At 42.4% G+C, this 72,089-nt stretch overlaps 2 protein-coding genes across 2 annotated transcripts; one reads left to right on the top strand and one right to left on the bottom strand.

Annotated features, from left to right (window-relative positions):
* Positions 1 to 6,520: 6,520 nt before the first annotated feature.
* Positions 6,521 to 34,398, bottom strand: adgra3 (adhesion G protein-coupled receptor A3; the record flags this gene model as incomplete). The annotated part of the gene is made up of 19 exons (XM_080519223.1): positions 6,521 to 8,194; positions 8,932 to 9,027; positions 9,670 to 9,815; positions 10,380 to 10,503; positions 10,764 to 10,888; positions 11,101 to 11,309; positions 11,503 to 11,710; positions 11,834 to 12,001; positions 12,092 to 12,250; positions 12,707 to 12,856; positions 12,952 to 13,153; positions 13,585 to 13,749; positions 13,847 to 14,060; positions 14,656 to 14,816; positions 14,922 to 14,993; positions 15,070 to 15,141; positions 20,806 to 20,877; positions 25,936 to 26,007; positions 33,974 to 34,398. The coding sequence occupies 19 exons, from the start codon at positions 34,396 to 34,398 to the stop codon at positions 6,748 to 6,750; spliced, it is 4,287 nt and encodes a 1,428-aa protein (XP_080375349.1). The 3' UTR covers positions 6,521 to 6,747.
* A 2,337-nt stretch (positions 34,399 to 36,735) lies between these two features.
* Positions 36,736 to 40,739, top strand: gba3 (glucosidase, beta, acid 3; the record flags this gene model as incomplete). The annotated part of the gene is made up of 5 exons (XM_080519396.1): positions 36,736 to 36,847; positions 37,900 to 38,124; positions 38,224 to 39,026; positions 39,524 to 39,647; positions 40,537 to 40,739. The coding sequence occupies exons 1-5, from the start codon at positions 36,781 to 36,783 to the stop codon at positions 40,737 to 40,739; spliced, it is 1,422 nt and encodes a 473-aa protein (XP_080375522.1). The 5' UTR covers positions 36,736 to 36,780.
* Positions 40,740 to 72,089: the final 31,350 nt, after the last annotated feature.

The raw sequence follows: 72,089 nt of genomic DNA on the forward strand, positions 1-72,089 counted from the left end.
AGCAAGAAAACACACCGGGTCAAACAAATAAGGGACAACTTTTTCATACAGGTTAAAAAAAAATGTCTGTCTGTGTATTCATCAGTGTTTCACAAACAAAAGACAAAACTAGATGCAACAGACGAGAGAGGTCGACATAGATAAAGCTAAATATAAACCACATAACAATGACAGAGAAGCAGCAGCACATTTCATATTCATAGTGTTTAAAATCTTCGATGTTGATATTGGCATGCATAAAATGTATTCTGATTGCCTCAGAGTGAAGCCATACATCTACTGTATATAGAATGAAAGGGAGGGTTCCAGTTGAGGAGTTTGTTCAGGGTTAACTCTTTCGTCACCGACTGACTGAAGACTATTTCTATTCCTTTCACTGCTGTTACTAATTTTTGTTTTTGACACACATATCTGTTCTTAATTCAAGCACGAATGTGTTCTTTGACACACGTTAAAATGAGAATTGCAGTACTTGCCTTTTCCTACATCCATCTTCTGTACGTACGCGGAGCCAATCCCGGCTTAATATGGGCGAGGGCAGGAAACACCTGGACAGGTCGTCTATGGCAGGGCAAACAGAGAGGCAGACCACCACATTCACATCTGGGGGTATTTCTAGGGTCTCCAATTACCCTCATATGCATGTTTCTGTACCGTTGGAGGAAACTGGAGTACATGGAGGCAATGCATGCACACACAAGGAAAACATGCAAACTCCACACGGAAATGCTAAGCCAGGATTTAAACCCAGGAAGCTCCGGCTGTGAGGCGACAAAGCTGAACACTGCACCAGCGTGCAAGCCTTTACTTTTTCCTTCTGCTTTCATGTCCTATTTTAAGGACTTTAGGTCACTGCAGCTTCACTTTATTAACGATGGAAAAATACAGATGAGAATTTATTTGTGACTGTGCAGAAAATACAAAAAAAATCCTTGAGCAATTGCATCTGATGCATGAAAACAAATTAACAAGACACACTCAAACATTCGTACAGATAATAAAACATTGGAAAGATGTTTCTAAAATATTGCTTATAAGTTCAAATAAGTTGAGAGATAAATAAATAAATAGAAGCTGTTGCATCTCAGAAGAAAAAGCGAGTTTCTCATGTGTCACCTACAAATTTCCCAAAATGAGAAACAGTTCATCTCGTCTTTAATTTAAAACCCTCTTTTTTTTTTTATATCATTTTTCTTACTCCGGTCCATCCACACTTTCGAAGTACAGACAAGACAAAATGCATTTCAGGACACAACCCTCAGTTTCTGAGATGTGTATATGTCTGCGTGTGTGTTACTGTGAGCAACTGTCACTATGAACAATGACTGATACTCTTTCTGAGGCGGCTATAAATAACGGAGCACCTGGACAGAGAAGATGAAGCCAAATCTGTGCAGACAGACTGGCACAGGTAGATGGATGGCAACAACCAGGGCATTAATGAGAGCACAGGTCCACCAACACATGGAGGTGAACGCTCCGCAGATGGCTCCATGTCATCATTATATGGCTGTGTGCGTGTGCGTGTACATTGGCAAGAGACGATGGAGAGTGAGTGACCGCCATTTTCCTTAATAATGGGAATGAAGCCAGCCATTAAGGTCAGGGAGAAACTTTTTTTTGTTTTGTTTGAGAGTTAATGAGATCCACACCAAAAGTAAGAAAATATGTGTTTGCTTGTTTGTTGTTGTTTTTTTAATGTTGGAATGAATGGTCATGTATAATATATTGTTCACGTTCAGAATGTGACATTTTACGATTTATGCAGTGAGATTTCGGCATTACCTAAATGACTGAAATATGTGTTTGGTAGAACTTGTGTCTCGTTTTTTTACACTTTACAACAATATCAGAATCACTCCCAAGAACAATTGTAACATCAAAGAAGTCAAAACAATAATTTTCTTAATTTTTGTGTGTAGTTTAACTTAAGAAATCCACACTGAAAGACTGAACACAAAGAAGTTACATTCACACTCACACACCTTCTGATCTAAAGATCGAATCAACAGTAGCAGAGCCTTCCCCTTCTCGTGCTGCCTCTCCTGAGATCACCAAATGAGCATCTATTTCTGTCCACATCTGTGACGCTGCCCAAAGTTTAATCATGATGTATTTGGGTTTGCACAAGATCTCTACTCTGTATTTAATGAGGGGACCGTGCTGATATTAGAATTCCATCACTGCAATTCATCAAAGCACACAGACAAAAATTTAACATAATATCTTCATCAAACACTTTCCAGTGTTATGAAAATGGTCTCAGGATTAAAGCTGATTTTTTTTTTTTTGAAAGGCGCCCCATACAAAAGAAAGAGAGTCCATCACGAGGTGAAAATTGCAGCCAATTTTGCAGTCAAGGCTGATTTGACAGATGATCTGCAATTTTCGAGCAATGACAGGCAGATTCCATTATTTAAGGTGACACTTCTGCCAATAAGTCCTTTGGACACTTTCATCATTTTGAATGAAATAAGACTGAAATATGTTAATTTCTCCAAAGATCAAAATCTGAGTGTCTCAAAGAATCGCAGGATTATTTGAAAAGACGGATTCATATTGTTCAGCTTTTCTTTTTGGCAAAAAAAGAAAACAAAATCATGTTTTAGTCACAGATGAGCTCGAAATAGAGTCCACGGCTGTAATAGATGCCAAATGGACACGTTTCACAAAGGAGATGTTTGCAACAAATATCTTAGTCAGGATGCCCAAGTCTGAACTCATCCTATGCAGAGGTTTGAACAAATGTCACATTTAACTGCATTTTCAAGCATTAGAAGCCACAACAGACTTTGCAGGTACTGAAAGAGATGCGTTATCCTCATTATCACCTATCTTCATAGCAACAATCCTCAACCAAACTTTGGTCTCAGTAAAACATCTTCAACCAAAGCACCCCCCCCCCCAATGTAACACATGAACATGGTTGAATGATCCCAGCAGATCAAAACTTTCGAAAAAGGTAAAGAAATTGAAAAACTTTTATAAATATCAAGACCAAACTTTGAGACAAAGAGTTTCACATCATGTTGCCATTTGATTGGCTGAACACAGACTGGTTTACCTGCTATCGTGGCTGATGAAAGTGCCTGGAAGACAATGTATTTATTAAAAGAAGTATAATGTCGGCTTGTTTGAAATATTGCATTCATAAAGACAGACGTTCCAGCGAAAGTGAACGCGAGTGTGACAGCATCTATGAATTTAATTAGTTCACCCTTGAATCATCATTGCATGAGGAAATTTGTTGAAGATATTATGATCATGAGAATGGTACAGATGAAGGGAGAAGCCATTAATAATGGCTCTGGTATGGTTCATAATCACAGTTCCAGAGATGATTGGTTAACAAATCTTTTGTTGTGTGGAAGCATAAGTTGCATGCTGTGTATTGAATAATGTAAAGAAAACCTGCATTCACCACCGGTTTCAGTTATTCCAGTACAAATTACTGGAATAACATGGACTCTCTCTTTATCATTATCAGCATAATAAGACAAACATGGAAAATGCAGCGAAGCAGACGGACACAAGATTAATCTGAAACGCATTTGTGTGTACTGTGGAAGGAAAAATCTTAGAGACCACACTAACTCCTCTCTAAAAAAAAATCCCTCCAGTCCAAACCCAGACTGTTCCACTATAACCATGTGGAGAAGCCATTTTTAGCAATATCATCTGCAAATACAACCCATTTCCCATGTGTCCAAATGAGCTCAAACTTCACACAATCACCAACTTTATCTGTGCAGACAGCTGCTTAAAGGTTTCAGTCCTCACAAAGCCCGGACTCTAATTAACGCTTTAATCCATATGTCAGGCCTGGGAGGGTTTGGGCTGATTAGCATACTGCAGGTAAAAAAAAGAAAAAGAAAAAAAAAAAGATTTTGGCATCCGTGGACAGCCAGAGCCACCTAATTACGATCAGCACAGTCAGATGGCTTCATGTTGGAGAAAATATCAATCTTCATTCCAGTGGCAAGTTTCCACAACAGAGCCAGATGCTTCCTCCAGGGGCCTCGACGTGCAACTGGATAATGCAAACTTCACATCACTTCTGTTGCTGGTCGACCACGGGCCTCCTGGAGAGGACCCCTTTTTGCAAAGCGCACTAGAAAGCCATTCTCCAGGAATCATGACTGAAGTGGATAATAACCCATTGGTGACTGATGCTTCCACCTTTCATTTCTTATTTCTGAGTTGTGTCATGTAACCACCAAAGCGGGAAAAAAACAACCCAAATGACTTGTTTTATCTTAATCTATTATCGATTTGTGCCCAAGGTGTCCCCGCGATCTTAAAGGAGAGATGATATCAGTTTATTTTACCTTGATGAGCTTTCTCCAACAGAGCACAAACAGCCCCCCCCACCCCCGACTGTCACGCATGCCTCGCTGACAACCCTGGATGAACTTTATAACAGATGGCAGTGCAGGAAAAACCATGGAGATTACTTGAAGATCACTCCTTGGTGCCCGGAGGGAATCAGTGAGGCTGCGACTGATCAAGGCGTAACTGCTCTTTACATAATTCAAAACTCTTATTATAATTTGTCACATCCAAGATGGCAGGGCAATATATCCTTGCCTGAGTGAAATATGCGTTTTATTAATATGCCATTAATGAATAACTGGAGCCATCGAAGCTGTGCCGTCTCTTTGAGCCTCCCCCGACTCAGGTGATCAACTCTCGCATGGGCAAGGTTCTGCAAACTGACCTTCAGGATTAAATGGAGCGAGATAATCAAACGCTCTAAAGATTTCAATGACGTAACTTTAAAGTAAAAGTAAATTTTGGTTAGGTTAGCGCAGACCATTTCAATTCAGGGGGCACACTGATCTAAACTGAAGTATAAAAATATTAACACTATAAATTAGGTCAGAATGTTCCTTCACATTTCACAGCAGAGAATAATTAGTACTTGCTGCATGTTCACTTTTAAGAAATTCGGTTACGAATAAACCTGAATTTTAGTGTCAAGGCCAGATTTTCTCTCGTCACTAATATTGGGAAAAAGCCTGTTGCTTCTTCGTCTCCACAAACTGTTCACCTTTAAACTCATAATAGTTTGACTGCGATATTTGGTGGACAACAAAGTTTCGAGGCTTTACTGCTGTATTGCTTCCATCTCCTATTCAGATCATTCTGTCTCAGTGTTGTATTCAAGTGCAGGTAATGTCTTTCTTTGTATTCTTTGTCAAATGTGGGTCCTCAGCAGCCAAATGGGGAAGCCGATGTTGACGGATACGATCTACTGTCGATGTTTTGGAGGGCATCTTTTGGCAGAAACAAGCTGCAGTACTTATATATACGACTTCACAACAACAATCCTCACATTAGTCAGTGGCGTACGAAAGAATTTGTTCATCAGATCAACTTAAAATCAGGTCAGAAGTTAAACTATGTCAAACTCATAAGCCAGGAAAAACAGTATCCTGGTTGTCATAATACTCAAGTGTTAAAACTTCTAATTTCAAATATGGTACATCGCAGTGGTTGTCAACCCGTTGTTGGCTAAAGACTTCCTGAGGATATTATGAGGCCTAAGACCATAACGGAGTTTGACCGCAAACTTATTTTCCCTGTGGATTGAGAACTTTTTATACTTTCCATTGTTGTATTCATTATAGGAGTCCTTCAGTTGTAATTCAAGCCAAAGCGTGTGTTGTACAGGAGTTTTAATGGACTCGATCCGACAGCTTGCTCCACCAATGAATCCTCACACATGGAGGAAAAACCTATCCAACCCTGGATGCTCAGCGGCTGTTGACAGAGCGACATTCACCCAGCAGAAAGAGATACTGATCCATCTCTGGAGTCCTTCAGCAGTCAATTCACACTTTGTCTCTCTTATGCGCTCTCGCTCCCAAAGCAGAGATGTCAAGCTGTGAGTGGGACTCCGGTTCAGCTGTCGACTGTGGAGGAGACGGGGATTGGAAGAAGCTGGGTGAAGAAGAGAGACACTCCTCTCATTATCCTTTCTTCTCAAGGCGGCTTCACTTCACCCGGAGAGTCAGCCGTCAATCACAAACAGGGGCATGGAGTCAGTCGGAGCCCAGGAAGTGTGGCGCGCTCATCAAAATCTGCTCGCACACAGGGAGGAAAAACACCGCGAGAGCCTAAAGCCACTGCCAGTTGCAATTAGGGTGCTGTACCACAGAGGAGGAAGGAACCCGGGGCCACCAGAAGGTCAGTGAAAAACCCAATTACCAGCTTGTCATACATTGTCCGGGGGAATAATTCTCGGGAGCAAAACAGTCCTGACTCACCTTTGCAGTGGCTGCAGAGACCTGTGTGATGAGAGCGGGTGGTGTTATCACAAGAATAAAAACTTTCAATTTGTAAATGGAACTTTTGTTTTATTTAGTGTGTGTGTGTGTGTGTGTGTGTGTGTGTGTGTGTGTGTGTGTGTGTGTGTGTGTGTGTGTGTGTGTGTGTGTGTGTGTGTGTGTGTAGGGGGGGGGGGGACACTAGAATACTGAAGAAAAGCTCCAGGCCACAGCTCAGACGAGGCTGCCTCGTGACGTAAAAACCTCCGATGGTGGCGGATTAAAAATATCAAAAATAGAACATTTACAAAAAACGTATCTACAACAACAGTTCAGTGGCAGCTTTTTGGCTAATAATCAAATAATTATCTCTTTTTCACAAAAGAATTGTACAATCAAATGAAATAAAAGAAGACATTTCACAGTTGAACAATGTGAGCGTATTATTGCTGTGCAGTCTTTGGGATGGAAACTGTTGCTACACAGTAGTTTCATGTTTCCACAAGCCAGTTTTTATACTCGCAGCGCTGTCGGGGTTCATCAAAGGCACTGCTTGTCCGTTTTCTTTCAGTGTGCCGCCGTTCTGAGCGACCAGGTTGAGCCCATACGACTTGGCCTGGCTCTCCAGCTCCGTGCTGCCGTGCTTCTTTACAGGACCGGAGTCTTTACTTGAGCTCGACGCCGCAGGGGAGGCCATTTGCTCAGTTTCTACGGTCACCACGGTCCCGCTCCCCGGTGGGCTGATGCTTCCTTTCTCGGAGTAGCGGGAGCGCCGCGGCAGGCTGGTGCTGTCGCTGCTGTCCTGCTGCAGCTGGCTCTGATGCCGCTCCCTGTAGGCCATGTAGGCGGCGCGCCGGCTGTTGCGAGCCGCCATGTCGTAATGGTGGTGTCTCCTGTGCGGGGCGCTCTGCACGCTGCCGTCCACGCTCGTCGGCACGTCGTAGGCGTACTCGCGCAGCACGGTGAGCCGACTCGCCCTGTGTGATCGCGCTCGGTTTTTGTGATGCCGCCCCGTGTGTCCATTGCTGACGGGCACCGGATTGCCGATGTTGTTCACCGGGCGGAACTGCACCTCCACCGGCGCCACGTGCATTTTGATTTCATTGTCGAGCGAGTGCTCGGTGAGGCTGTTGTCCAAAATGGCGGTGCCGTTGGCCGCCGGCGGTACAGAGGTGGACTTGCATTGAGCCGCCTCTGCGTGCAGGTTGGTGAGCTTGCTGCCGTGGGCGGACGCCCGCATGCTCGGGGCACTTTTATTCGTGTAGGAAGAGTCCGCGCTGCTTGGACCGCACCTGGTCGACTCCCCATCTGCCTTGTTATCGGATCCTGCCGTGGAGGTCATGGCCACGCCAGGCTGAGGCAGAAGGACGTCCTCCTGTGCGGAGTACGCTCGCCTCCCGGAGCAACACGACTGGGACCAGTAGCGCCTCATGTCTTGTCGGTTGACACAGTGATGGGCCACCATGAACGCCCCCAGCGCCAGAGCAGCCACCCCAAACAGGCAGGTGAAGGCGAGGTCGAAAGGATGCTCCTGTGACACCGCCATGGCACCGAACATCCAGAGAGCTGCATACAGGCCCAACGCTCCCGCCGCGCCCATCAGCTGCGCCGGGAAAGTGTGCTCGTTCTCCAGGGCCGAGGCGGGCACGGTGTGCGCGGCGGAAATGGCGGAGGACGACGCCTCATGCGGCTGGAGCTGGAGAGTGAGTGGGTGACACTGGCTGCTGGGACCGTCTGGTCCCGCCTCGTCCGCGGCCGAAGCCAGATGCTGCTGCTCTTCGGTCGGCTCTTTGAGCTCGTAACGTCGTTCAGGGTGCCGGCGCAACTGGAGGAGGATGCTGAGGAAATACATGCAGTCCACGAATATGATGAATCCGACTGGGCCATAAAAGGCGCCGATACTGGGCTCCCATGCCATCCAGCAACTGGAAAAAGCAGAGAAAGATGAGACTTAAACATTTCAGAAGGAGGGGGAAAGGAAAAAAGCTTCCTAAGGAGTGATGGTCTGGCTATTACTCTTGTGTTTTATTATCAGGGTCTAATATTCAGTTCTCAACATATTCAACAAATACGAGCATTCTCAAACAGGAGGTTGTCTTCTATTCAAACCCTATTCTCATATCAGGTTCACCTTTCAGCATGAACTGAGCCGAAAAACAGTCATTTCAAGTGACGCCTCATCTTCATTGTTTTTCTTTAGTCCACATGTTTGTCATCACTCTGAAAAACATTTGCATCCCACTTCCATAGTTTCCTGTCCAGTTCCATTTAATAACGGAGGCTGAATGTGTGTTATTCGCAAGGAATTAATTAAACTCGAAAGAATCCAAAACAGATACGGGTCCAGATTTCTCAATTAGTCGGCCACACTACACAATCTAAACAGCTGCCACCGCCAGGAGACGGGTGGGGGAGCTCCCAGTAAACTGGCAGCAGCGCCGTGTTGCTTGGATGCACATATCATTAATAGGCCACTATAATCAGAACTTTGGGGAATAAACTTTTCCCTCATAAAAATATCCATTATTCACTTGAGCGGTGCAGTCTGGTCGATAACCAAGCCAAATCCTCCAGAGGACAGAGTGTAACAAGCTCTTGCAGGCTTCTTTATTAAATGTGGTTTACCTTAGACATAATTACCAGCTATAAAGGGGCTACTTACTATGGTGCATTGGTCTGACTGCCGTAGTTTTTGATGTTGGCTGCTGCAGTGATTCCACAGACGATGATTGGTATCCCTCCTCCAATCAAGTAGAACCTTTAGAAGAAAGTAAAAAGAGGTGGCTGTCCTTTAGTGACAAGTCAGACAGGGAGGCCCTGATTTGTTTCAGGTCTCAATACTGACACCTTGTGGACAATTCACGTAAAAAAAAAAGCAAAAATCTCCATATCTCATTTAGATCACTGAAAACGCACTTCAAGTAAAGATTGCTGTAACTCAGTATAGCGCAATGTATCTTTATCTGATAGGGTTGACAACTGTTGCTGGAAGAACAAATCCTGGTACAGAAGTCACATTTTGAATAGCTTTATTTGGACATACAGTCATGCAAAACTGACAAGAAAGCATCAAGTTACACTAGAAAACAATAGTCTGTTTGGGTTCATATCAAGAGACAGAAGAATTTGAGCTGAACTAAATCCACGAAAGAATAGTGCTTACACGTGAAAAGTGTTTTAGAGTACTTTCAAACACCACCGTTAAGTTTATGCTTGAGCGCAAAAGCCAAACTCAAGCCTACTTTCATTTCTCTTCATTACCTTTGCATTGTCTTCAAGTAGAACAAATAATTATTACTTCTACTTTTGTGTCTATTATTTAACAGCACTTTCTCACGTACGCCCACAAACTTTTGGGCATGTGCAACTGTTCCTGACTGAAATGTGAAAAAGATCATACCTCAGCATCGGCCGTGGTGGTGGTGGAGGCTCGTCCAACTCCTCGTAACGTTTGGCCTTGCGAGTCACCTGCTTGTAAATGTTGCGTGCGGTCACACCCACCCACAGGGCAGTGGCCAGAGTGGAATAATGCAGCAGGATGCCCACCTAGAAAAGATTGAAGATGAGATATCAGTGGTGACCCATCTGCAGTGGGGTTTGAACTGGTGATCTTGTGTTTACAAGCTTGTTTCATTTATCCTCCAGGCCACCGTTGCCATTATCCCAGATCTAATTAGTGCCATGTTGTTTGAATATATTCTTGCTGGGGATGCCAGTGTCATGCTGAAAATTGAGCTTCATGCCACAGGGGATTCAATCAATAAACAATAAACTGGCTGCCAACATTTTAATCCCGATACTTGCCAGATACAGTGCCATTAAAAATGAATGAGGAAAGTGTCTCAGCGCAACAAACCATGAGGAAATTTACAAGATCGCCTCAAGCTATAGAAACCATCTACTGCATTTTTCAATGCATCTTTTACTGTGCATCTCCCAGCTTTATGAGCACGATGAACTTAGCCAGGGGCAACTTTTTCAACTTTGTTTCCCTCTGAAAACATCTGAAACATTTGTTCATTTTTCCAAGTACTGACTATCAAGCCTGGGGAGGGGGGGGTCCCTCCACAGCAGGGGGGCTGAAAGCGTGCACAGGTGGTGTATACTCACTGCTTGGCACACGCTTGAGTGCCGGGTCTGATTGATGCCACCTATGAAAACCCCACATGTGAGGGAGATGTGGAAGCAGAGGTTGACCAACATGTGCCAGAACTTGCGGCTCACGCAGACAGACCTGTGAGGACGACAGACAGCAGAAAACTGAATTTAAATGAAGATGGGAGTTTTATTCAGATTTGAAACCAGAACTGTAAAATATCGGCGAGACCTTTTTTGAGGTTGTAGTACTTGAAATTAATAAACACAAACGAGATTTCATAACTGATTTCATATGACTTCGAATTAAAAAAAAAAAAATCTGAAAGAAAATCTACATGGTTTTAAATGTGAACAACCAGCAGATTGTTAATGGTGTCTTTAATGTCGTAATCTTACCTGTGATGGTAGATGTAACTTATAATGATGGTGATCAGACAGAGGAGGAGTATAATTGCTGTGGCGTAGATGACTGGGTGCAGAGGCTGGATGCTCGGGGAGAAATATTCCACAGCACTCAGGTCCTGCAATAGCGATGAGATGATAGATACGATTACAATAATTGCACACTCACAGACATTACAATGAGTCCCTGCCAACCACGACAAAGTGCCTGTTAATTTATGAACCACAACTACCAAGATCACGAGCTTAGTGAAGGAACTTAAAGTCAGTGCTTTGATCACCACAGTGAAATGTGATGGCCACGTGTTGCTGTGCCACAGAATCAACTTGCCATGAGCAGGCCGTAGTTGCCCAAGGAGTTGCATGAGATGGCGGTGAAGTTGTCGTGATGCTCCAGTATGCGGCAGCCGTCGCTCTGCCACCCTCCCTGACCTCCTGCCAGGCTGAAGTTCCAGGAGGCCGACACGGCGTCCGATCCGCGAGCGAAGCGGCGCAGGGTGATGTTGACAGGGGTCTTCAGGATGCGCAGCGACATGCCATCTGATGACCGGCACAAATAAGGAAGCGAGCTTCATTCTGATACCTGAAGAAGTAGCCTCAATGTGCAGATCTTCAATTTTACTCAGGTTGCTTTAGCTTTGTATATTGCTACTGTCATCCAAATTCAATCAGGATCATTCCTCATTTTATAGAAAACAAACCTAAAAAACCTCAAATCAAAAACACGACTTGCCTATCTTGGCCATGATGACTGGGGTGGCGACACTCCTCCTCTTTCCTCCGTCTGCCAGGTGGGACGAGTTTCCAGTAGAGGGGAAGAACTTGCCATTGCGGAACCCCAGAAGGTGGAGCTTGTATATCGCGTCCTCTGTCTGTCCAGGGACGACTGCCTGAGTCAAGAGAGACTGTGGGAGTTGCAGGGAAGCCTCAATAATGGTGTTCTATGGGGAGAAAAAGACAAGAAATCAGAATCAGGAATAATCAGAATTTCAGAAATGTCTGCTGCAATTCTATCAAATGGTTACAGTGAAAGAGCATTAAAAGCAACAACAACAAACCGGCACCTTGTGAAGAATACTGGAGAAAGAGCTGGTGGTGTTGCACTTGAACGTGAGCTGGCGATCCTGGCCAGGTGTGCGCTCTGGCGTGGGCCTCTGGAATAACATGCAGGTCATGCCGTTCCAGTCGTTGATCCTGACGGTGTGGGCCTCTAGTGCGATGTTGGGGGATGTCTGGGAGGGCAAAAGGAAAGATAAAAATGACTGCTTTGCTGGAACAAAAGACATGATGCAGATCACCGACGCAGTGTTAATGGCGCGCACCAAGGAGAAGGCCTGCGCCGTGGCCAGGCGGTAGACGGCAATCTTCTGGAGGCAGGCGATGATGCGCGAGCACGCCATGGCTTCACGCTGCGCCGTCCACAGCACTCGTTCATCGGCAAGCATCAAGTTACTGGCCATGCTGACCATCACCTCACCCAGCTGAGAGACAAGAAAGCAGAAACATTAGTATAGTTGAATGCAAAAATGGCGCCAATTCATAGCAACCCAGCAGCTGAAACACCAAGTTATTTCAATAGAAGCACAAGAAATACAAATGTGCTTGGGCTACATCCAATGAATACTGAAGGAAGATGCTTGACATGGCTCTTGAAGTAGCTAAGTGACTATTGGAAACACATTTCAAGGACGGTGTCACACTACTAAACTTTAATAAGCTTTGACTGCTTTTATTAGATCGGTGCTGTTCGCCGGCAGCACATGATAGACACGCCTTAACTTTTCTTTTTGTCGGCTCACAGCTGTGCCCAAAGTCTCGACGCGACATTCTTTCTCATTAAACAACATGACAACAAACAGCTGCTGTGAATTAATCGATTCAACCTTGCTGCTGGCTTGGAAATGTGAACAAACAAGCACAGGCGGTGCACAACTCACGTCTTTAAACCTCTCGACAAACTTGCCAAACTTCTCAATCATCTCGGCCACGAAGATAATGTCCATTTTATCGGAGAAGTTGGCAGCATCTATTGTGTAGAGCAACAGGCGCCGGGCTCGGGTAACCACATTGGTCTCGTTCAGAGGCATCTAGCAGGAAGATTCGGAAAGAGAAAGAAGAAGCAACACGTCAATCAAGAAAGCACAAACCGCAGAAAACAACATTAGTAGATGCGTTCACATACCTGGTTGATGACAAAAAGAAATCTTGTGACATCTTTATGAAACTGGCAGCGGGAGTAGTCCTCCTCCGCCCACAGTCCCTCGCGATCGCAGTAGCGCCACGCTCGCTGCTCCTCACCAGAGCTGCCCGAGTAGCTGCTTGCACTGGAGGGCAGCCTGTTGCAGGGCAGGTAAGCTCTGATCCCAGCCAGGGTGCGTGGCCATCTACAAGATAAAAAAATGTATATTGAGTTACTCATTCATGTTGTGTTTTAGTTTCCTCTTAACACTGTCTCCTGACAGCCATTATGTGTGCCACATCAGTAGCAACTTCAGGGATCACCTTTTTTTAGAAGTGGTTCTGTAATATTACTATCTAACCACAAGGAGGTGCTCTTTGCACAACACTGCAGTACAACAACAGGTAGGAAATATCATCAGGATTTTAATATTGAGAGAAAGAGGCCTCTATTGAGGTGTATTGTGTGACTATATTATGTTTGCTGATCAATGGAACCAAATTAGTGATAACACATCAATATGTCTGATCTTGAGCCTTTTGACAATGAATTTCAGGTTTCAAAGTGGGAAAGTAGCACAGATTTTTTTTTTTAATGCAGATAGTGATATGCCCCATTGCCTGTGTCTATATTTACCTGAACTCGCCCTTGTTGTTGGAAACGCGTTCAGGAACACAGTACTTGGCTGAACTTTGCAACACCACAATGTGGACGGTCCTTGTGGTGTTGCCCCTGCTTGTTCTGATGCGACATTCCCAGTTCCCTGTGAAACCAGGCTGGATGTTTGAAATGGTCAATGCGCTGATGGAAGACAGAGGAAAATGTGGATTAATTATCTTTACATGTCAACCCAAGCAACTCACCTGATTAACTGTAGCAAGCCGATTGTGCATAATACCTTGCAATCAGGGAGCAGTTCTGCACGATGCGCTTTTCGATAAAGATTCCTTGGGTCGCGTCGGCCTTGACCATGCGACCATTCTGGTACCAAAGCACCTGCATGTCGTCGGCCACAAGGGAAGCCTGACACTGGAATGGCAGGCTGTCTCCCTGAAAGACTACCTGCCGTTGGGATGGAGTTAACTGGAAGGAAGGCAGCTCCAGCGGTGCATCTAAGGAAAACCACGGGCAAATCAGTTAAGTCTAGTAAAAAAATGTGTTAAAATAATAAAGTGTACTGATTTTCTGCAGCTCCTGAGGTAATTCGATACAGCGGGAAGCTAAAACGGTGCCTGATATTTCTGGGTACTTTAGTGCTACTTGTCATTCATGTCAGGCCACCAGCTCTGGCTAAATCTATGCCATGTATTTCATAATCCCTCACTGAGATGAGTGCCAAACTGATAAGACATGAGCAAGTACAAACAAAGGCAGCTGTGGCCTGGGCAGCCCTTGTCTTATCTCTAGTGTCATTGCACAAGCCCCTGTTCCCCAAATACCAGCTTCACTGATACCAAAACAAAGAAATTAAAGAGACAGTGCCCCATTTTGACAGCATAATCTTGGTTCACTTCTCAATATGTCCTTTTTCAGCTTTTCAAAATGTCTGACAGGGGACGGATGACAGATCAGATGAAGCGTCAGTGAAATGATGAATGAATCAGTCAAGGGTGTCAAAGAATATTCACTATTTTAGAGTGCCATCCTTCTGGCGTGTCAAATTTATGTCTCCAAAAAAGTTTCAATTGTTTTTCTGTGTGGTCGTACCACAGGTGAGGAGTTCTGGGCGGATGGAGGTGATCAGCTGACCCTGGAGTGACTGTGGATATGAGCACTTGGTGTTCTTTACGGCAATGTTTCGGTCTTTTATCCAACGTAGCAGCCACAGAAGGTTGCAGTCACATAGCAGGAAAGGTGTCTGGAACTCCCTGGTGAGAGGAAGTAACACTAAGTTACTAAGTACCGTTAAATGATGTGTTAGTCTACCAATCAATCACACTCGCGCTTTCGACTCCTCTCCTGATCATACTTACAATGCTTTCAGAGACACCAAGCTGTCGAAAGTCCCCGGAACCAGTGACGAGAACATGTTCCCTGAAAGGTTCCTGGGGAAGGAAGATGTTCAATTTGAGTCAATCTCCAAGCAAGCATCATGCAATTTCCACCTGACAAATGACTTACAGTCGGATGAGGTTGGTGAGGCCCTTGAAGATGTCGACGTTAAGGCAGCCGATGCTGTTGTTGGACAGGTCCCTGTAGTGCACACATGGAAGAGGAGATTATAGTTTATTTGATATACCTTTGAAAATCCTGACAGCTACAAGGGTCTAAAAGGAGAGTCTCATTAGGACTGGATTTTTCTTTTTTTTTTTGTAAGATGAAAAAAAAAAATGAAGAGATGTGTCTAAGTCACGGAGATTATAAATAAAAGCCAAGTCTCAGGGATGCAGGTTGAGACAGAGATCCCAAAACTTCAAATTGACAGATTTACAACTTCCAAGGTGATTTTAAATAATGTCTGCATGGGCCTGCAGGAAAACGGCCACATCAAAGACAGAGCAACACTGTTGGAGGTGATTAATCACCTATGATTACTGTTAAACGCCTCAAGAGTGTGTATGTTCCTACTCTGGATGTGACGTGACATGATGTCTCTGACAAACTTCAGATAAAATAGTACGAGACTGCTGACGCCTCGGTTAAGGAGCTGCTGCCGCCGCCGTGAATTACACTGGATGTACAAACAGTTTGAATGTCTGTGGGGAGGAAATATTCACAGGAAGCTCCATGTCAGGATGACTGGGTGAAGCGCAATGCTTCATCTCAGAGCTTTCTTTAGTGGAAATGTTGCAGGAGTTCTTATGCATATGACTGAAATGATTATGAAAGGGTGGAATGTAGGGGAGAAACATTTCTGTAATACTGTGAAATATTGAGTGTAACTTCTTCACTATTTCTACAACAGATTTACATAACTTGTAGCAATGGGATCAAACTGGGTCATGTGAACATCCAGTTGCCGATACAAATCTTGCATGTCATAACACTGCAGTCCACCGGTGGTTCTCAAATAAAACTTAAATAGTAATACCTGGGATTATTAACTTTGAATTAAGCAGTCTCGCCTCAGTGACATTGGTTTGAGTCTGGGTTGGGCATTTCCTCACCGAGGAAAAATGCATTTGATGCCCATTTGGATTTCAATATTGCCCATATGTGTGAATGGCAGTATGTTTCCCTGTGTGTTTTTTTTAACTAGTAAAAATCGCAATTTACAAGTTTTAACGTCCTGTAGAAACATCATATTATCTATAATTCCATTTAGGGATGGCTGTGGTTCAGTGTGTAGATCAAGTCATCCAGTGCTCGAGATGGTGGTTAGATCCCTCCACTGTGAGAAAGTTCCCTTGGGCAAGACAAGGAATCTCAATTTGCCCCAATAGTAGGTGAGCATCTTGCATGGCAGCTGTCACCACGGGTGTGTGAGAGAATGTGACAGATCGTGAAAAGCACTTTGAGACTGCTCAAGCGGTAAAATGCACGATAGAAGTAAAATCCATTTATCAGTTTTTGTGTTGCCAGCAGGTGACGCTACTTTTGTCACATACGGCAGAGCCCTATCGAGACCTCCTGCCTTTCCTTCCTTGATCAATGCAAGCTCTTCTTCTTTTGAAAACTGTAACAAGTGGCCATGACACATTGAGCTCACATGAATGTACTTCTTCAGTCAGCAAAAGGCAAATTAAACTTCTTCCTTCAAGTTGGATAACATGGAGAGCCCCATCGTGTCACCAGGTGACAGCACGGTCACATCTCAAGGTATAGGGTTTTCTGTATTTGCCGAGATTGAGCGCAAAAGGGAATATTATGCAATAATGGCTCCAAAACCTGCTTTTTGAACATTGTTTAGCAAGCTGAAAAGAAACTGTATTTCTAGCCTTTCAGCAACAAAACAAAACAAATTGTACACAGCAGATTTGTATTTGTATACCACATGTAGTAATTTGCTTCACTCATTCACATATTGATAAGATCTAAATCTGTTGGTCGTAAATGTTATGTGTCTACATCTTAAAAGCAATCAAGACAGAAGAACCTATATAAATCCCGAGATATAGCAGTCAAAGCAAACAAACCTCAGCCTCCCAGTAACACATGTGCCTCTGTGAAGAGCCAGAAAAAGAAATGCGGAAAAAAAAAAAAAAAAAAAAAGACATCATTACCTCAACCCACCAGCTATACTGTATCCTAGGGTGCTCCAGGAATATGATCCTAACACAAAGTGATACCTGGAAAATGACTGGCAGGCATATGCTAACATCCCAGCATTTATGTAATTATTGGTGTTGGTCCTTAAGGTAGCAGCTGGGGAATTTACTGTGTGAGGTTATTAGTTCCACTTGGAAGAGGCAGGAAAAGCTGCCTTTTTTGCAGGCTTGCCAATTTGTGCGAGCATTGTGTGCCATGGGAAGGATAACACAGTTGGTGTGAACGAGGCGGGGGGGGTTACCTCACTGTAGGCATACGTTCATCCTATTTTATCACATGGATTGTAATACAATAGTTACAGCTACATCAAAGGGCCTGAGACAAGATGGGGAATGCTGTTAATAGTTTCAGCGAGTTTGTACATGATTAAATTGTGAATTTAAGAATCCTAATCAATCTGTATATCATAGTATGTATTTGCTTGTTTTGTTTTTTTAACTTAAAGTCTTGGCCGTATCTTTGAGCCACAGACATGTAGCAAATTAAGAGCAGTGGGACTATTTCAGTGCTGTGAATGATACGAAGAGCAGGGGCAAAAAATAGCTCAATGTGATTAGGACTGTGAGGAGACTATTCAGCTGTTGCAGGAATGCGGAGTAAAGACGCTTGAATCCGAAGTGATCCATGTGCTCCGAAGTATTCATATGGATTAGTTCATCCAAAACTGTGTGGACATTGTGTGTTTATGTGTGAAGTAAAGATACCTAAAGTTCATCTCCAACTCTCAGCAAATGAAAAGTAATCCAAACAACTGGCCCTAAAGATCAGTTGCACTCACTTTAACACAACACATCCAGTTTGCACATAGCAGATGAAAACCCCTGCAAGCAGCTGGCTTTGGAGAGAGCATGCAAAAGTCTGGAAAAACAACCCTAATCATGATGAAGTAAGGCGATGGAGTGGTTTGAACTGCCACAAGGCCCTGAGATGACATTATCTCTTGCTGTAAATGTTAACGGCTGTTGCTGTTGTTGGTGCTAGCCGCACTCAGGCCAGTTTAATATTGCTCACCTGGCGATGCTGCGATTACGCAAGTTCTTAGAAGATAACTCATCTCACCAGAAGAACATCCTCACAAGAAGTGTCTATCTACGATTGTTAAAGATAAAGGCTTCATGAAGTTGATGTTATATGTCCAATACGGAGTCCTAAATTTGTAATGATAACCGATTGTTTTTTTGTTTTTCTTTAGACATGATGAATGTTGTAGTCAGAAATGTACGACTCCCAAGGAGAAAAAATACACTTGAACACAGCAGATTCATCCACAAAAATGAAAAACAATGAGCTGTACGATGATGTAGTAGCGGTCAGCTCTCTCAACACACTGGCTAAATCTGAATACCAAATCAGAGATAATCTCACAGTCTTTTGTCTTGTTTCATAGTCATGTGGAAACCTTGTGGAATTGTTGTTTTTCTATTTTAATGTAAAGCACTATGCGCTATATAAATAGACTAGAGTCAAACTGAAATGTTGTAAACATGTGTTATGTGCAGTATATTCTCCAAAAAAAACTGAATGTGGGATTGATGAGTTTGAAATGAGTAGGCCTGATGAAGCAGGGATGTTCTCAGCAAAAACTATATCCAATCTTATCCATAGTCCAGTGTTAGTGACGTTTGATGAGAGCCATGTTATGTAATCGTTAGAGCTTCTAAAGTTTTTCATAAGCTATAGACGATATGATAAAAACTACATTATGATAGATGTGATAAATTTTAAATATCCTCAAATGGAAAATACAAAGCCGTGAGCTCTCTGGTACGCTGATCAAAGAGTCGAGATGATAGCAATCTAAATTACAAACTTGTTTTAAACTTCCTTCAACACAATTTTCCCTGTCAGATGTGTTAATTTAAGAGCTGTTTTCCAATGCAACAAGAGTAATGTCTGATGTGAAGGACCCACATTATCCCAACTCCTGCAGCCTTCACATTAAACGCCCTTGTCAAAGCTCTGCGACAAGGCATACAAGATAAATCAACCCTCCAAATGGCACGTCCTGAAATGAGGGAAAACTCTAATTAGGCAATGCTGTGAGGAGAGGTAGACAGACAGATGGGGGGGAGTAAACACTGGCTTGAGAAGAGTCAAAGATAAGGGCTAGTGCGCTATGTGCCAAGCACCATAACTTTTTCAGGCTTTTCAAGACCCTGGCGAAAGTTATGACATCAGAATGCCACAAACAATGGTAAAAGACCATCTATTTTTGAGCATTCCTTGCAGCCAAATAACTCTACTCCTATTTCCCCCCCCCCCCAAAATTTTTTTTTTGAAAAAAGCAGAGTGAATACATAGCTGTGAATGCCAACCCTTGATGCCGGGGCTTCGATGTTTACATTCCCATGGTCCGGCTCTGCCTCATCGTCTCCTTTACTCTCTTCTTTTCTGCGCTCCTTCCTTTTCACAGCTCAGTGACTGACAACTACCCTTTGAAATTAACTCAGATGGGAGGTGAGGCCAATTAAACTTTGCTGCCCCTGAGGCAAAACGTGCAAAATTGTACTCTAGAATAAGCATTTCCATACGAGATTACAGATCTCTGGTGTTATGGAGAGTGTTTCAGGAATAACTTGTGCATGAGTGTGTGGCCGTGCGTATATTAATATGCAGAAGACATAGAGAGTAACATGGATCTTTGTGATTGTGGCATGAATATGCATTGGGGGGAGGAGTGGGAAACGAGGTCGGGTTGGAGCCAAGGAGCCGACTGCCTTCCTGTCTCGCTCTTATTGCTCCACAACAGCAGCCAAGCTCGAGTTTGTGTTGGCAGCCACCGGCTACTGTCAGATGATTCCAATTCATGCTGTGCGCTCGCTCTCACCCAGCCGCGCACACACACACACTCGAACATACACACAATGGGGAACACACATCGACATGATTACATCTGACCTGGTACATAAACTTGTAGCTTTACATATTCCATGTATTGAAATTATCCCCACAGAAAGGTTTGCAGACATCTCACACATGTTGATACAACCCCTCCTCCTCCTCCTCAGAGTGTGTGAACATATATAAGGCCTCACACTGTCTGCAGTGGTCTCTGGCACAGGGCCAGACAAAACAAGGTAGTGGAAATAGACCGCTCTTGACCAAACTCCCCTATGGACACTGGATCAACTTAGAATGCACACACACACAAGATTGAAATAAACTAGGATCTGAGCACAATATATGCAACCAGTCACTTATCAAAACAACAATTAGTTCCAACTTTTCTTAATTTGCGACCTTCTTTTAAAAATGCCTCTTATAACCAGTTTGTAACATAATATAACTACATGTTCAAAAGAAAACAAAAACAAGGCACCTGTGATGATCATTTGTTGAGATATAATCTTGTAGAAATGTGAAACGGAGGTATTTATAGAAAACAAAACTATGTGTTTAGTAGAAAAGTGATAGAAGCTGTCTCTACCTAGTATTCATGAACTACTACTCTCCTCACATGGAATATGATTAAAGTGTAACATAATCTTTCAAAAGTTGGAATTCAAATCTTTAGCTGGTGCAAAAAAAAAAAAAAAAAAAGTAAGGGGGGGGGAAAAAAAACCTCTGAAATTTCCTGAGGGTACATGCACACTTTGGGAAACCACATTAAAGAGACAGTGAAGCGGCAAAAACTCCACCAATACTCACAGTCTTTTTAGTGCCGGCAAGCCAAGAAAGGCGCCTGATTCAATACGACTGATCATGTTACTCCGCAGGTCCCTGTGGGAGGAGAGAAAAAACAACAACAACAAAAATAAAACAACAGATTTGAGGTCATGAGTATTTCAGACAAAAACAAAGCAGAGCTGCAACAGCTCCACTAATCAGAGTTCTAAAAGTTTTAGGGTTAAAGGTTACAAATTTCCTGTTCACAACCTTTTTTTTTTTTTACTTTTGGAAGGGTAATAATCACACAAAAGAGACATCTGAGAAACACAGAATGATGCAGTCTGGATTTAAAATGTATTTACTATATAATCAACAGCATTTCTCATTTGAGATGTTTTAATTATGTCTTTACTAAAGTCCAACTATAGTTTTTTTCATAACTGCAATTTATAGTCAGATATGACTTGTACATCAAAACAGACAGGACTGTTGAAGGTCTTTATCAGCGAAAAGATGGAGGTTAGGATTTTGAATAAGTTCCATTTCCAGTGGATCTGAGCACTGAGCACTGTGTAAATGGAGCCTTAACCTCAATGTTAAACTTACATTAAAGTCAGGAGTAAAAAGGCATGTTTCAATAGAATGTTTTTGTAATAGAAAACATTTTTGATACAATTCAACAGTAATGTTGAATTGTATCAAATGCGGAGCCCTATATCCTTTGAGGTGGCGATAAAATGTTTGTTTTTACCAATTTGTAAAGAAATGATTTTGAAATGAAAGACTATCACCGCCCTGAACAATACACTTACAACACCTGTATGTGCATTTTTTTTTTTTTTAATCCCAACCATAACACCCAGATCTCCTCCGAGCTCAACAACCCGTCATCAGTACACATCTGCTACCACTGATGATCTGACCCTCAAAGGCGCACTGCGGCTCCCTCCCTCTCTCTCTGACACACACACACACATACAGCATCCCTCACCAGAGGTTCAAAGGCTCGTGGTCACAGAATTCCTGCGGCGCTCACCTGTGCTGGCACTGCCTAGTCACTCATTACAGGAGGCTCTTTAGTCACCACCTGAGCCCACACAAAGGGCCTTTGGGTAACTCTGCCCGTTTGATGTCAAGGAACTGTCATCTGGAGGTGGGTAGGTGGCCACAGATAAGTCACAGACAAAGAAAATCTATTGCTTGTTAAAAAAAAAAAGAAAAGAAAAGAAAAAACTTCCCTGTGAAGTAGTGGCGAGTGAAAAATGAGGGGTCAGGACATAGAAATCAAAAATATTCTTAGAGGTTCCTGATGAACAGTGAGAGCCAGGTGTGGAGGCCGCACAGGTTTCACAAACGTAAGTGCTTTTTCCTTTAGTCTCGAGGCAAATATAGCAATTCTTTAAGTTTATACCTGCTACATGGGCAATGTGATTCAATAAAATCGGGTACGACAGTAAATTTGCTCTGCAAGATGTTGCCCACCACTTAATCGGAAGTGACGACCACTACGACTGATTTAAATACACAAAAATGATATATGATATGCTATTCTGTACGTCGACCATGTACACCACCTGTGCATTCAAGACATAAATAACTCAGGCATAATAGAGATTCAAGCAGTTAGTTTAAAGCGACTGCAGTTGGGACGTGCTTTGTAGTGAGACGACGGCCGTCAAATTTCTGATATGGTTAGAGATTACAGATGACTTGGTTGAACATTTGGAACTTGTTTAATCAGAGTACATGGATGCGAAATGATATTTATTTATGTCCATCCAACACAAAGTGTCTGAAAATGTGAAAAACTGATATGGCTGTTGAAGGTTGTGATTAAAGGCTTCAGTATTTTGGGACAATTTTTAAAATGCCTCACTAGAAACTGGGCTTCATTTGGAGTGTTTTATAGTAACTGTTAAGTTTTGCCATTTCTGGATGAGGTGACTAGTCTCAGTTAAATTTTTGGATTCGTGAACATATTTACTCATCAGGAACATCTGTATTCTGCCAACCCTTTTCACTGGAAGCCATAGTCAAAAACACTGTCGCATATTTTTGATGAGACGGCAAAAATCACAGTATAGAGCTGCTTTAACCCTGTGGTGAAATGTGCCCTCCGAAGAATTAGGTTCGGTTTACTGACTCCTCAACAAAACAGCATTTACAGGAGTTCTAACATCAAATCTAATATCATTCACATTTGAGAGGTTGCTAAATTGTCATTGAGGCCCGCCACTATAAACAAAGAAAAGAGACTGCGGTTCTGTACTCTTCCAATATTTGTGGATAAAATATGAGGAGTCAGAAACAAACGTGTCCATGTTTAACCAAAGACCACACATGACCTGGCAACTGTTGACTGCAGGAAGAAAACTCCAGGGTTTCCCAACATGCTCCAGTTGGGGGGTTTGGCGGATATTTCCAGGACTGCTTTCAAGCTGATACCAAAGTGCAGTATGGCTTTACCGCTGTAGACATTTATAGAAGTACATAGACAATCCTCCAAAGTGTGCTGTTTACACTAAAATGAAAATGCAACACATGGACTGATGATTTTGATGACTTGCGGTATATTTTCACTTAAGAGAAATGGTGTAAAACCACCAAAATCATTGATCTTGATTGGTTCTGGCATCCTGTAGTAGCTAATTGTTTGCAAAGAAAACGTGTATAAAACTCAGTATCACAATGATTATTATTCTAAGTTTCTTCACTTGCATTTTCTTTTCTGGGCAAATTCACAACCACCATTTCATTCCAACTTTAATTTATTGATAACATTTGTTTTTTGTTTTTTTAATTATTCATAGCTGACAATAGTCAGTCCTCTGGAATACGCCACATACTAGTGCCGTTATCCTACAACAATGAGCATTCCTCCGCAGCAGTGGATTTAGAAAGGAATTAGCATGTGACAGTCGCCTCGCCTGGCTTCCATTTCTATGAGGAGAATGATAATGGGGGATTCTGTGTGGCTTTTTTCTAAGCAGGGACACCTTTGGCCCTGGCAAAACACAACGGTCTCCACAGTTACTTTGCAATTTCACGCGGAGTGCCCGGATAGGCGTAATCGATTCTCTACCCCTCTCTGGCACTCACAGCCAGCTGCTGTCTCGGTCCTCACCACTGCACTTAGGCAGTCCAAATTAGGGAGAGTTTCTTTGTGGACAACATGAGAGGGGGGAAAAAAAAAGGGGGGGGGGTAGCTGTGGAAGCAGGAGGAGGGAGAGGTACAAGACAAAATGGAGCATTCAAATAGACTAATACTGCATTTTCTCTCCTCTTTGAGAGGAACGAGTGTGATTTAAGGAGGGAGGGAAGGAACATTTCAGAGCAGGAGAGGCCTCAGCATACATAGTGTGTGTGTGTGTGTGTGTGTGTGTGTGTGTGTGTGTGTGTGTGTGTGTGTGTGTGTGTGTGTGTGTGTGTGTGTGTGTGTGTGTGTGTGTGTGTGTGTGTGTGTGTGTGTGTGTGTGTGTGTGTGTGTGTGTGTGTGTGTGTGTGTGTGTGTGTGTGTGTGTGTGTGTGTGTGTGTGTGTGTGTGTGTGTGTGTGTGTGTGTGTTGCTCTGCTCACACCTCTGGCCTCGGCTTGGCCTCATTACAATGACAAAAGCAAGAAAGCCATCTAGAGATCTGGCTTCAGTGGTTGAGGGTGGACCGTAGTGGCGTGAGGTCTGCTGGGCACAATGGGAGCTGGCTGTGGAGGTAAACTTGCCAGTGGATTGACGTAACGACGGGGAGAACAGAGTTTACAACCAAAGCGACTGACCATTCAGAGGCACAATACACAAGTGCCTTGAAGGCTTTCTTGGGAAAGAGAGATCAAAGATTTTTTTTTTCTCTCACACATTCAGTGCACGACTTCATGTTTAACGTGTCAGCGTTAGCTTCAGAAACTGAGCCTATTCGAGAGCCCACAGAGTTCTCCTACAAATCTATAAACAATCACAGGAGACGAATGATTTAATAACAGAGGAGCAGACTTAAAAACAGTGTTATGGGAGAGTTCTTTGTCTGTAGGTTTTTTATTTTTTATTTTATTATAAAACAAAATAACAATAGGCATGTGTGACAAATGATACCAAAAGTCTGGGGGCAGATTTATATCTGAATCATTTCTCAAAGGTGATATTACTCATTTAAATGTAGCCAATTCTGCCTCAAACCTCCTCTATATTATTGCTTTCTGAACCAGACTGAGAAGAATGGTAAAGCAAACAAGCTCTCAGAATTCCATATCAATGCAGTCATGTGTTATTGTAGCCTTGGGTAAAAGCAGGGCCATTAATGGTCTGGTTATTTTATCTGCATGGAGCCATTCCCGAGTGATAAATCACCCGTGGCCCATTTGTGCAGGCCCACAGCCATTTTCTTGAATCCTCTGCAGGAATGATGACATTCCAATCTCTCAAGACTCACATGGCATGAATGACAGCTCTCCATTGTTAAAGGAATCCCGAAGAACAGAGTCATTTAGGCTCTGAAGTCTAAATGACTTCAGAGTTCCCCTTTTCCTTCCGTAATGCTTCCACGATGAAGTGCTTTTTACTTTATAGACTTTAATAGCTGCCATCATTATTATATTATGAAGAAGCAGTTACTGATCTTTTATGTCACTCTTTGCGATTACCCAAGCAGCTGTATGTTAAAGAGGATGTCACCAGGCAGACAACTACCAACCCTCGGGGCTATACCTATAATTAGCCCTTTCTTGTGCAATCCCGTGTTCCACCATAGACGCCCATCCTCAACTGAAGCTAAGTGCTGTACAGATGCCTTCATATTTTCTGTGACCTGGATGCTCCACTGGCATGACGCCAAAGTGTGCTGTACAAACTTCCTGCTGCACAAACCAAAACTGCACTTGCAGAGTGATGGATAGCGCCTGCTATAGCACTGCTGTATACAATATGGAATAGTGCAAGGGGTTTTGACAACAGGTCTCAAGCCCCACATGTGTGAAGTGCATTGGCGATATATCACAGGCCTCTGTTTGCTTTGCCAAAAGGAAATAAAGAGAGATTTCCTCCTTTGTGAGGCTGCGAATCTTAACCCAAGGCCACAAATTCACTTTAAATACGATGGGATCTATTGCTGTAAACACTCACACATCATTGCTCTCATTGAATTACAAGCTGAAAAACAACACAAAAAACCCAAGTACTTACAATTTCTCCAAAGCAGACAGTCCGAAGAAAGATCCATTTCGGAGTTCTTGAATTTTATTGTTGTTTAGAATCCTGTTGAGAAAATAAATTATAAATATAAGCCAGAGAGCAAAAGAAATTCAGTGCACATCACATTCATATGAATCAATTTCACAAAGGGATGTCAGCTATGGTAAAAAAAAAAAAGAAGTGCTGTGTAAAGTATTATTGCACTAAAACTTCAATTTCCAAAATACTGTGTTGCATGCCAATTGCAGGTAAGGTATTAGTGTCAACTTATCACACCAAGTCCAGTTTAATTTCTGCTGGTGCCAGCTTTCACAACATTAAAAACACGAGCGAGGAATGGCTTCATTAAACCTGAAGGTGGAGTCGGAGGGATTTCGTGTGGAATAATGTCTCAATGATACTTGTTGACAGATAACAATATCAAATCTCACTCTTTGTCCTTCGGAGTGTTGCCCAATACAAAGAAGAGATCTGACAAAGGAACAGCTTGAACATCAACAGAGTTATTCCTTTCCTTTTGCATCACCCGTTTGCTCCAGACTGAAAATAAGACAGAGATTTAGAAAGAAATCTGAGGACTTAAACGGGTCAAAGTATCATATTTGGAGCAGTGTTGACTCTTTGATGGCACATTAGACATGAAACTAGCACGAAAACAGACGATTGCTTATTCAGTACGGCAATGAAAAACCAAACCAAACCAAATATTTAATTGGGGTTACTTCTCCATAAGGAGTTGTCTCTGTTTATGGAAAGTATACTTAAACAAAAACACATTCTCAGTATACTCAGAGAGAGCATTACGTGAGGATCAATCACAGGTAATGCTGGATTAAATACAGAGATATAAATCAACAACCGTATGTGTAGGAAATGTACTGAAAAAACTAATAAAGTCAGTGTCTCAAATATTCACTTACAATTACTAATCCTGTCAAAATATTATAGGCTTGTTTAAATTTATCACCACAGAAAAAAAGGAGACCATGAGAAAGACTTAAGTGCAAATGTATACTCTTGATAACTTCCCCTCGAGGTAATAAACCACACTTTATTATCCATTTTATTTTCTCGGCAAAGCTAATTTACTGCATACAAGCGTCCCAAGTAAAGCGTCACTCTCTCTCCCCATGTCCCCAAGCGTCCTGGTCTCTATACCAAAACTATTACCCAAGGGTCTGGGAAACCAATAGCGTTGTTAACTCCCAGCGGAAAACCAAAGCAGGGACTTTGTGGTTAGCAGATGTTTTTTAGCCAATAGGGAGGGGATGTGGTAGGTGATATACATGCGAGTGGCACCACAACCAGGGGCCAGATTGGAGTCATTACAGAGTGTTGAGGGGTTGTTTTATTACAGGGTTGGACAGGGGAGAATCACTAGATTTGCTGTTTGGCTTCCAGCCGCACAGAGCGAAAACACACACAAACAGATCCAGTGTTTTAACGGGTTCTGAAAGCTCAAACAGTACATGTTAAGACATGATGATATACAACACGGCAGATTCTAGCATTGGCCTGTATTCGCATGATCTGATGATATAGGCAGAGCTGCTTGAGCCTCCCAAGACTGTGGTCGCAAAAGGGTTTTATAGATATAAATCCTGAACATACCAAAATGATGCATTTACCACAGAGGATATGAATTCTGGAATGTGGTTTTCAGTCAGACCGCACAGTGAAAAGACTGCTCGGTAGTGGATTTGGAGCCTTGGTGTGTGGCAATCATATGTCTGCCTGTACGTTTGTGAGCTGCAGGTGCTTTGACTTCATTCCACAATGCAAAGCAATGCTTGTTAGTTGAGTTGGTGACTCATGATTGTCTGTAGTTGTGAATGTGTGTGATGTCTTTCCATGATGGATTAGTAACCTCTTAAATTTGTGCGCAAAAATTTGCCTGGAGTCATCTACCTTAACGTTACTCAAATATCATTTTTCACACTGAAACTAAGCCGCAAAGCTGATTTCTGGAATGGACCGCACTTGCAAAATTTCCCATTTATAGCGGTCCTGGGTTCAAATCACATGAGCCAAGCTGACAGAATCCAACACAGGGCTCATTTAGATCTGGTGTCAACATGCACTTCGGGTGATTTGATCACAAGTGGTGAGCCCTAAATAAAAGCGTGAACAGGCACCAAAGCACGCTCATTCAAACCACTTCCCGGGGTTGTTCGGGACGCATCGGACCACATAGGTTTTGTAGTGTGAACAGCATGCGTAGCAAATGCATCCCGGCGTAGTGGTGTCGCAGGACAACAAGTCATATTTAAATGTCATCACTGTGTGCCTTGTCTTTGTTTAAGAGAATGGCCAGTCTAAGTTATACAGTCGTTGCAACTTTTCAAAGACATTATAGAAAAGAACATTGATTTTCGGAAAAGTGGAAATGGTCTGCATCAGGGTTCACCAGCTCTGTTCGGATCACCTGATATGCATGTTAACGCCAGGTCTGATCGGGCCTACATGCACACTAGTCCTGCATGTATCGATGGGTATAAACAATGTGAAAACAAATTAAACTGGAGTGGATGGATGGATAGATGGGAATTGGGGTTTGTCCTTTGCACCGTGCAACAGAAATTAATGGCACGTAGTTGTTAAAAAAAGATCGTAACTTATTGGTGTCCTGTCACACAAAAGCACATTTCAAGCCCTGTAACTCTCCACATCATCAAGAAAAGTCTGTCAGAGGCCATTCTCTGGGGAGTCATGAGCCATTCAGCCATTCATGTCTTGGCTTTTCTTCACTCCTCCCTTCTTTGCATGCCCCCCTTCCCACTATAGCCTGTCCCTCCCTCTTCCTCATGACAGGAGTATGACCTCGGTATGCTGGAAACTGCTCCACTTTGGCCACAAAACTAAGTCTTCTTCACACTCTTGCAGTGGAGTGTTAACTTAAAGCCCCACCAAAATGCAGAAAACTAAACCGAAAATCATGGTCTCTACCTACTAGCGTCTCTATTGCATTCAGGTGGGATGAAACTAGATCGTCCATTTCCCTCGCCTTCATTCTGTCTCTGGAAGTCAGCCTGAGGTCTCCTGACTGAGGACTAGGCTCTGAAATTTCCCCTGGCTTGGCCTCAGACGATGGGGTGGGGGGGGGGGTCTCCCTTATCTTGATGCATAGATAAGACCTGCTTTAGCTCAAGGCAAGAACAAGCTGCAGGGGGGGAAACTAGCAAATCTCACATCCTGTCAACTGATACATATACAATAAATCTTGGTGACATTTGTTGGGGGAAAAAATGGTCTCTAAAACCAGAAATTACACTCTTGGTAACAAAGCAGCAAAATGCACAAGCCAAGATGTCATCTTCATTTCAGGTGAGTCAATACGCTGCTACTTAAACCAATCCTATCTTGTATTTTGTTTCAGAAAATATGCCTTCCGAAAAGGAAAAAAAAAACGTTATGCTATATCCAGGAAAAGGCAGCTAATGGACATCCACAACCACTCACTCTCCTCATGGGCACATCATGCTTCAAGGACAAAGCCAAGTGGTGCTCTCTCAACACTTTCTTTATGCTCAGGAGGCTTTCAGACAAAGAACTCTCCAGCGCTGAGATCTGCAACTTTTCAGCAGGTTTTCAAATAAGTTTCAAGCTGCAGTTGAGCTCACAAAAACCCTTCGAGGATCACTTCCTCTGAGTATAAAGCATGAAAAAGCAAACCTTTAGCTCAGGTGGAAAAGAAACAGGTCTACTGCCTGAGGTGCTGTAACATGCCAAAGTAATTCTCACAGACATTTAGTTATTTCACAAATGATCCAGGTACCACAACTGGACATCAAAAGTGTAAAAGCCCCCCCCCCCAATGTTGCTGAGGGGATATCAGATCTTCTATAGGGATTCATTTGAGTTGGGGGTGAGCTCAAAATGGTAGTGGTAATCCAGAATTTCTTGGACCCATTCACTCTTGTAAATTGTGGGCCTTATAACATCTTGTTTTAACATTCAACAGGTCGAACATTTGATAAAGCTCAAGCTGTGCTTGAATGGAAAAAAAAAAATATCCACCAAGCAAACAGTGGGATAAAACCAGGATGAGCAGGAATATGGACGCAGACAGATGGGCACTGTGTGTAGTTCATGTTCATGCACGGAGCCGATTTTCTTGTCTGGAATTAGAATATACTCAAGGCAACATGGGAAGGTCAAAGCTCAACTGGTCTGTGAAATAAGCCCCGCAAACTGACAAGATGAGCAGCTGTCAGTGTTTCGCCTTCTGGATTTTCGCTGTCTTTTGTATGAAAAAAACAGGAGCATTCCTTTGGACTGACAGCTTGCCTCGGGAGCAGGGGGAAAAAATCATCTCAGGACATGCATGACAGCAGACACCTGTGTATATGTTACACAGGCTCTTCAAAGGCTCCTGGCATGACACAGAAAAATAAATGAGACGATGAGCACGCTGGCCCGACCACACTTGAGACCCATGTGCCTGAATTTAGAATCTTTTTAATATTTTTAACACCTGTAATCCAATTCTACGGGCATGCCTGAAAGGAAGTGAAATCTCAAGGAAACCAGATGAGAGTAGCCTGAACTCCCAGTTTGCACTGCTGTAAAACAAGACGCTTTACTGCGCTCGGATGTGTCATCAAATCGAGCCCACTTTTTTTCTCCCCACAGCAAGGGAGGAAATCCCTGCTTTCTTCCTGACATTAATCCTGCGCTGCTCTACGGAGGGCCAAAAACCAGGTGTGTTCATGTGCACTGGCCAGCCCAGGTGCTCCTATGAATAGATCCCGATTGTGCCAAAAGAAGCCTCGTGAGGAAATGTGAGCCGAGAGTCAAGAAAGCTTAAATATAGGCACTTTGCATCTGTGTGGTGATGCCGGCTGAAACCAAAGCACTTACACAGAAATAAACAGTCACGTACACACCCATACAGGCTACTCGCGCAACCGATTTTATTGCTCCGCGAGAGGTAAAGGTTACATTCAGCCCCTCGTATGTTAGCCGCGGCCCACACTGACATGGGAGGACAGGCCAGCTGTAAACACATTTGTGTCATTTCCTCTCGGATTACTAAGGCATGTGGTATTATTGAGGGAGCACAAATGCGGGGAATGCATTGCTCACTTTGCTTTTTCCATACAGTGAAGTACTCAGAGGAAAAAAAAATTCCCATGCCACCCATCATTTTATCCAAACAAGCACATTTAATAGAGTTTTTAACAATGACGCGTTGCCAAAGTAAATCAAGAGCTTTGGGAAAAGATCTGGCCTATTTCTGAATGATGAGCCTGTGTTAAAATATGTCGTAGATTTTTGGAGATAATAAAATTAGACGTTAAAGTAAAAATAAGAATTGAAATGATTGGAATGGCTTTCAAAGAACAGATTCAATTTATATTCAACAGGAGTGGCAAGCTGGGCAGACAGTGAGTAGCATGACGTAGTTTAAATATTGCAATTCATGTAATTGTTTTAAAATGGAAAGTCAAGAGTACAGACTCCATTCCTGTGTAGTTCGAATCATAGATCTTTGTTCATTTTAACGACCAAACTTTTAGTTTTGTCCTCCAATTCCTGGAAAAAAAAAAAAGAACAAAATCACACACTTGAGTTGCTACCACAATTCATATCCACTTAGATAATTACCTTTCCTGGAGTTATTTCAAGCCCAGACATAAAGAGCGAGCAGCTGAAATGGGTGGGATCTACTCTGAGCTTAACAAGGAGAAATCGGGGCTGATCATTTTCCAGTCTGGGAGAGGGTTCTCACGGCAGCAGACTCCTGTCTCAGCTCGCTGCAGTCCACACCAGCTGTGACCAGGCCACGGTCAACCCACCGCAAGACGCCGAAGTGCAGTAAAACAGACCTGACACACCCCTCCGGGAGGGCGCGCTGATTTTACAAGCCATAAATTAACACCCGAAAACTGTGCAGTCAACCAAAATTACCGTTTCACTGGTACTTGTGTCCACAGGGAGCTGTGAAGACGTTCCCCTCCGTTAGCTCAGTTGTTTTCTTCCTATTGATGTCAACATATATTGACAGGTATGTAAAAAGAGAGGATAGGGAGATTTCTTAGAGTCTCGTTCCTGCCTGGTCTCTCCAATTATCTCGTTTGGAGCTTGGTTTAAAATCATGCGATTCAAGCTCTTGTCCATCGCTCTCAATACAAGATGACAAATTCCAAGTTCACTACACACTCAACAGCAAATACTTTCAAGAATTCAGGGCAACCACAATTAAAACAGACATATTTCTACCTTTATAACAAATGTAACTAGAATTATAAAAAGATAGTTGATTTGAGAAAGACTTATTGAGATGTTTCTTTCCAGAAGAAATCTCGCAATCGTCCCTTGAACAAAGCACATATGAAGACATTTCCAGGTAATGGGACCCTTTCACCTGTGTTCTGTGTAAATATTTAGTCGCAGACACGTAACACAAGAAAATGGCAGCGAATGGTGCATTTATGTGTGGAGGGGAAGTTAGAACTTTTAAGATGTTTGATCCAATCCCAAGTAGAAAAAGAAAAGCTCTCCTCTTAGTATGTGATAGTTAAGAAAAAAAAACAATTGCCTAATATTACTTGCAAAGACCACACACACACACACACACACACACACACTGAATCTTAATTATAATTAGTTACAAACTATTGTGCCACTGTCTTACCAGATAGTGTCATTTTCACCAAGAGCCATCCTAAACATCCCCTCCTAAAAGGACTGGGATCCTGTTTGAAAATGTGTAATAGTGGTTGATTCTTAACCGTTAAGTTGCCGCTTGGTGTACAGCTCCTCCCTCATTACACTGTCCTGACTTCATTCTTGTTTCTAAATATCCACACGGTTGTAGCAATATTTAAATATTACATGAAAAAAAAGTGCTGCTCACTGAGGCTTAATCAGGCATATCTCAAATCTCTAACCCCAGTTTATTGCTATCCTGAAACGACTACAAACCAATCTGGAAAACAGATGTAAATCTAAAAACTCTGGAAAGTGCTCTAAACCAATGTACATGTGATTTGTGGTAAACCACTTAGATGTGCTGCAATGGCCCTATAACTCTTCACTTACCAAAACAGACCTGGGCCTTTCTTTCCCTCCTCAGAGTCTTTTATTTGCCTTCTACTCCAGCATGCTGACCCAGTGTGCTCATATCCCCCCCCCCCCCCCCCCCCCCATCCCTCACCACCACAAAGCACAAGTGCTCAGGGTGCAGAGCTCTGAGTTTCTCACTATTTACTTGTGTATTTACGTGTCATTATGTCTGGTTTGTCAAGCTCTCAATGGTGAGCCAGAAATGTACTACAAGGGCATGTGGGCAAAGTGAATCAGCGATACTGGTGAGTGATGTTGAGCTGTGGTGGTTTGGTCACTTTGTGACTTGCATGAACACCATTTCTTTGATTAAAGAACGAACTAACAAACTCTGCGTAAGAAAAAAAAAAAAAAACGATGAAAATGTCTATGGAAATTTCAATAAGCCTGTTCAATTCACATTGGAACTGTGCCTCATTTATAAGGGATATGCATTTTAGGGATGAGCAGCAGAGCAGAGTATGGTGGTTTTGAGGGGGGGGGGGGGGGAAACAAAATGTACTAATTTCTGTTTGTCTGAAGAAACAAGACATAGTTGGAACCCATCAATGTATTCATGTAACAAACCGAGTCCTCTGGATCATGTGGAAGAGCCATACACAGTCTGCTTATTTATCTACAGTGCGGTCAGTTACCTGAACTGTGAATTTGACTGTGTAGCCTGTGAACTCTCAGAGATGTAAAGTGTCACGTGTAAAGCACTAATTTAGTAGCCAGAATATCTTCCTGAAAATGACTTGCTGCAGTCCAGGAAGACAGATGGTTCATGTTACATTTGACTGTGTAGCTGTGAACTCGTGATGCATGGCTGACATTGACTGGATGTATCTGTACTTTTTGAAAAGACTGCAAGTGTTTGGAATGAAACCATCTTCAGGTACTTATTCTCTTGTGTTTACTTAGGTTTGAGTGAAAGGATCTGCTTGAAAATGACAGTAGATGGCGGTCCCCGTGTACTCACAGTGTGACGGTCCTGTTGGGGAAGGAGTCCGGGGGTAACACCTGATGGAGCTCCATGTTGCTGCAGACCACCTTCCTGTCGGACGGCAGGCTTTTCCCACCGCTTTTCGAGCGTTCGTCATACGATTTGCAGGCGGACGACCGCGCCGAGAAGTCACTCAGCAGCAGGAGCACAAACAACTGCAGCCGATCCACCCTCATTTTTCTCAGCCTGGGAACGGGGCAGCCCGGGGAGGGGGGAGAGAGTGGATGTGGAGGAAGTCCGTCAGACGAAGACTTCGCAGGCGGACAAAAACGAGACGTTTGGCTCAAGCGAGCCTTCCTCCTCCATTCCCTTTGCTCGGCGGTGTTCAGTCCCACAGAGGTGTCCTCCTTTGTTTGGAAAAACGACTCATTTAGAATCCCCGTCCCATCCCGGTGCCGCATTCATTTCCTCCCGAGTCGACGAATCCACCGAATCTCGGCTCTCCTCGGCGTCCGCTCGATAACTTTCCCGGTTGTTTATCGCCGTCGCTCTTTGTTGCTCATAACGTGGGTCCGACTCCGTGTTGTCTTTTCCCCGGGTGGCGGCTGCAGTCATCCCAGGTTATCCAACTTCAGGAAACACACTCCGGCTTCAGTCTGTCTAGACTTTGGACTACATGGTAAACCAAATAATAAGAGCGAGGAGACCGTTTATCCTATGAGCACCAGCAGGAAATTACTTTGACTCGGGGGAAAAAAATACACTTTTCCAACGCAAAAAAAGTGGCGAATTCCAGACGAAAATGTGAATAAAACGACTTGCATCACCTAAAATCGTGTCCAGAGTGGTTGTTTTGACTGTAGCGAGAGCCCCAGCGTACGGAAAGTCCTCAAAACTAGTTTAGTATCCATTGAAAAGTCCTCTTCCCGTGGTCCTGCTCCCAGACCTCCGCCATCAAGGTTCTGCGAGTTCACAACAAGAACCACTTCCGCTTTTCAGAGTAATATCACGGGCATGACAAATTCACAGCAACCATTTCCGTTTTTCAGACTAAAAGTATATAGTCGTGATCTTAAGTTTCGAACGCCCCATTTTCGTTAATGGATTCACATAGACAAAACCTTCGAATTTACTCTGTAAAGTGTTTCTTTGTTGTGGCGGAGGGATAAATTATAAAATGTGAAACTGTGTAAATAATCCGATGTTTTCTTGGCTATTTTTACAGTTTGCATGGTGGTTATGTTTGACACCCCTGCACTATGGAAGCTAACTTAAATGGTGGAAAGAAAGGTGCACACGACATAAAGAAATACTACACCTCTTTATTATTTAGATGCCTCTTCACAAGAAACAAGTCTACATTGTATTCTGATATATATAAAAATCAAGGGAAGGGTGACATTGTAAAGTAAATTAAATAATGACACATTAATCCATTTGAAGGGGCATTTTCTCATTCTATGTCTCGGCTGCAACCTGAAGGTGCTCCAGAGAATTGATGAGGTCAAAGGTCATGCTCAGAGGCCCACAATGGGATTCAAACCCGGGAATTTCCCATTCCATGTCCACTTCTCTTGCCTCTGGGCCACCACTGCTAACACAGAGCCAAACATAAATCCACCAAAATGCCAAACAGTAATTAAAAAAATGGCTCCAAATGCACTGTGATTATTTTAAATTTTAGTAGCCAAATGTTATGCTCAATTTTTTTTGTCATTTTCTACAATTATTGTTATCATTTGATTCCGTTTAATTTTTATTTCAACAAGTGCTTTACACAAAACTATCACCATAGTTGTTGTTATCATCATTATTCTACATTTGATTGCAGTTTTGTATTTCAGTGCTACTACTTTTACACAAATTAAACATGTTCCTATCACAATGGCATGGCATTTCTTTTATTGTTGGTGCTGCAACAAGTTGGGTCTAGTTTGCAGCACACATTAAAGCCATGAAAGATGAAGTCACATGGAGAGGGGAAAACCCCCTTGAATCCTGCACTTCTGAGAGGATGATGAGTTGGAGCTTTGGATGATAAGGATTTGTTTGCCTTTTGGCACACAATCCATTTTCTTTGTTATGATGGGGTCGAGTGAGTCACTTCATCCCAGAGAAACTTGATTAGTGGATAGCGTTGAAGTGAGAACAGGCCAGCGAACATTTGCCTTGAGGCTATTCTTTCTTCTCTAACTCCAGTGATATATTTTCCTAAAGCTTGATGTTCATTCAAGGGCAGGGTCACGAGGCTTTGGTAATACAATTAAGTGTATTTCTTTTTAAGTTGCTGTTTGAAACATTGGCAATGCAAATTGTTGTCTTTTGTATTAAGTCTTCATTTTTCAGTGAAGTCTACATGATTTATAACTTAAAAAAAACTGTGTACTTTGTCACATTTTTATTTTACGTTTGGATATTTTTCCTGTTATTTATTATTTATTTAAACGGTAAAAGAAATCACAAACTCTCACGACAGTGACGTCATCACGCAGGGACGAACCTCGTATGATGCATTCAGGTACACTCTGAAAAATTAGATTGCATGTAACGTACCCGCAATTTTCATCAGAAAGTAATACATTACAACAATATAGCTGATGTATATTATGGTTTTAGTATGATCCACTTAATCAGTGAGGCCAACATAAAAGGGAAAAACATATTTGGTATAGTGTTTTGAGTTTCTCCTGAAAGTTTATCTGCCCCTGGAATCTCTCATTTTGAAGTTCTTCCTAACCACATGATCATTATGGCTTCTCGGTTGTTGTAGACGTAGCAGTCACAAACATTACGAAATACCCTCTCCGCAGTGCTATATCAAGACCGCATTAGTTCAGTCCCGAATGTTGGAGATCATGTTCCCTCGGGACTTTGCATGGGGAGCGGGGACTGCCGCGTATCAAATAGAAGGTTAGTAAACACAACCACGCTGCAGGAGGGAAAGATCCTTACAGGAGTGTCACATGGCAGTATTTCCTGCAGGGTCTTTTTGCAACATTAAACCTGACAACATATCAGATCATAGCATGGTTGAAGTCGATTATAACTCTTAAACTCAGCAACGCATTGCTGTGGCACGAATGCGTGTCTATTAAAAAGTAATGGAGATAATCAAACCTTTACATGAGGAGGTTGGTGGAGTTTTTTTGTGCAATGGGATATTGGAGACAGTACAGGATCCCTTACAGGCGACAGTGAAACCTTCAATCTCACTGTATCCTTGAGTTTCTCCCATTTGTGCAAAATGCAGGAAGGAGATGGGTTCTTATTGCATCTGGAGCTGCACTTCTATATTTCAGTTTGCGTAAAGGCCACAGAAGAAATCGATGCAATGTTTAAGAAAAATGTTAAAACAAACACGAGATTGATTCTCTTCTCTTGTCAGATGAGGGGCTCTTTTACAAATACCCAGCATAAACTTTCTCTTCAACCTATAAGATGTGTTCTTTTCCATGGGGCTAATTATAGGCCATGTGTATTGGGGGCATTTTAAATGGAGCGTTTAAATTGAAGACTTCAAGGAAATTAGAAGTTGTTTGTTAACTCATGGGTACCATTCCTAAAGCACCTCGCAAATGAGACAGCGGACCTGGCAAGCAAAGGCTGCTTAGATATAAAGCGTTAGGATTTGCTCCCATGTTTGTTTTGTTTACTTGGCTGTTTTTTTTAAATAATAAAATATTGTTGGAAAAACAACAACAGACATTTACTTAAACAATCAGTGCTGTTCTCTGGGATGGATTTATATTACATTTTGTGACGAAGCTCCATACTTTCAATGTGGAAAACACACTATAAAATTATTATATTCATATTTAAAGACAAATTAGAGAAAATGGAAAACAATGCATCCATGTGCATGTAAGCAAAAGAGAGTCACAATAAAGCCGCTGAAAATCCACAGAAACTTCCATGTCATCCCAACTGTGATGAAATGCAACAACCTTTATGTGCTTGTTCAGGTGGCTGGCAGGCAGACGGTAAGGGACCGAGTATCTGGGACACATTTTGTCACGAGAAAGGCAGAGTGTTTGGGGAACAGAATGGAGATGTGGCCTGTAACAGCTATGAGCTGTGGGAGAAAGACTTGGAGTGTATCCAGCAGCTTGGACTGACGCACTACCGCCTGTCTTTCTCCTGGGCCCGTCTTCTGCCTCACGGGACAGCGCGGCACGTCAATCAAAAAGGTATTCTCACACCAAGCAGGACATCTAAACCCAAGCATATATGGCTGCTTTAAATATGCACTGACCTGTTATTTATCGCCAGCTCTGTCTGTTCAACAGGTGTGCAGTACTACAACAAAGTGATTGATGATTTGCTGGCTTGCAATGTGTCGCCGATGGTAACTCTGTACCACTTTGACCTGCCTCAAGCCCTCCAGGACCAGGGGGGCTGGAAGTCAGCAGCGACTGCAGGCTCGTTTGACAGTTATGCCAAGTTTTGTTTTGAAACATTTGGGGACCGTGTCAAACTTTGGATCACTATCAATGAGCCGTACGTGTGCGCCAAGCTGGGCAACGAAGACGGCATCCATGCCCCGGGGTTACAAGAAAAAGGTACCGCAGCCTACCTGGTTGGGCACAACATGCTGCGTGGCCACGCCATGGCCTGGCACAGCTATGACTCTCTTTACAGGCCGCGGCAGAAGGGTGCAGTGTCTCTGGCCATCAACAGTGACTGGATTGAGCCGTTACACCCAGGCTGTGAGGAGGACATCGCTGCGTGTGAACGTGCCCTTGCATTTACACTGGGATGGTTCGCCTGGCCCGTGTTTGTAACGGGAGACTATCCAGAAACAATGAGATCTGCTATAGACGCTCAGAGTGAAAAGCTGAAATATGGTGGTGAGTCGAGGCTGCCCTGTTTCTCCAAGGATGAACCTGCCATCTTGGGAACAGCCGACTTCTTTGCGTTGAACTACTACACGTCCCGCAAAGTGACAGTAGGAGGAGACGGTGACGAGATGCCGTGTATGAAAAGTGACCGACATGTTAAAGAAGTTATGGAGTCGTCCTGGCCCATCTGTGGTGTGTCATGGCTGGCTGTTGTGCCCTATGGCCTGAGAAAACTTCTCAAGTATATCAAGGTAAAACTATAAGAACATTTTAATAATTAGGGGGTTTGATTATTCGCCGAATAGTTCTTTAATCGATTACACATGGCTAAAATGACATGACCCAAAGATCAGTCATAACTGCTATTTGCAGATTTTATTTTCCTTCTCCCTACGAATCAAACTAAATTGACCAACAAGACAGATTGCCTTCAACCAAACAAGGAGAATACTCTGACATTTGTTTAGTGTCTTCCTATTGATTTTGTATGCGGTAATCTCCCTTCAACACCTCCAGAAAAACACTGATGCTTCATTAGTGCTGTCACATTGAATGAAACAGTTACTTTGCTGAAAAGTGTTTGCAAACGAGCAATTTCCTGCTGTTGCGACTTGTCACACACCATTAGTTTGAGCCTGGCACCGTTGAAATGCAGCTAAACGGCACACTGTAGACCAATCTGTCTCTCCTCGGAATGCCTGACAGCTGCGATGCCTTGTTTGACAATATTTGCCCTATGACTTTCCAGGACACTTTCAACAACCCAGCGGTCTACATCACAGAGAATGGATTCTCTCAGGTGGGGCCACTGCAAATTGAGGATGACCGTCGCTGTCAATTTTACAAGGACACTGTATTGGAAGTGGCTAAAGGTAATTGCTCTTCGAACAATATTGGAAGCTGTAGTTTTTGTCAGCAGTAACGTAATATTATTATTGTAGGGCAAATTGTAGGTAATAAGTTCATCCTGAATTGTTCAAAATGAGCAAATTGAACTTTTTAAGTCTGTCCAACATAAAAATAGAACTTGACAAATGATTGCAAAGCCAGTTTTGCACTGTAGGTAAATTCTTTGAAACATTGAGAAAGCATTATTGTTGTTTTTTACATATTTTTTACACTTTTTGGAAATCCATACATACCACATGATGGCTTGATATCAAAAATGGTAAAAACAGCCAAACTATTTGATTGAAACAAAAATTCTACTATATTCACCAAAACATAATAGCTAAAAAAAAAACCATTTGTTTTTTGACTGTGCGGTCATGTAGTAGTTTGTGATTTCACCTCACAGCATTTGTTGTGCAGTTTTTCTCTGTGACATGTGGCCAGGCGTTATATTTTTTACATTTTCAGGTATACAAAATACTACAATCAATGCAGCTACTGGAAATCAATCCAATATCTCTGAATTCCCCTCTGTTCATGTGACATGAGAAAATGTTTGCAGAGAGGAAGCTTTAAGCATATGGTAGATAGATAACACCATCCTTTAAAGAGATAAACAATATAGAATGTGAAACATTTAATCATAAAAACTATTTTGTACTGAAGTAAAAATTATTGGTTGGTACACATTTCAATCAGAATAAATGCATTTAAAGCATAATATATTTTAGTACTTGCAGTTGATGAAAGTGCCACTAACTTTAACTTACAACCGATAAATCATACAATAATTGTTTTTTCAACAATACATTATGATCTTCAGTTGCACAGACTTTCAATTACTTGGCTATGTTTTGATTTTGTTTCCAGCTATAAAAGAAGATGGGGTCGATGTCTGTGGGTACTTTGCGTGGTCACTGATGGACAACTTTGAATGGGCTGATGGATTCAGTGTCCGTTTTGGATTATTTCGCGTGGACTTCTCAGATGCCGAGCTGAGTCGGACAATGTACCGTTCTGGGAGAGAATATGCCAAGATCATTGCAAAATATACATCAGGTCAATCAAATTAAAAGTAATTCTTCCATTGACTTGATTTTTGTGTGCGTGTGTGCATGCGATCTTTAAATAGACACATTGGATCAACCCAATAAATATCACTTACTTCCACACAGTGTAGATGAAGTATTCAAGTTTTTCTTTTCAAGTCCAACAAGCAGCTGGGGATGTGAAGACGCAGGCATACAGGGTTGTGTTGATTTAGTTGAACTCCAATTAGTATTCTGTCCTCCGCAATTCCCAGTCAGTCTGCACAAGTTGGTTTATGGAGGGCCAAAGCAGCTGTGAGTGTACAGGGCCAAGCTACTGCAGCTGCTTCACAGGGCTGCACAAGAACTTGCATGAATAACAGTACTCTGCATTAATATTACCAGTGTTATTATGCTCATTTATGCATTATGTGAGAGCTCAATTGTTGTAGTTCCCATTCACATCAGTATGATCTCATGTAGCTCTTATAATACCCAATGAGAGTCACATGAGTTCAGCTATGAGATACAGCTGTACTGCTTTCTCTGAAAATAGAATTTGTCTTCTTTGGATGTTTTTAGTGAGTAAAAGTTATTATGCTGGCCTTGATACAGTATTGGATTGGATGCCAGTATTAACATATAGATACAGTTATTTCCATATAATGAAATTAAACAAATGATGCATTCCCACTCAATACAAGGTGTTAACTCGTCTGCCGGATAAACTGAACTTTGAAAAAGTGAAACATCTGTGTTCATTGGAGAGATTTACATCGCATTAACTTTGAATAAATGTTTAGTTAAAATTTAATAATGTAAACAACATGGAAAATAGGTTACATATTATGCAGCACTGTAGGCTTTCAGTTTACAGTCTCCTCACCTATCAAAGCTAAAGCTACCAACATGAGATAAAACACAATCGCCAACCAAGTTATGATGATGCTATCAAACTGTGTAGGGAACACTTCAGCAGACCTGAACTGATGCCAACTGATAGCAACAGATGTCCTGCCACAGGAAGAGAGCATAATGCCATTTGTGTTCCCTGGACAGCTGTGCAAACTCTTTACCATGAGAAAAAAAAACAGGAAGAACAAGGCAAAAAAAAGAAAGCCTCCCAGGGCTCCTCTGTTGATTCTGTGTGCATACTGTGGTTAAGGTTAGGGATTATTTCGATTGAGTGCTGAACAATGCACCGTGGAGCCGAGGAGCTTAAGAGAGATCTATTGAATATTAGGCTTTGGTGTTACTGTGTACAGGTGTGTCTGATTCAAGGAAAGATATTGTAGACGTATTTCTTGGAGGGCTGGAGCTCAATGAAATGACACGTGTGCATCAGTAAACAGGAGGAGAATAGGAGATAATAAAAAAAAGCATTTAAATGGTATCTGTTTGTGAGCTTAAAGTGCCACCTTGTGGTACGGGGGAGAAGTGCGACTTTCAGCTCAACGTGCAATGCAATCTGCAGCTTGTTAGTGTAAAGATAAAATAAAACTGCTTTTTCTTTTTTTCCTATCCACAGTAGGTCATATATTTAACACAATTAATATTTGTGCACCGATGTGAAGGAGAAATGGAATTTATATTCTGTGTTGGGAGACTTTGTTTGCATTAATAAGCATGGTGTATCGTGCCATCCAGTTGGCTGTGCTTACTGTTTCAGCAGATGTGAATAATACCCTTGTGGCCCTCCTCCATCTATGTCAAGCTGAGTGAGAATCTCCTTTGTCTTATGATGAACAACAAGCTATTGTAGAAACATGAATGATGCTGCTGCTGCTCACATTAGAACTTTGGTGCGGGCTGATTTGAAGGCGAACTTCAGCCACATCTCTTTCTATTTTAGCACTTATTGAAGTTCATGTGATATCTGTGACTCTGTCCGAGAGATGTTGCCCAAAACACTGAACATTTGTAGAACAGATGCAACATGAAACCTTTCAGGTCCAAATCACACTGATAGGCAAATTTGAATCACCATTTAGCCTGATTTATTTATTAAATTTTTTTTTTCAGGTTTAGGACTGTGGAAGCCCTTACAGACACAGGGACAACATGCAGGCTTCACACAGAAAGCTCCCAAAGCCAAACCTGGAATCAAACCGAGATTTGCTATGTGGCAATAACTGAATTCAAACGTGCTGTTAAAAAAAAGAAGAAGACAAAAAGAAAAGTGAAGGAATAGCAACAACTGGAGTGTCTCCTACCTGAATTACAATCACATCAGAGGCATTTTTGAAACATGTTTCCCATGATTCACCACTGCAGCCTATGGGCAAGTGAATTCCCAGCTAAGACTTGATTAGTAATCCCAGCAACTGTCTGCCAGTATTGATGGATTCCATCTTCCTCTATCGCTGAGTCGAGGTAGCTGCATGGGTGAGAGCACCTCCACTGCTGCTGAATTGATTGAATGAAATATGAGCAGGAGGTTACTCTGCACTTAGTGAATGTTGAAATTAGCCATTTGTGGGAAACTGAGGAATAATATGTGCCTATTGCTTCTTGGAAAGCTTAAAACATTAATTAGCATTTAAATAATTCACACTTCCAGTCTTTTTAATAGCCCAACTACGAATATTCAACTTCTTTCATTACAGCGAGCAGAATTTATTCTGATTAGGGCCATGATGTAGAAAGTCACCGAATAAACCATTTCTAAATGTGCCTTCCAATTAGGCGCCAAATATATCATGTGTATAGATAAGTTGCTTTTGACAATGAATTAGCACGTTTAATTGTAACGTTCAATCACATTCGCTGGCGGAGATTTACCCCGAGGAACATTCTGGCAAATTACCCAGAGAGGCCAATTTGTATTTGACCAAACTTAACTCATTACATTTTGACAGACAACATGAAATATTCAATAACTAGGAAATTCATTTACTTATTATAAATTAAGTAAATAATTTAGCTGCTCATAAACTACCTTCATACCGAATTATAGGAAAACTGCAATCTTGTATATCAATGCGGTGCTTACAGGTGCAAAGGGTAGGACTTGTGGCAAATAATTACCTTTTTCTATTTACTGATTACCCTCATATGCATATTCCCTGGAGAAATAGTATAATTAGATTGTTGCGTCAATATCAAGATGAAGAGACGTGAGCCACTCCCTTTCTCCTGAGCACAGATATAAATCTCCTCGCTCTCTTCTTTGTCTGGGCCTCTCAGTCAGCTGGTGAGGGACTCGTGAGAGCTCCCAAACCACCACTCAGCCTGCCGTCTTTCTTTTCTCCCCTTCCTTTTCTTTTTCTTGCTCTTTTTCACTCTCTCTAGCTCATCATCTTCTCCTCTCCTAATCGCATTGCTCATTTTCCATTGACAAGTGAGTATGAGAAGAAGAGGGAGGAAAAAAGGAAAAAAAAAAAACAGCACAACTTTCTAAATCCCATTGACCTACTTCGCTAGACATTTCACTGGGAATTCATATTAGTGCAAAAGAGTTGGAAGAAGAAATGTTTTCTCATTTTTCCTTCTCTCCATCTTCCTCGCAAGCCCCCCCCCCATTCTCCTTCAGCTGGAAGCCATTTTCCTCGCATCCCTATTTGATCCTGCGTGAGCACTAACAGTACATTATACAAGTGGATAACTGCCTTACTTTGGCAGAACCAGCGGTTTGGAGCTCTGTCACCATTTTTGACAGTGGTGTAAGAAGCGTGACATCGAAGTTATAAAAAGCACCATGGAAGGCCTAGGCTGATTGACGAATTCGGCAGCGGAGGCTAGATTGAGGGGGGATGAGTATTTCGTGGCCCGGAAGACAGGAAGTGGAATTATGACAGACCCATACAGAGAACTGAGGCAAAGGCGACGTAGAGGGAATAAAAAGACAGAAAGGCAATTCTAAATCTTTTCTTTTCTTCCCCTCCCTGAGGGACTCCAGATGACCCTGCTAACGACTGTCAAAATTCTAACTCCCTTGAGTGTGATGGCGCTGCGTGACAGGAGGGGGTTCGCAGACCTGCCTGAAAAATTGAAAGCTTCTAGAATATTCAGCTAACCCCGTACGCTCAGCTGGGGGTGCAGATGGGGAGTTACAGAAGGGGGCACATGCAGAGATTGGTATTCTGGTTTTCAGTGTGTGTGTATGTGCGTGCGTGTGTGTGTGCGCGGTGGGTAAGCCCAGCGGTGGTGGCAGGAGAGAACCCCCCTTGGTGTGTGTGTGTGTGTGTGTGTGTGTGTGTGTGTGTGTGTGTGTGTGTGTGTGTGTGTGTGTGTGTGTGTGTGTGTGTGTTGGCCAATGAGCCGAGTGTTGTTTCTCATAAGAACAATGGTGGGAGTGTGAGTCAAAGCAAGTGAGGATAAAGAGGGGGAAAACGGAGACAATTCCAAGAAATCCTTAAAACAGCGGTGAAGAAAGCAGTGATGCAGGTGTAGTTATCAGACCCACATGTGAACAGAGAGATTGATGACATGGATGCGACCTCATGCTCCTGATATGCAAACACGTTGCTATCAACCAGGAAAGAGAGAAAAAAAGTCAAGGGACAGACAATAGATATCTCTTGGTCTCATCTTTTGGAAACTAAATATTAAAGCGTCCGATTCTTCGGTGGAGTTCACATGTTCACCTCTTGTTGCTCTCAGGTGTGTGTGTGTGTGTGTGTGTGTGTGTTGGCAGCCTGTCCAGGATGTACCCAGCCTTTCGAAACAAACTTAGCTAAAGTAAAGATGGATTGAGAAATGCTGCCCCTCCATCTAAATAAAAAGGCAAGGATTGTTAGTAAAACATGTCTCGCCCAACATCCAAACAAACTCTGGAGTGATTCCACTGAAGTTTGAAAGCAGCAGGGACCAAACACATCTCCAGTGGACCAAACGGGATGTGACAGGAATCAGAACTGTTCGTCTACTTGAAGATCATCTCTGTTTGTGTTGATGTGTTTAACAGATAAAAGTCTGCCATTGTTCTCATTTATCGTATGGTTGTGAGTGACTAAGTCGGTAAGAACAGCTCAACATATTTTTAAAGGAAGCCCAAGCAAAGCACAACACTGTTATGACAACCAATGTAACGGTGTGCATCTTGTTTATCTTTTCTTCTTTTGTCTTGAGCCATGAGTACAGTGGAAACTGGATTTAAATTCAATTAAATGTGTTTTTCTATGAACCAAGTGAGCTCATCACCAGTTTGTTTCCTGCATGTGTTCTAAAATTGTTCTTATGCTAAAATTTGGAGATTTGGAAAAAAAAAAATCCCTCATGGAGTGTAGAAGATTGGTAGCCCTCTCCAGAATTATTTTTACACGCACCTCTGTCTTCATTGGGAAGTTACACAAACTGTCAGTACTGAGCCCCGTTTTAATCTGATAGTTGTTAGGGAATTTCCCCCTGTGATAAGTAGATTATTCCTATTCTATTCATTCACAGCAACACTGGAAAGCATATTGGATGTGATATACTTTTACAGTTGGGGTTTTTCACTACTTGATGACTTGCCAACGTTCTCTCATTTTGATTTTTCCAGTGGCTCGAAAAACACCAAATAACCACACCCCTGTTTGTAACTGGGCTCTGAGGCTTTTCTGTGTGGAACTTTCATGTTGTCCCGGTGCACGTGTTGGTTTTATCCTGGGACACTCGTTTTTTTTTTTGAAAGTCCTAATACATGGATTTGAGGTGAATTGGTTGCTTTAAAAAATACTGTAGATGCAAATCTGAGTGTAACTCTGTGTGTTTGGCCTCTGCTGAACTGGCAACTTGACGGGACTTGGAGACAGACGGCATCAGCTCTTGCCCTCCCGATCCTAAATTGGACGGACATATATAAATAAATAAATACTTTAACTTTATCTCGGTTCAACTCACTTGATTCGTAGAAAAATTTACCCATTCCTATTTTTTTTCCCAAAACAAGGGATTTCCTCAGAAAACACCACGTCTCATCCTCGATTAACTGCAGACTCCGTAAGCGCACGCCGCTTCAAAAGGATGAGGAGAGAGCAGACGCACGGGGTGCAGAGCAACAGTGTGCGTGGACTAATTAACTCTAAGTGTTGTACGACATGCTCCCTTCTCACCCGTGTTGTCACTCAGGGTTTGAGTGGCACTAATGAGAGAATTATCTAGCCTCGGACCCTGGTAATGCATTCAAATGAACACCAGCTGACCTGACCTATGCGATGGCTTTTTAATCTCACCACTTAATACCAATCAGACCTGCTTTCTCATGTGCCCACACTGGGAGGGCCCTCTGCTCCAAACGCCGCCATCCATTTTTTCCCCCCCACTGTTGATCTAAGGGAGAGCGTTAATTGTCTTGGATGACTCGAGGGCTTCTGTTGATATTATGCAGAGGACCTCAGGTGTGCAGGGTAAAACAGGTGGATAGGGCTTCTGAAGTATTTGTCGGGCATCAAAATGAAAGTTCGAGTGCATGCTTGTGAGTGTGGTTGTAAGCCCCTTATCGTGAGAAGCCAGTTGAGGATTAAGAAGGTTAATAAGGTCATGAGTTTGCAACAAAAGTGTGTGACATACAATAGAGCTTTGGCATTGTTGGATTAACCACATTCACCATCCATTGATGCCCAAACCTGTGACTCAATTGTTGTGCTCACTGTGTTTCCACATGCAGTACACATATTCTGCAGGGGGCTGGCTGGGGGAATTTAATTATTACCTGCTGGTATTACCAATTTAAACATTTATACTTGAGCAAATAAGCCTGTGTCTCTAATTGGATCAAGGTATTTTAAGTTTGTGGCGTAGCAAGCTTAACAGAGATGTTGTATTTCCACTAGAAACACAACGCTGAACTTGTGGGCAACATGAGCAATAAGCTCTTTCAAGTGTTTGGGCTCGAGCTGTTTTTTGGGGGGGGGTTTTTTGCCAAGCGCTCCAGGTAACAAATAGCAGATCAGCCCCAGTTCAAGGCTGCTTGCAAAATGGGCGTTGAGTTTCGCTGCCTTTTGGGGAGACTTTTATTGTTATAAATCTTGTGGCGTGCCTGGAACGTGTATGTTTGAGTGACTCTGTTTGTGTGGGGCAGGGAGTGGAGCATCAGTCAGGGAACAACATCTGCTTTCAAAGGCGAATGCACCCTCCTGGTCTGCACTCATCCCACTCCCAAAGCTCGCAAAAGTGTGTTCAGACAAGGAGGGGTAAGATATTGATGAGGCTAAAATCCAAAGTCTGTCCACTGCCCCCAAGTCATTATAATCTATATTTTTTATACTGTTCACAAGCAGTCAGGATTTGCTTCAATGAGGTGCAATTAAAAGGGATTTAATGGGATTTGCTTATTGCTGACTCAAGAAGGCATTTGTGATACCTTTGGTAGCTATTTTACTCTTTATATTTCTAGTCTTGTCTGGGGAATAAGTCCTTTAGACATGACAGAAGTGGTGTCATGTTGAAATTGCTGTGAAGACCACATTAAACACACATTATCATTAGGCTTTTCTCCAGGATGTATATGAAGGCATCCAGTCATTTCAACCAGTTGGGATTAGTGCGAATTTAAAATTTAACCTCACTGCTCGTTTGATACTGCATGAGTATCAGGAGATTGCACGTGAAAAGTACTTTTTTTGGGGTACTAGGCATTTCTGTTGAATGTTGTATTCCAACTTTACATCACCGATTTATCATCTAATTGTGCAGCAGATAATGAAGATTTTAAGGTCTTGTACTGATGTGTGGCTTTTGTCTCTCTATCTCATCCCAAAGGCCCATTGTCATGCGGCCGCTTAGGTAACAGGCCTGGTCGTCACTCATCTGCCTGACGGCCACCGCTATCTGCCCTGACGGTGACTGATGACGGGTGGGTGTGGGTGTGGGTGTGTGTTTGTGGATGTGTTAGGACTAGACTGTGTGTTTCACCAGAGGGGGCCTGCAGCAAGCAGGCAGAGGCATGTGAGAATAGATACCACCTCTGACTGAGGGCTTGGTTGGGAGCCACATTCACTGATCGGGCCTGAGTAACACTTGAGCTACTGGGCGCAGTGAGGGTAGCCGCGTTGATGAGATGCATCAGTTGTAATATGGAGAGCAAAATACTGTGAAGAAAGTTATATTTGGGAGGTTGTTGTAGTGGCAGGTATGTAGCATTGAGGTTGCCAAACTACTGAGTAAAAGCTGTTGCATTGTCATCAAATCTCAGCTCACAAAATGAAACTTTAAGAAGAACAAAGAGTGCCAGAGAAAACATTCAAGCTTTTCATCTGGAAGAAAGGAGAAAAAAAACTGTCTATTTTGCTCTGGAATCCACTGCCACATAATTGAATCCTTCACTCTTTTGTGCCCAAAAAACCATGGATGAAGTTGAACTTGATTGACTTGTTGAATTCACTTTTTTAGTTGCTTTAATTGCAAATGTCCAAAAGCAGTTTGGAGTGACCAATTGCTGCACCAACTAAGGCCCTGTTGACATGACCTTTCAAGCGAATGTATCGTTTTTGCATTTTCATTTCACAAAAGTTTCATGTTTACATGGCAACAGTCTGAAAATGAAGTCTGTTCACATGGCACCGGCAGAAACACTGAAAATGATGTAGTTTTCATGTTGGGCCATGACACATGCACAAAGAACAATATGCTATAAAGATTAACAAAGGTGAGTACATGAACCTTCATATGGACGACAGACAATGGCGTTGGATTGCTATTATAGGTGACCCATCTATTAAACTATAAAGTTCCAGGAGAATATGGACTTAGAGTCATGGCACTTTTGAAGTCTCCTTCGTTGTTACCATCCATCTACCATGCTAATAACCCCCCCCCCCCCCCATTGTCTGATGTAACAGATATATTGAGCTATATCTGTTACATCAGACCACTTCTGTCTCCATGTGTATCACTGAGCCTCGACTGCTCCTGACCCTGTTGCTGCTCCTCTCCTGAACCACCACTGCAGAGCTGCAATTTTGACGATGTTCTCATAAAATACTGTAACTATCACAATTTAGCCCTTGTCAAACTCACTCAGACCATGCCAATATCCTATAAACTTTCAAGACAAATTGCTCACTCACTGCCATGTGCCACACTGTAGAGATAAGTGTTATACTGGTCAGTAATGCGATGTTATGGCTGAGTGGTGTTTAGCTCTAATTTGTAAGAAAAATCCAACATCATATAAAAGTTTTTATTAATATATAGAAGAATTCTCACCTCCTGAGTGTCAAAAGTCTGCTCCAATTCTCTGCATTTATGTTATGTGTCTACTGTATATGCACATCTATGCACAGGTGGAATATAAATGTGTCGATGTATGTGTGAGTATTTTTATGCGTCTGGCGTCCTGGAAGATCAATGCGTCCCCATCGATGTTGTCTTGCCCTCCACACGTGAAGTGAATGGAGGGGGAGGAGGAGAAGTGTGGAAGGGGAGTGGGACGACTGGCGTGCGCTAAATGGATGCGATGCAAATGGCACCAGAGGACATAGGAATCAATTTAGCTTATTGAAACAAATGAGAGGAGTTCAGCCTTGCCATAGCGTGCGTTTCCCCCTTTCTTTTTTTATTTTGGCCGCCCCCATTGTTATTGTAATTAACCCGCCCAACCCAAATCCCTGACCCTCCATTTTGCAAACACAGCCAACCCCCTTGACAACCCTGTCTGTGCCTGCATGGGTTCCCTTTTACCCTAATGAAAAAGCTTTAGAGGTGCCCAGGTAAAAATGTAGGTGCTGTAATGGTGATTCATGGCCCTGGGTGACATGCTAAAAGGCATCAGAGATCTGCCTGGGAAAGCATTTAGAAAGGGTATTCCATGTATGAGCGCCAACACTCCTACACACACACACACACACACACACACACACACACACACACACACACACACACACACACACACACACACACACACACACACACACACACACACACACACACACACACACACACACACACACACACACACACACACACACACACACACACACACACACACACACACAAAAGGGCTGGTAATGACTTACGGTCATTTCCTCCCGGCGTGCTCTCACATTTATAAACTCGCCTCTCCCCTCATTCACGGAATCCCAATAACCAAAATGGACTTAGCATATCGTTGGAATGACCTCCGAGGTAAGTGGCCAAGGCGATGCCTATTTCATATAGTGATGTGTGACGTCCTATTGAAGATTTGCCATTCTTTCGTTTAAGGGTTGGCCACATTGACACCTGGTCTCCAAGTCCCCGGTGTGGCATGGGCATTGTGTACGGGTCTTGGGGGATGGATCAATAGTTAGAGAGAGCGATGGGGTTGCGGTGGAATCAATGCGCTGGACAAACGACCTCCAGCTGCCGGCTGCACCTTCCAAGCCGTTTTGACACCTGAGGCGATCTTTACTGAAATGTCCTCTGCTGAAATGCCACAGGGCCACGGGCTGCTGAGCAGTCACTCATGCAGCGCTCCCGCATCAAGTGGTGTATGCAAACTGGGTGTGCTTGTCATCCACGGCGAAAGGCCTTGGCTCAGCGTTACTACATAAACAAAACTCATGCACCTGAGAATGTCAATTACTTGCCGCCTGCCCCTCTGGACGGCCCCGTGCTTGATGGCCAAATTGGGATTAATTTAGGGAGGATGGAGGCCAATGTAGAGGTGACACTGTGTCATTACACCTGAAAGGGAGAGAGAGAGGCTTCTGTGGCGTGGAGAACAAGAGCAGTGGGCCAGCTTGATTGTTCCCCCACTGCCCCGCGCGGCATTTTGCATAAGCGGCAAAAGGCGCTGATGAAAACAAGTGGCGGTTTCAGGTCGAAAGCAGACACCCAGAAAATGAGCTTTTTTTCCCCCCCCTTTCTCTTCTTACCCTTCCGCTGGGCCGCATAATTCAGAAGAGCCATCTTGTGGAAATGTCATCGTGTGGTGGCGATGGAGCAAGCAGTGTGACAGAATGCTGTAGCGCCTCCCGGGCCGGGGCCCTCGCCATGCCTGCCACGCTCGAGTCGGTCTGACCTTGCAGGTGCTGATATATGCAGCCACATTGGCGTCAACAAATGGACAACGGGTGCCTCGTCTTTCCGGAAGGTTTTAGCCGCCACCAGCACAACTTTTTCTTCTGTTTTTGGGTTCATGGAGAGGTGGTGCATATTTCAAAGAGCGTCTGTATATATTTATTTGCTTGAGGATATAGATTTTTTTTTCTCCCCCCACCCCTACTTTTCTTTTTTGAGTAGAGGTCAATTCCCCACTGTGCATTCTCTTTTATGCACCCACCTCCCATTCTTCATTCATCTTACCTGCTGACACATCTGACAACACGCTGCTGTATTATCATCTCCCAACCCCCAGCTCTATACCTTCCACAACAACACAGGGCCGGCTGGACTCCTCCACCCCTTCTCTTTCTCCTTTAGAAAACTGATTATAAATGGTCAATTTGAAAATAGACTGGAAAGTCCCCAAGGCTGCTTGCCTTGTCAAATTGAAAAGGGACAAGGACAAGTCAGTCGACTTTCTCCCTGTCCGCTGTCCGGATATTTCCGAGGCAGGTGTACGAGAGGGAACATAACAAATTCCCCCCATGTGGCAAGCAAGGCGATGGCGAAGGATGACGAGAGAGGGTGGGGCGGCAGCGAGCTGAGGATCTTTAACATCTAGCCCTCAGCATTTATATCACAAGTCTCCACAAAGAGTCTATGGATCACTCCAGTGGGCTGGTGTTGGCAGTATCAGGAAAAGCCATAGGCTGTCAGGGAGTATGTGCTTTTCATATTTCACTGCAGACAGCCTTCCCTTCTCCCGGCCTCACTCACAGCAGCCTTTGAGGATAATATCTTCAAATCTCTCCTTGCCATGCTGAGAGGCTATTTTTAAATAGATATTTATTTCATTCGCTCAATTTTTCTTCTTTCTGCCTCCCTCCCTCCCCTCTATCCTACAGGTAAAGCTGTACCACTTGCAACCAGTGGAGAAATTGACACAAATCGGAGAAATGCTTGTGGCGTGGAAGGTGTTTTTGTCAAGGCCTATAAGTTTGTCTTTCTCCATTTTCTTTCTTTTTTTCATTATTTTAAAGAAGAGAGTCACTCTGGTTTTTAATTCATTTCTTCATTATTATGAAACACACTCACTCCACCACCTTCAATTTATCAAATTGTGATAAACAAGGCTTTTGAAAAAAGAAAACTGAACAGAATTTGGTTAAAAAATAAATAAATAAATAAAAAATTGCTCAACGTCTCTCCTCATTGTTTTGAGGTCACATCTCATCAACAGAGTGAATAAATACTTTGTTTTAATGAGTCTTCTAGTGATCTGCGGTGACTTTTTTATGTTAACAATAAAGTCGTTTTCTGATTAATCACACCGCCGAAATGGAAAGCACCCTTTGATACAGCAGAGATGTCCACTGTGGCGTGATTCATCAGAGGAGACCTTGCAATCAGATGGGACGCGTGCCTTTTCTCCCTCCCCACACGTATCTCTTCCCTCCTCAGAATACATTAGAGGAATGTGAGCGACGGAATCATCAGATACCGAGAGGTGAATTGAAGTGGTCATGAACCTAGTGTCAAACTCAAATGGCTGAATGGCAATAGATAAAACAAACAAGGAACGTGAACTGTTTGCAGAGGGATTCAGGAAGCCGGGTGTCACGCTGTTGAGAACTTTTACAGATAAGGCCCATTGGCCCTGCATGGCAATTGGGCTATTATCGAACGTGACCTCCGCTTAAATTATAACATATGACCCGAAATTTATGTATTGCGTGAACTTTTCTGGCACGCGGCATGACATGAGTTATGTTTCACGTTGAATCGGGAGCTGCTCTGCTTTCTCCCGGGGCGGGCGGTCTTTCTCACCATACACTGCAAGGGAATACACAATACAGCTTGTTCAGTCAAAAGCCTTTTCGCTTGCTTCCTTTCACATCTTTCAAAGTGAACTTCAACAAATTGGCAGCTTTGCTGTCTGTGGCAACATCACTTTCATGCACCCAAAAGATTTGATGAAAACACAAAACTATGACTGAGTGCTTACCCTCTCCCCGAATTCCCAGATGATTGTCTCTTGTGCAGTAAGCACATTTGAGGATGTTGTCTATTATTTTGAATATTATTTATCTTATTTTGGCCTTCTAACCATGGCTAATAGCAGTTTGTCCTATCTTTCTCTATTTCTGGGCTTAGCCGGGTTTTAGAGCTGGCCCTCCGTTTTACAGAGAGGCAAAAAATGCTTGGGTAAGCAGCAGAAGGATTCCTCGGTTGCTACTTCAGGTAGTCCCCCCCCACCCCCCCACCCCCTTTAGCTGAGATATCTATCCCAGGCCCTTATTATCACCAAACAAGCACTTTTTGATGATGATAAGTAATAGCCACATCCCTATGTGTAGGACTCACGTCTCTAGGGAGTGAGGGGAGCCTGCTGGTCATTTTTCTTGCCTGTTTGGCGTCCAGCAATCGTGGGGAAAATAGAAGCTGCACAGAGAGCGTGGTGTTTCTGTGTTTGTGCAGCAGTATTCGCAAATGAAGGAATGAGAAGAAGATTGTGCAAGAGAAATGCCTTTTATAGTTTCTTTTTATTTCAGTCTTCAGGAAAAAAAACAAAAAACCAAAACCAAATACCTGACTTACTATAATCCTGATTACTGAAGACGTCATATCTACTTGAATGATATTACACGAGACATTAATATGTCGGAAATGGTCACAGCTCCTCATTGAATATTATCCACCTTTACAATGCGGCTGTCAAACAGTATGGCTAATCCCAGTGATAAATCCCCAACTTGATTGTTTGCTCTGAGCAACAATGATGCGGAAGGAACACATCAAAAGAGGGGGTGACTTGAGGGTCAGTGTCTCCTGACATAAGTTCTGGAGCCGGCTAATAGCGTAGCTGGGTGACAGCGCTGGTTGAGAAAGGCGATGATAAGCTACGGACAAAACGTGAAGATATCCTGCAACCGAGTGGGCACAAATAAACAGCATCTTGAGGCCCTCTAATCTCACAGATGGGCTCGACAGTGGCCTGTCAGAATGTGCCGACCAATTTGAATGCACAGCAGGGGAACTACCCTCTTTTCAATTTGGTGGGTATCTTGTTTATTTCATGCTATAGCTGGATGTCACTGCCAACCAAAGAGTTTGATATTATAGTCTGTGCAAGGAGAAAATATCAGGAAGGATGACATCGTGTGTGTGAGAGAGAGGGGGGGGGGGGGGGGGGGGACTAGTGGATGAAAGTGAATGTTATGAAAGAAAACCACCATTTAAGAGCACTGAAATATAGAGCAATGTACTTCAAATGAAAGATTCTGGCTATTTGTGCCCTATGCAGTTGTTTTTTGTGTTTGCAGCTCAATGTTTCGGTCACTTTGTCCATTTGCCCGCTATGACCACTGTAGCCTTGGGTGTGATCTGCCAACTATATCACTCAACAATTGTATTGCTCGAAAAAAAAGGCCAGGCTGCACTAAAACAAATAAGTGGATTTGACGTAACACACTGGTGTAGAGTTTGGCACTCTCACATCATAACTGGGTCTCCGGTTTGAATTCAGGCTGGGTTTCCGGACTTATTTATTTGGAGTTTGAGTGATTCTTCTCTGTATGTGTATTTCTGGGTTTCGTTTTCTCTCAAGGTTCAAAAACATGTACAGTATGCAAGGTTAATCAGTCACCCCCAAGAGACTGGCCATCCAGGGTGCACCTTGCCTTCACCCAGAGACAAGTGGGATCAGCTCTAGCACACTGTGACCCTAAGAACCTGGTTTGTATCGCTCAGGCATCTGATGCCAATGTTTTATGCTTCGTTTCAATTCATAGTTAGTGCTATGTTTGTTGGAAACATGCAGGAAATTACAGGTAAATCTGTATGAAGCTTATTTCAATGTATAGAGAACTCTTTAACCTTTGATAAATTTGTCACAATCATAATTAATACACTCATTTAATTTACTACTTGATTTGTTCAACTTACTGTTACATTTGAACTCAGTCCACATCTTGGTTTTCAAGGTCTGCATTTGTGTTTTGTTATATGATAATTACTTTTCAGATTGAAAATTGAGATACATTGTTTATATCTTTTAAACTAATTAAGGGCAATATGTTCGCGTTGCAATATGTATGTCAATCATCAGGAAAGAGAGACAAGAGAAAATAACAATTACCAGGAGTTGAAGAACTGGTGTTTCAGATAATTGCTTGAACAAATGAAAAGAATAACAGCTGCAACTTTTAGTCATTTCTTTCTTTTATTTTGTGGTTTTCAAATGTATTTTAGATTTAAAATTTTGCTCAAGGGCTGCACAGTGGTGTTGTCTTTAAAAGTCCTGCCTCAGGACCCCGTGTTCAACTCCGGGCAAGGGGTGTGATATCTTTTGTGAGAGAGATTATCCGTCTTTCTGTGTTTTGCCCTTCAACAGACTGGTCCAGGGTTGATCTTGCATCCATCTGTGGTCATCAATAAGTTAGATAAGGTAGATGAATGTTGATTAAAATGAGTGTAATTTAATGAATTACTATATTTGAACAAAAACTTTGGTTCATGTAGAAACATGAATATTACCTCTTTGATTGCACTTTTAAAAGTCCATGTTTTATTCTTTTGTTTTGTTTTTTGTAAATAGAGAAAAATGTGTCGGGTATGACTCCCGTGTTGTAAATAAATAGTCAGTTGTGTGTGTGGTCAAACGAAAGCGGTGGGTCTCCCTCATCCTGGTGGCTGTCACTGTGAATCCCCGAGCTACCACTGAGCAGCGTAACCTTTTGGCTCTGCCTTTTAGTGCATTGATCCACCGGTCACTTTAAACCAAGATGGGTTCCCTTGTCTTGCTCGCTCCCGCCCAGTTCACCTGGGTTGACTTGGTGACTGCTGCAGCCCCGACATCGTGGCCTCTGACATGTAGCTGGACTCCAATCCACTGTTGAGTGCACGACCCTGTCAAATCCATTTTTTTGGAACCACATAAATAGAACTGTATACAGAATACAGCACAGAGGCTTTTCTTTCACATCACATGCACAGGGTCATGCGTTCTAATTTTAGACAGTGTTAATTGAGGGGCTCTCAAGTGTCCTCACTGCCACCTTTGACAAAAGCACCATTCATCGGCAGGGCAGCCAGGCAGACTGGCTCCATGCCCACTTTGCCAGTTGTTGCTGACAGCTCCTTGGCAGCGCCAGGCTGGCACTGGCTGAAGATCCTGCTAAAGCTTCTCAATACCCATAGCTCACAATGCTTTTCCTATATGCACAATTTCAGAACGTCCTCATCTGGATTTATAATTAACGTCATATTGCGTTATGTCGGAGTTCAGAGGGAAGCTGCATTTATGATTTAAGATGCTATAATTTCTAGATATGATCAAGTCGCAGCATCTGGAAGACAAAAATGGAACGCATCTTCTGCAGTCCATAAAGCAGGTCGCTGTCTTGATCTAAGTGAGAGCATTTTGTCACTTTAAAGCCCGGGAGTTCACCTCCGAGTCGGGCCTCGTAAACATGCTCCCTGCAAAGGCAATAGTGGCGCGGCACGTGCAGCACAGAGCAATTCAGCATTCTAACGCCCTGTCACCGGGCTCACATTTCAACCATTCTTTATTCTCTGCCACACTTCCAGCAGGGTGTAAATTGTGCGGGGCTGTAATTAATCCATGTCAGGTCAGAGAAAAAGAAGAAGAAGGAGTAGACCTCGAAGAGGGAGAGACGAAGGGAAACGAGCTGAAGCATGAGGTGCCTTTGATGATAGCAACCCTCACCCCATCCCATTCCACTCCACACAGACGCCTTTGCGATATTGTTTTGCATTCATGAAGGAAATCTAGGACCCCCAAGGAGCTGGGGCCCTCCTACAGTACTTTCATGTTTCTAAAGCCCGCTAAAGCTCTATTTGTCCCATTGTACTCCTTCTCCAATATAGGACAGAGGCAGCTTTCGAGTGTGGGTGGAACATAATATATATATATCTTCAAAAGACAATTCATGCTGGGCTCATATAGTATGTGACCACAGTATAACCCCAATTTCGACGTGTACCATCAAATCAGCAGTGTAGAAATAACTGAAATTAAAATGTGTGATCCACATAAAATATATAAAGCGATTTAAAATGCTGCCCGCCGCTACAAAAAAAAGTTCCAGCCAAGTGATGTTTGGAGAATAAAAGGCTCTGCAACCAATTTTCAGGTTTAATGGAGGTGAAAAGGTTCATTACCCTCCCACCTTTGGTGATATAATGATAGTGTGCCTAATTCACTAGAGAGCTTTTTGAATTAGCCTGATCAAAAGTGCCATTGTCAATCATGTTGACAAACACTTGCATTTGAAGAGGGGAGAACACTAATGGTGAATGGGAGTGGTAGCATTTGCTGACATGACTGACATTTATAAGTTGGATGCCCTAGTCTTAATTTTAGTGTGTGGAAGAGACTATAATTAAATTGCCACACAAATCCAGACGATAAATTCAGTACTAAATATGCGCAGTGGTGAAAGTAATTTGCCACATCCGAAGCATACATACATGCTGAGCATTTGTTCGGGATGACAGCATTTATGTCTTGGTCCTCCACTTTGTTCAGGCTGAAATGCAGTGTTTATAGTTCCTAGTTACTTCTTTATTAATTTCTGAGAGATTGACTCTTTGCTACATTTAATTTTCATATTAGTGTGCACATATCTGTGTTATTGTAGTGTTGCTATGACACGTTTCGCGGAGCTGTCCCCAACAGTCAGTCTCATCACTGCTTCAAGTGCAACTGAAGTTCAATCAGTTCGTTGTAAGAAAATGGTCTATAATCTATAATCCCTTCTCATTCTTTTGCATTTCCTGTCTATCCCTTTTTCTTTCTTTTTTCACATTTATGTCATCTGAGAAAATCGAATAAACAAGTAACCAGGGATTACTAATGATAGTCACAGTAAGAACCATACATTTCAAGAGTTATGATCCCGACAGAATTTTGGTGCCAGGTGAAACTAGTGGCTGGAAAATAAAAGCATGGAGCCAATGGCTAACAATAGTTGAATACTCTCAATGCATCCAGCTATTTTTCTAACTTTACCTCACTTACAGTTCAATATATTTCATGTTGTTGACATGACTGATAACTTTACAAAACAGACATTTAGGTACTGTTTACACAACAACATTTTCAAATGAATATGGAAATCTTTCGGAGCATTTACTGTGTCCTTTTACATGAAAAATGTGCCTATGTAAAGCATAAATATGTCTTAAGCTGCTTTCACTATGCCATGTAAACACAGCATTCGCTCTAAAACTGCTCTTCAAGCCCGTATTGGTATGACAGTCTGGTGCAGTGTGAGAGTTTTTTTGAAAGCAGAAAACTGCCCTGCATACTCACAAGTTTGAGTAAAAAATGTTACTAGAGGCAGGGAAACATGATAAACTGCCAAACTGAGATTCAATGCCTTATTGATATTTTGTCCAGTAAAGTAATAAACATGCAACTAATAGCAAATCACAGATACAGTGACAAATATACTGTGTTTACTAAATGCCTCTCTTACTTTAATGGCCCTGTGCAACAGCATAAAAAACACCATGCAGACTATATCAAAGAGTGGACGAGAGCTCCTAAAGTAGTTGTAAGCCACACAAAACCAACTACAATGTAAACATTCGCTGTTTCTTTTTCTTCTCTTTTCTTTGTTAAAAGCACAAAGAAATGACTGTGTTGTATTTGGTGCTATATAAATAAAGTTGAATTGAATTAAATATTGACATGTGAGCCATGCTAACAAGTGTGAGCAAGCACACTTAGTTAAAGATACTTATTATGTCAGTTTAACTGTAAAAAAAGAAGAGAAACTACATGCATGATAAGCTACATTGCTTGTGGCAGTATTTAGATAAAAACATTGCAGCACAGTGCCAAAAATTTGTTCATAACTTGTTTATAACTTCCCTGTTTGTGTAAGAAAACCCTTAGAGCCTTTTTGTGCTTTTCTTTGGCCTCTACTCTAATTGAGTGAATATGTGTATTCAGCGTAGTTTGCCCATACATTGTAATCAATAAAAAGCTCAAGGTAGTATAGGAATCCATATCATACTGCAACTACCGAAATCACAAAGGACCTGTCAAGAAACTTATGCAGTCCAACACTGAAAAGAGTTAAGTAATCCTAAAGGGCCTCTTCTTATCTCCTTTTTTTTTTCTCCCGGCAGAGCTTCACAAGTTTTGCTTCATTATTACTTCTGCTGAACATCTCTTTCTTAGTCTGGTGAACAGAGAGATGAGCAGGGGGGAATTTAAGACTGTCGGGGGGGAGAAATGAGCGGAGGAAGCGCAGCGTAGAAACTTTTTTCAAGCTTCATTTAAACGTTGAACAGATACTGTAATGTGTTTCACTCCAGACTCTCAAAGGATGAGGGATTTTGGGTTTCGGTTTCTGGCCCGCTGCTCATTTAGGCCTTATTAATCTAATTACTTGCCCAATTGTACATATTAAACATCGCCCGAGTCCTCTCCCTAGCTCCACTATAAGCAAATGCCAGACGAACTGTCAGATATACCTTTATAAGGAAAATTGCTGAAGCTTGCAGATAGTAAAAGAAAAGCTAAATGGCTGCAATTCATCACACGATTACACCAATTATATTGGTGGAATTTGGACTTGCTCAGATCACAGGCCTCTACGTCTGGGATTCCTGGCAGCCAATCCCACGTGCGGACGAGGTCCATTTATCTACCTTTGTGGAAGTCTGAGCCAATATTAATGCCCTGACCATGATTCCCCATCATCTGCCTCACCCGGTTGGTGACACTAGCGGTTTACACATAGGTTATTAATGGTCTATAAATATTCACTTGATGTTTAGTGGGACTTTGTGGCAACCATTAGCAAAAGACGTTTGTGTCAGGCGAGGAGCCAGACGGGAGTTTTTTATCCCTTGACGTGACAGCGCAATGGTGTGGCTAACCTTGGGGATCTGGCCTGATGGGGAATTGGACCTTGGTTTGAGGCACTACTTTTATTCTCTAGCTTTTCATGACTAGTGAGGCAGTGAATGATGAGCTGCATGCTTCAGACCTCTTATTCTTATCATCCCAAAATACAAGGTTAGGGAGGGAGGGAGGGATGAGGGAGGGAGCTAGTGAAGCTTTACCCCACCCCACTTCTTCTAAACAGTCTCTCTGTAAAAATCTATCTAAACTTAAATAAACACCACTTTCTGAAAAAAAAACTGTGCACAAATACATAAAAAATAAATTAAAGTACATTGTGAAAAATGAGTCAGCTGTCTCTTTCTGTGTAATTTTCCTCTCTCCATAACCAAGCAGCAACTAGATCCGCACAAATCCAAATGCAATCAGACAGCTTCCTGGAACATGCACAGCATTACATACACCTTGCTCACCGTGGATTAAATTGCCATTGACAAAGTCTTGTTGTTGCTCCCTCTTTTCGGGATATGATTTGAATTGGATTTGTGTAGACATTTCTGACACAGTGGAATGGAGAGAGAGAGAGGAAGAGAGAAAGGGGAGAGAGAGAGCGGGGGAGAGAGGAAGAACAGGTGCTGAGGATGAGAAAGGTGAGAACGGAAAGACACAGAGGCAATCAGAGGCTCGGGGAATGAAGAGAGGACAGATAAAAAAGGAAGCAAATCAGAGACAAAGGTTGAGCCAGCGAGAGACGGGGACAGAAGACGGGAATGGGGTAAAAGAGAAAGAGAGCATGTCTGACTGTTTCACAGGTTCATTCTGATGCATGGAGACAGACAGGAGAATAGATTGGTAGCCTTGGGTGGATAAGGACAGAACCATTCCCCTAGAGAGATGGATTAGACGAAGGAGTGGAAATAAATGATCGCAGATTTTAATGGCCTTTTGGCTTGCTGTGCCCCCACCCCAACCCCCCTTCTCATTTCCACAAGGGGGGAGTTTTACAGTGATGACATTTTCACATGCCAACACTTTACAGTTTGGAGTTTCACTGTTTAAAACAATAATCTTCTCCCGGATACAGACACACAGGGAGATAGGAGAAATGCACACCAGAGGTAAGGGTGCATGTAGTGTGGTTGTCTGATACAAATACGCATGTTGACTGACCTCTTTCCATTCATAGGTTCATTATACAAAATAAGGATGGTCTTCAATTCCCTATATTTTATACTAGAGCCTACTCACCGCACATCGAAAATGCTTCTCCTCTTTCTTCCATGAAAAGTCATACAAAAAAGTGCTAACTCTTCAAATTTATCTTGGTGTAAATCAGAGAATAAATTAATCTATAAATAAAAAGGACATGCACAAATTAACTACAAATGGTGTAACCACTTATTCATTGCTTGATGCTTCGAAGCTTGTTTCACACAACTTCCCTATGAAAATTTCTGAGCGAGCTCAATAGATTAGACCTGATGTACACACAAATTTAGATTGTGCTATTTAAAAAAAAGCATGATAAAGGACAACATACACACTGAACATCACATGGCTAATGCAGAGAAACGTACTGTACAATTGCTCAGACACACTCGCATCCACGGGCAATATAAAGTCACTGAATAACTTAACCACCATGTCTTTAGTGGAAAGAAGCAAAAACAGCAGATGAAAACCTGTGCAGGACATTACCCAATCCAGCAAGACCCATCTACCAAGTATACTTTTTTTTTTAGTATCCATGCTACAACTGACTGCTGCCACAATATTGTATGCTTAGCATCTATTATATTAACAAAAATGAAGAGCACTCTCTGAAGAAATGATCAGGACAGTGAGCTTTTAATGAGCCCACCTGTGTGCTTCTCCTTTTTACAGCCTGTACTCTATTTAACCACAGCAGCTACCTGATGTGCATGTGCGAGTACATACCAGCTTGGCTTAGAATTGGACTTACAGTTGTCAAAAAGGCAGAAATATGCCAGATTAAGATGATGTGCTGTGCCAACTGGGTGAGTAAATACTGGTATGCCACTTTTTAACTTCAAGCGTAAAACAGCTTTTAAACATGTCATAGAATTAATATTTAAATTGCATTAGTCAGCTGTGGCTTGGTTGGTAGAGTGCTCATCTCTCAGTTGTAAGGTTGTAGGTTCAGTTCTCAATCTCCTCCCGTCCATATGATGACACGCCCTTAATTGAGCCAGACACTGAAGTCCAAACTGCTCCCAATGGATGGATTGAGCACCTTTGCTCCACAAGCACACATACACACCAAGACAACCTGAACCAATTAACACACACACACACACACACACACACACACACACACACACACACACACACACACACACACACACACACACACACACACACACACACACACACACACACACACACACACACACACACACACACACACACACACACACACACACACACACACACAGGAGACAGACTTCACGGGGGATCAGACGGGACAGATGGACACCCAACAGTTACCTATCCAGGGTGTATCTTGGGTATGGAAGATGGATGGATCAATTCAGCCAAATATATGTGTATGTCTGCGATGCTCATATTAGTATAAGTAGGAATACAAACACTGCAAACCACCCCCATCTCTTTTCTGTGACAAGATATGCAAAGGGCAGCACACGATAATACCTTTTCATATCACTCTGCTCCATGGAATTCAGCCCCATATATATATTTAAAATAGGGGGGAGCCAGCACATAAGTCTATATAGTTGAATAATATACTCAGCCATTAGTTTTTTTTTATGGAAATATAGCCTTGGGTTGTGGAATAAAAAATGGCTCTCTCTCCTAATTTCTGTTATGATAAGTCCCATACCTGATTGCCTCCATAAGAGGCAGATCTGTCTTCATAAGGTCTTGTGAGGCTTCTGACAACTATTTAGCTCTGCTAATCCATTTGTTTGATTTATTTCTTACAGTATGTGGCTAATGTCTTTTAAAGATCTAGCGGCTACGGAGAGATGAAGAAAAACCAATTGCTGACAGATAGCATCAAATTTTTGAGCATCTAATCATTCTTGCATATCTTCCTCTCCTCAGAATTCCTTTTGGTTAATAAATGAGCTGCCTTGATGAGCACAAGAGATACGGATGCTATTCTCTGCCAGTCTCGACAAGATAGTGATTTTGAGAGTGAGATAAGCATCATCTAAATAATGCAATGCGCTACTCAAAATAAATTGATGACATGAAACAAATCACACCACTCCACCAGCTTAAACTCTGCTAGAGAGGAGGAACACAGAGGAAACAAAGCTTGTTAAGAGCACCGAGGGAGGATTTGGGAAACTTTTCTCGACTGTTCTCCCTTGTCCGACTGACTTTTTCTGCCTCTACCACTCTCTGACCTCTAGCCAAGATGGGACTCGCTTTGGGAGCTGACCAGCAGGTTAAGGCCAGTGATGAGAGGACTGAGAGATGAGGTGGTGAGGGCGGGGGGTGGGGTCTCCAGCTTTGTCTGACCAGGAACATCTGTCACCGTCAGAGTGACCACAACCAGAGCTCAGTCTCGCATAGGGGAGGTGGCAGCGGTGGTGGTAGCCGTGGAAGTGGGGGAGGGAAAAGAGGAGAGATAAAGACTGATGGGTAAGGGGCTCCTGCTCCTCTATCATCATTTCACAGGTCTGGCTCTGTGAGACAGCAGCCTCTCACAGCGGGAATCACTGCTGGTTTGGGAATGGATGGGAGATGGTAAAAGAAGAAAAGTAGCATGCTCCAAGAAAGTGGAATGCATTCAGTTTGGTGGAGTAGACTCTGCCACTTAAAGAGCCACTGACTAAAGCCAGCGGGTGAGTAGACAGACTGATTGAAATTGTACACAACAGCATTCGAGAAGCACTTGAATGTATTTGGAATGCTAAGCCGGAAGCACTGGGTGGCTTTTCCTCAATTTCTGTGCAAATACATGCAAATACAACTCCGCGAGGGCATTGCATATACATTGTGCACAATGTGAGGACCTAACGTCCACAAAACATCATGGAGCGCAAAATACACACATGCATACAAATGTAAGTCCACTCCGAGCCACGCCGCAAATAAACGTTTTCTTAAATACGCTACTACACATTTAGTGTACACAGACCCACAGGTACTCCCACAATCGCGCACGTGCACTCACACACCTACACACAGATTAGGCTACTGCTGGGATGGAGGAAAATGGCTTTAGGGGACCGATGGCAGTGGCAGTGGGTCCCTGTCTCTGGCTTAGACACAACCACGTCGATAACTAATCCTGACCTTTCCCCAGCCAACAAATTGAAAAATAAGAATAAGAAAAAATAAAATAGATGGCGGATGCTATCGAGACGGCCTCTGCTGCTTCTTGGCGGTGTAAGAAGCCCCCCCATCTATTGGATCGAGACGAGGGGGGAAGGGAAAGGGAGGGGGACGGGTGTTCAGTTGGCCCTATCTACTTTCACAAGGTCCCTTCACATGGGCTAAAAGAGTAATTCTAGCTTTTGCTGCCCCGCCGGCCTGATCCCAACAAGGAGAGCTGGTCATGAGGTAAATATCAGCTCATAGTGTCATATCAGTCCATCCTCCAATCACAGATACAAATCAAGATAGCGGCGCCCCAAAGCATGTGCAATTATATGCAATACATGACCTATACAACTCCAAATGTTGGCCTATGGTTTATTATATAAAGGGAGTCTAACCTTTTCTTGGGTCACACACCGACACAAACATATACACATCCACTCTTTACTCTGTCATACCTGTTAGAGCTCTAAATTACCTTCGCCACAACCATGGCGAGTGTTGCCAAGCATCTGAATATATTTGATTATATTACCGCACCGCCTAAGGTTCGACACCAAGGTGGTGATGTGCTCCGACTGGACACAGAGATATTTGATTTTATCAAGTATCTTGACCCCACGAGGACACAAGCCAAGCGTTATAACTGAAATATACATTCCATTACTATTAAAATAAAGTCTCTTACTGCAGATTGAAAACTGCAGGTGGCAAGTCCAACGCAAATGCACTTCTCGAGGAAGGTACAGATGAAATTCTCATTGCTCCTGGACAGTCAATGAGTTTGTGCAAAATTGAAATTGAGGCAAAACAATCTTGCATGTGGAAATGTCTGATGCATTTTATTGAACAATAAGAAAATGAGGTAGCAACTAAGCACTTTGAAAAAAAAGAAGTGCAAAATTAAACAAGAGAAAACTCATTTGAAGATGGAAATGAAATTACGGCAGTTACTCACAGAGCCCAAATGAGACCCATCTTCTCATTCAGCCCACACAAAGAAAGGAACGATCGTTGGTGAGGAATTCTGTGACACAGACACTGAAGACCTGATGCAGCTGAAGTGCAAAGACACAGACTTCATGAAACTGTCTGGAACATGTTTTTATGTTGAAGACTGCTACTGTTTTGAAGCATGTGCACACAGACACAAACTATACTGTATATTCAGTAAAGCAAGTGCTATTCCCTAAAAGGCCACAAGGAGATGTTAGTCTTCAGTCCCAAAGAGCTTCTTCCAAGTCTGCTGAAACAAAACGTTTTTTGTTTTTTCCCCCTGCAGTAATGGAGCTGTTTGAGCCCCACTTGAGATGACTGCAGATCAGTAGGGGTATATAATATAGAGAGAGATGCATTTTAATCATCTCCAATCAACCTCAAATATTTATGGTTGAAACTCTGAATGGAACGCAGGGAAGTAAGATTCATTTAATCAACTGTAGATGCTGAATGATGCATTATGTGTACGCTGCAAAAACACATGTTAAGTGGGGAAATACGTACACACCATGAGCAGGAAGTCAATCACAAGTATCATTGAGGGGAAACTGCCGAAGAAAAAAATATCTATAATCCTACTGTCTCCTTCCTTGGTAGATCAACAGGCTTTTGCAACTGCTTCTCATTGGTAAGGTGTTGGTGCATCGGAACGGGGAAATCTGTGCCTGTCTTTTGATGCAAATAATACACATTTGTAAGACTCATTAGTCACTCTATGGGTAATGGGGCCAGACGGCAACGGAAAAACCACAAGGGCAGGTAAAAAGAATGGGGGTGATTATAGTTTTAACGCTTTTACAAGCACAACAAGTAGACACACAAAGTCAAGGAAAAGCAGGCCTGTCGCAGATGTTACACATAAACAGCAGTATTTGCACATTTAAACACTAAGGCAGCTTTATAATGACAGAAACTGTTTGATAAAACTGTATAGCTTTCAGTGCCAAACATCAAATTTATCAAACTGTTAATGGTGAGCATATTACATTACATACGTTACATGATGTGCAAACTTCAATAAATCTTGGCCAATACAAGTTTAAAAAATTTTTATGCAGAACAGGGACACAGATACAAAATATGAAGTCATCTTATCATATCAAGTTATCAGTACAGTTCATATAAATTAATATTGATAAGGATGACATATTAGGAAGGAATAGAATAGAATAGAATAGAAAATATATATTTTATTGTCACCATGACAAAAACAATGAAATTCCGTTTGGCACTTTCTGTATTAGCAGCATTGACATATGAATTCTATAAATATTAAAGAAAGAAAATATGGATCAAGGTTGTTGAGTAATCAAACTGTGAACTTTGTATTGGAAGGTCCAGATCTCTTTTAAAAATGTAATTTGTTCACTCCAGGTGTCCAAAGTCTAATTTTAAGAGTCTGTTTTGAAACATTTATGTTTACTTTTTATTCCAACTCAGTTACAATTTTGAAGTCTAAGCCTATTCCAAAGGGCCCAGATGCAGTTTCAAAGTCCACATAAAGCTTTAAGAGTTTGTGTCTACTGTGCTGAACCCAGAGTTTCTGCAGACTCGGTTTCTTTTAGAACTTTTTATTTTGTTCGAAAGAGAATGTTCAAGGTTGAGGATACTTTATTGGGGGGAAATATTTTCATTTATCTATATTCTATTTAAAGTTATTCTTCAGGATGTCTTGTAAAGTAGTGGAGGATAGCCCATTGGCAGTCTTATGGTCACACACTGCATGCTTGACAAGAGAAAAAAAATTTATTTTAGTGTGATATGGTGCATTGATTATGATATGATTAAATTGATCTGTACTGTATCTTATCTGTAGGTTCTGAGCACACATTTCAAATGAGCATCAAAAGTAAAACAGGCAGCAATTTCATTGGAGGAAGATATAAGGTAACATGTGTCCAAATGGAGCCCATTCAATACATCATCTACATTCCCAGGCTTTGTCAGAGAAGGTCACTGGAGTGCACCCTCCAGTGGTGATACGACAGCTATTTTCTGCAGTGTTTTAGCTCTTTTTAATGGAATGTTTGCCTCCAGCTATCCACAGCATGGCTAATTAATCGGAGTAATTATTTGCTTAGGCAGACAAAGTGAGCGTTTTGTCTGTATTCTGCAGTTTTCGACAGGAGAACATTGTGTCCGGATGAGGGCATGGGGACTGGAGCACGATAACTGGGGAAGTAAAGAGGGGTTGATGACTCATTAATACAAGAGCTTTTAAAAAAAAAGTTCATTATTTCATTGTTTGTGCAGCATTGTGCCATTTCCTCCTGGGAATTTGGAACTAGGAAAATGTGGTTGTTTTTCAGCAAGAAAACTACACCTTGACCCAAAGATAATCAAGCTGGTGCAGCAAGTTTGATTTCAGTGATCCTATGCAATATATGAAGACAGTTTGTGAAAGATTTCACAATATATATAGCCAGAGTCATCTTCAACTTCAACAAATATATTGTTTTTGTCACTCTTGTCATTCAACTCTTCTTCTACTCTCATTAAACCTCAATAAGCGCTCAGGTTTTTAACCACAACTCCCACTAAGGATCATTTTCAGCTTTCCTGATATTTCCATGGAAATGAACACTGTTTTCAAACTGTAAACACGAATTTTTTCTGAAACGAACTGCAAAAAAAAATGCATTTTCACTTGAAAATGTATCATGCGAATGGGGCCTAAGTCACTTAGTAAGTATTTTAGTTAATAAGGCTTGCCAAACATGTATGGTGGTGTGATGCTGAGCACTCTCATACCTTCATGGTATTCTCTCAAAGGGTTGTGCGTTTAAGTTCAGACTGGAGCTTTTCATCTGGAGTTTGCATGTTTTCAAATGCGTCAAATTATGTGAAGAAACCAGCTCTTAATAGTACCTCCACCAGAATGAAAGACCATGAGCTACCTCTGCAGAGAAGAAGTTCATTAGAGTTGTCAGCTTCACAAATCAATTACGGACACCTCAGATTACCACCTACATCAATGCTTTCCAGTGTTTAAACATCAGACACATCTTCCAATCAGCTGTACTGTGTGAATCAGAGCTCAACAGAGTGAGACCAGTAAAGACAGTTTGGACCAAGACATACAAAGTCTAGCAAAGATCTATCATTGATTTAATGAGTCCAAACTTCCGACTACATCCGCTCTCTTTTAAAAATATAGAGAAGTTGAAGGGAGAGTTTTTATTTGGCTATCTCTCCAAAGCATATAAACCTTGGGAATGTGTCAGGGGGCTTATTTTGTCATGTTTTTGGCCATTTATTTCCAATTTAAGGCAGCTGACCAGCATGGTTACCACAGGATTCTGCAGCAACACAACATCCCATCTGGGCTGTGCTAAGTGCCACCATCATTTGTCAGGACAATGACCCAAAACACACCGCCAAGCTACATAAGGTGTATTTGACAAATAAGAAGACGGATGGGGCGCTGCGTTAGAGGACCTGGGCTCCACAATCACCTGATGCGAGCTCAGTTGAAATACTTTGAAAAAAGTAGAGCCACAGTGTGAAAGAAAGAAAAAGATATGATTGTTGGAAATCTATTCCGGGTGACCACCACATGAAGCTGATTTGAAGGAAGAAGGGGACAAAGTTATCAAGTAAAACATGGATGCTTTTAAAAACCACTAACACTGCCACTATATGCAGTTCATGTTGGGCCGGGTCAAATGCAAACTAAAGGTCCTGGTCATCTGTAAAAGCTACTGCAGTGTCAAAATCATCCAAAAAAGATAGTTTAGGCCCGTCATGACATGATCGCAGTGCCTGAAACTGTTTTAATGACTGCATGAGACGACCCCTCTCAGCACATGTAGAGTATTTCCTTCCCAGAAAGTTCCAGTTCATCTCTGTGCCCCAGTCATGTCAGTAGACGAGACAGACACACACTGAATCCATACTCATCATACAGCTTTATGTATCGATGAGCAGAAATAAAAGCGGCATGAACTGTACATTTAGCAAATCGCAGCAGCCACGCACAAACAAGTAGACGTACACACAGACACATGGAAACACACTACCACACTCGCAATCTTGCTCCTGCCTATATTGAACAGGCCGGGTCCTTCGAGCACTCTAAATCAGTTCATCTGTCAAAGTGTCAGAGTCTATGCATCATCCCTGAGTCTTTGGCGTGCACACAAACATCCACACACAAGAAAGGGAGCATCTCTCCGGAGCAAAGCAGACGGCTTTACTATATTTTAAATGAAGCAGGCTTAGTGATATCAGATTGCTCTCCATCTTATGGGAGACCGTCGCAGCTCGTGTGTGTGTGGGAGTAACAAAACATTAACTATTTTCAGGGAGCCGTACAACACGTCTTCTTAACACCGAATCAAAGGAAGAAAAGAAACAAAAGACGAACTGATGATGATTTGCAGAAGAAATGTGTTTGCCTTGTTCATCACAAGTAAGCAAAAGTGCCAAATTAACAAGTCCATAAACAAATTTAAATAAGCTGTATAATAATAAGACAGACAACAGCTGCCAATGAACTTGGAAGAAATTGTTGTTTTTAATACAGCTTGGATCTTATTGTCAATGTTTCGGTGGTTATTTATTTTGGCTATGACAACATTTTTCTTTTTGCTTTGGCTGTGAACACGAATTTGGCGAGAGCTTCAAAACAACTTTTTGTGGAGTTAAACCAAAAGTAACAACCCTGGAAATGCAGGATATAATCCCTTTATAATCCAGAAAAAAATAGAACAATAACAACTGAGAAAGTATTGATAAAGTTTAATTTCGAGGAAACTCACCGTCTGACGGTCACATATTCCCTCAACACATTAACAGCAGCATTTACCTCAATCTAGTTGAATCACAATAGTGTGGTGTCTGTCAGAAACCGTCTCAACGACTTTTCCATTGTCACCATAATTAATTGGTATATTTTTCAGTTCTTCACTCAAATGGAAATACAATACAGTTTCCCACCGGCGAGTAGCACAAGTTGTCAAAGTAATAATGGTAATTTGAAAAGATATAAGCCAAAAGTGCAGCCATCTGAAAAAAGAAAAAACATTGGTGTGAAAGGCTTCCTCTCGAGTGCAAGTAATACCTTCAAAATGCCCATTGCAAGCACACATTTGTTTGTTTGGCTTTGTCAGGAGGCAGGACCCTCGGGGGAAAACATATAAGGATGACACTCCATTGACTCACAAGAGCAGCTCGGAATTCCCTGAATTCATAGTCTAAAAAACTAAAATGTCAGTGTCAATTGAAGGCCTGGAAATGTGACCCGAGACAAGAAGCTTTTCGCTTTCAGACAATGTCCTCCTCTGGTGTCTTGCTGCTATTCTATCCTTCTTATTCAGTCTCAGGTATTAAGATAACACTGATAAATAAGAAAATATTGTGCTTGGGTATAACTAGCATGGCCACTTTAAAAGAAAACACGTTTTGGAACTCCTTGAAAATACTTTGTAAAATGCTCAATGTAATAATGCCCTTATGTCAATGTTCTCAAAGTAACCCCACTTATAAAGTACTTGAAACCTACAAAGAGATGCTCAGCCACCACAATTGCTGTATACCCAGGAGGGCCTGGATGTAATTGGGAACAGTACATGGTGTACGAATATGATTATGGTTGAGAAAAGGTCACCAAGGCTCTGTACATGTAAGGTCAGTTATAAAGAAGATGCAGCTACAAACAAAAACGTATTCTCATGCCCGTTAGGGGGAAAAAGAAGTGGTTTGCAATATTATGCCGTCAGTGAAATTAACAAAAACACCTTCTGTTTCCCCTATCATCTTTCTTCTCCTCTGTCCCCGTCTCCCTCCTGCGCACACACATTCAGTTTTGACGGCCATAATTCAAAGGTCATGGATGCCCTGGAGCGTGTAGTATCTTACCACACCTCAGTGGTCCAACACAGCTCCCAGGTGAGCAGGGATGCTGTGGGCTCAGCATGCTGATGCAAGCACGTCTCCTAAAAGAACAGAGCAGAGCAAAGTAATTTGTTTGGGTGTCATTGTCTTTGATTGTTGGAAAACTGCACATGAACCTAAAACTGTGTTTAGAAAATAGAACGCAATCCTTTTTCTTTTCTGAGCTAAATGCCTCTTTAGACAAGCAGTGTCAAAGCGGGGGGGGGGGGGGGGGGGGGGGGGGGGGACACCCCAAGGGCTTGAAGTCCTCTCATTCATGTAACTTTTAGCAAATTACCTGTGTCACAGGGATGTGACACAAAAATGTCTGCTGGTAGACATCTCAAGGATGTAAGAATTAAACAATTAGAAATTATAAC

This window comes from Blennius ocellaris (assembly GCF_963422515.1).
Source record: "Blennius ocellaris genome assembly, chromosome: 23".
NCBI lineage: Eukaryota > Metazoa > Chordata > Actinopteri > Blenniiformes > Blenniidae > Blennius > Blennius ocellaris.